General features: G+C 37.9%; 2 protein-coding genes across 2 annotated transcripts; both read left to right on the forward strand.

Moving 5' to 3' along the window:
- Positions 1-31,702: 31,702 nt before the first annotated feature.
- On the forward strand, positions 31,703-44,847 carry LOC149140644 (expansin-B16-like). Its single transcript, XM_089451029.1, has 7 exons — positions 31,703-31,825; positions 33,036-33,135; positions 43,530-43,703; positions 43,937-44,049; positions 44,124-44,320; positions 44,440-44,569; positions 44,653-44,847. Exons 1-7 carry the CDS (start codon positions 31,703-31,705, stop codon positions 44,845-44,847), a joined length of 1,032 nt encoding a protein of 343 aa, XP_089307155.1.
- A 19,905-nt stretch (positions 44,848-64,752) lies between these two features.
- On the forward strand, positions 64,753-66,075 carry LOC149140645 (expansin-B16-like). Its single transcript, XM_089451030.1, has 5 exons — positions 64,753-64,924; positions 65,158-65,270; positions 65,345-65,541; positions 65,661-65,790; positions 65,881-66,075. Exons 1-5 carry the CDS (start codon positions 64,753-64,755, stop codon positions 66,073-66,075), a joined length of 807 nt encoding a protein of 268 aa, XP_089307156.1.
- Positions 66,076-72,089: the final 6,014 nt, after the last annotated feature.

Below are 72,089 nucleotides of genomic sequence, written 5' to 3' on the forward strand. Positions count from 1 at the left end.
AGGAGGGCCTCAAAGAGTTGCAAGGTCAGGTGAGCCACATTCAAGTGAGCCGGTCTTAAGTGAGCAAGAAACCAATGACATCTGGTAGTGTGAAGTCGATACTCACTTTTGAGCTACATGTTGTACCCCTCCCTAATATATCCTTACACCTGAATGATGTCTTAGAATGGGAGAGTGCCCAACTACCTAAGAATGTGAGTATTAACCTTGTGGCGCTCCCCCTATACACATTGCATGAGCTACACTAGGGTTGGCAGATGAGCTTAAGGTGCAGGAGCAACGGGATCTCATGGTCACCAGTCAAAAGATGTGCAATAAACAACAAAAATCTCTCCAGGATTGCAATGAGGTAGCTGCGAGAGGGGCGTACGTTGAGCAAGCCATTTCCAGAGTATTCACTGAGTTTCTCGAGCTCCAAATTTAGTTTGAGGCTGCTTCTGAAGAAAAAGTACAACAACTAGTAGATGCATTTAGAGAATGAAAGGCACCTGTGGATAAAGTTCGCTTCAATATATAGATGCAAATTATTGAGCTTCAATTGAAGCGGCATCCCACAATACCATTAGAGATCTGAGAGCAGCATGAGGTACCATTAGAATAGATAGGGAAAAGATCGAAGCTGCAATCAAGGATTGTAGCCAGTTGTTCGAAGAGACTCTAGAATTGTGGCCTCGCTGCAAGAGAGCCCATAGGCGAAAAAGATTGAAGTTGCCATTCGGGATAACAAACTGCAGTATGACAAGATAAAGGCAACGATGCACACCTTAGCCCATGTGCAACAGTTCATCTAGTTTAAAGAGGGAAAATATCTGCAAGGAAAGATCAAGGATTTGTAGATGAAGATGTAGATTATCACTTCACAGATGCCACTATGGGAAGAAAAAGTAGGGCAACTCTCATAGACTATGGAAGGAATGCTCAAGCATATTTAGCAAACGCAATGAACCATCGGCCTAGAAGCAGAAGGACTGACTACAAAAAAATTGATCGACGAAGTTCGATAGGGAGAAGTACAATGCACGAAGGCACTTCACTTCATGAAGTCTTCGTTTACCAGCCTAAAAGCAAAGATCTAGAGTGTACAAACGGAGTGACTCGAGGACGAGTCACACATTTGTGTTGGGAGTTTGTTGGGATGGGGTCCCCTGAGTCAACTTCTGTTAAAATATTATAAGTCTCCACATTTTGAGGAGCAAGGCGCAAGTAGCGCAGGTCACTAGGAGTCAAGGGGCTTAGGAAGGTTAAAGCCCTTATTTTTTGTATTGTTTTGAGACCTTCCCAGGGTTTATGGACTATCGTATTATAATGGGAAAAAGTATAAGTGTATCTTAGAGAGTCTAAAAAAGGGAATGAATAGAATGGGATTTTGATATGTTCTGAGTCTATACGATCTTTTCGTATTTTAGCAAAGGGGAAGGCTACTACAACTGAATTCGCGGAGACCTTGGTAATTCCAGAGTTGAGTGCATGGGCCCCTACAGCTGTGTGCACAGGGTGTGAAAATTTTGTGAAAGGAAGATCTGAAGTAATAAAGAATAATTGAAGCAACTCTATGTTCCATCTTATACTTAAATGTTCTATGTATTTACGCACACTTCAATGATAATAATCTGTATTTTTGAATTTATTACTCCGTGAAAATTTGGATCTACTATTATATGTGATTTTATGCATCAAAATATGTTTACGTGAAGTAATAACTTTGCTTAACTGAAAATCACTATAAGTTTGAAGATTTCATGGATAAAGGTTCACGAAGGTAAGATCAGGCTTCAAACTAAATAAATGCCTTAACCCCACGTCACATAGCCTTCTGGATGTAGAAGCCTGGTTATAGCATCCCCCAATACTGCCTCAGGTGAGACTATAGCCTGCGCTATGGGGGTTGTTGCCAAAAGGTCCGGTAGTGTAGTCTTTTGTTGGTTAGTGCAACTAACTCTGAACCTATTTCCAAGCCCCCTCAAGCCAACACTAACTCGTAATCTCTCAGAAATCCATGTCTTGGGAAGGATGAATACCTGCAAATCTACTATGTTGATGTTTCTCGATCCTCAACTCATGCTGCTCCATTCAATCACCCAACATGATAAATTTGAAGAAGGTCGCCCTACTCTTCCCAATGTATAAAGGTGGGTTGGTAGTGTTGCAAGCCTTATCTATGTACTCCTATAGAGGTCTACTTTGGAACTCCCAATTGTACTCCTTTTGCAGCCTTATGAGGGACTTGAGTCATTCCTCAACATTACACAACTTGGTTGTTGATTCGGCACATACCCCTATGAGCTCCTCAATTTTTCTATTCTCCTATAAGACAATGTCTCAGACTGTCATGACTCTTCTTCAACATCATATGGTCTATCTTGAAATGCATGATCCTTTCCCAAAAGTCCTCTACTGGAAATTCTAGTGCCTTGTTGAATGTCTTTGTACCTGTCTACACCGAATGCCCCACGACCATAGCTTCAACGTGAAACTTTCACTGACCCTCCAGACATGGCTCATCCTGCATACTATATTTTTCATGTTCCCCACATTATTATGCTCATCATGTCAGATTATTACTATTGTCTCCTCATTTGATTCTCCTTGAATATATTCTTCCTGGCCTTCTCCACATGTGGGGATAAGTTGTCCATCCGCTCTGGTTGTCAAAAAAGAGTGTACTGATGGACTGTTATCTACACATGATTTCCCATACTCTTTATGGATGTTCTCCTTGATATCTATAGACTCAAATACCACATCATCAGGAAGAATTACCTCCTTCCTTTCCCCGTGTACTTTGTAAGCTGACTAATTATCATCAGCCTGTCCTGCAATTTTTTATAAAAAACATGTTGTTGTTGCTCACCATCTGTACTTGACTACTTGGATCCTTCATAGGTTCTCTTCTAAAAACTGGTGAACCCAACTATGGATGAATTACCATGATTTGAAGGAGTCTCTAATTATTCTGCCTTTGTTTCCTCCTTATCACCTGGACATAAATGGTTAAGGGCCCAAGGTCCCTTGTAGATAAATCATACTCCTCTCCTCCTTAGGTCATTCTTGTTGCAAATTTTGTTCTTTCTTCCTCCATAAATATTTCTCAACTCCTTCCTAGTCAGCACCCTTCTGAGAAATTTTATGTTTTGCTTGACCAACTTCTCGACTGGATCATAGGTAGCTGATGATACCTTAGTTCCTTCTTCCAAATGGTCAACAATTTGGATCTTATTATCTTACAGATGTCATCATCTCCTTCTAAGAATAGACACACCATCATTTACATGCTTATTTTGACACAATATGGATGAGCTGATGTAATGTTGGTGTAAATGTTTTGTAGCAACTGAAATATTAATTCGACACATAACAAATTCAGAATAGAGGTGCCAACATTGAACTCTTCCATGAGTTTTAAAATTTTGCATTGTTTCTAAAAGGTAGGAAGCTACTTTTTCTTCAACCCCTAAAGGTTTTTTAATATCATTTGCAATACCTATCTCATGATATCATTATTGTAAGGCAGTAGTGGTGATCTTAAAGCTATGATCTTTCTTAGACAGGATGCCATTGTGAGCCCAACCCCTTTACAAGGATGATCCCAGAGTTTTGGTTGTATCAATGCAAGCATGGATGGCTTGAGTTCCCAACTAAGTTTCTTCCATTATAGCTACCCCACCTTGGACAAACATGTGTCTAATTCAACTAACTTACGAAAGTCTATGATTGAATTTGTTCATTACAATTCAGATCCAATTGTCAAGAGCTTATTTCCTCTTCCTTGTCCATTCTCTATTTCTGATGCATTCTTTCATTGCAAAATGACATGGACCCTTTCTGAGAATGGTCTGTTGCTTTAACCATTACTTTTCTTTAAGGAGGTATTGTTGTGTAAAGGACTATATATTATCACTAGTTCATCGAGATTTGTTTGTGTGTTTTCCAAGGTCTCTTCAATATGACCCATATTCTCCCTTACAAAAGCAAGAAAAAAAATGTTGGAATACTAATTCTTCAAACATGCAAGAAAAAACGCTTATATCTCTATTTTTTTTTTAATTTATTAATTTATTTATTTGTCAAAACCATACAACAATCTATCACAATATAGTTCTTGTTAGATGGTGACAAACATAACCCAAAATTGACAATTGAAAATAATATCCTCACTAGAGGCTTTGAATGCTACACAAAATCTAGTCTACTCAAGATCCACGTATTTTCTACTGGTGTGTACTTTATTCATGCCTCATCCTTGAATCCTGCTCTGCTACAAGACCTACTACAGGACCCACATTTACTTTAGGGTCTTCGACCTATCTTTACCTTAGTCCACTCAATACACTTGAATAATGATTTTTGTTTTCTTCAAGGTCTCAGACCTGCTACAGAAATCCAAGATGTTAACTTAGGAGGTTAATTCATAATTCAAATTTGCTTAGGTCACCATCTGAACCTTTGTCACAGAACTTCTTCAGACTTTAGACTGCATACAGAGTGTTGTAAATTCACATACCCCTCCACTTCGCTCAATTAGACCATCAATTGGCCTAGGGTCACTCGTTTGCCTAAGAAATGATGTCTCCTTTTTGCCAGAAAAGCTCAGAGGTTCTCCATAACATCCCAAGATTATTCAAACAATATTGTGTTGCCAAAATGATCCCAACCACGAAGACTGTTGAACTTGTCTCAACCACGACAAATTCTATATGGTTTACATATTCGTGGAAATATTTTATGATAATTTCAAAGCGTATCAATCCCTTGTCTTGTTTGTTGTAATGTTCAGCCCAATCCCTACGTTAAAGAAACAACCTTACCCTTGGACTCCTATGCATGGATTCACATATCAATAACAATCTCGCCCTAGAATCTTATGTGCTTTGGATGCATGTCCTCTCGACCTTATGAATTTGATCTGCAACTAAATACGTCGTTGTCCTTGGATAAGTGACCTCGACTTGTTCAATAACGACGGATGGCTCCTCCCTGCAGCTTGTATTTCTTACTGTCTGTGCTCTTTCTCTCTGGAATATATGGGGGCGCTTCCCTTGCATTGTGGCCCTTTGTCCAACCCTCCCAATCTTGAAAATTCAAGGAATAAATCACTGAAGGTAGAGGAAAACACATGTGCAAACTCAACCCTACTAGGAATAAGAATTTGGGATCAATTGTGCTTTAGAGATCGAACATGTCCTTAGTCCAAATAGATAAGAATTATTCTTCAGCAAAAATTGTTCTAGAAGGATTTCCATAATGGCCTTTGGGATTATAAATTTCCTTAATACAATTTGGCCCAAATTAGGAGTTAATTTCAACCTCAAACTTGGATCCTTGTGAAGTAAAATCGATCTCCCCTTGGATGAATAAACAACTCTCTCTCCTAGTGTAATAATTCGACACTTGAATGGACTGATATTCTACTTTCAACAGTGATAACTTCCCTACAAGAAAAACTGAATTGGACCTCTGATGAGATTGAGGATATCTGAAGCAACTCAACCCCATTCAATAATGTAATTTGAGTAGAAATTATGTAAATACAATAAGCCTATGACGTTCTGAAGAATAACGATATGTGAAGTAGCTTGGCCTCCTAGAAGAAAGACTCCTGCGACTAAGAAAATAATTTCTCCAACACACTTGCAATAGATCTGACACATCTTCCAATCATGACTTGGTTCCCCATGAATTCTCACTCGGCCTCCGTATGGTAGACATTGAAAAATATTGACCCAAAAGAAATATATGAAACAATAGACCAAGTTCTGATCTGTAAAATTTGGCCTCTTCACAGTTCAAATTCTTGTGTTCTTGCTGCTATTCATTGATAGAGTTACAAACAAATGAAGATCAACACCCTTGATTCCCAGGGAATTAATCAACACATTTTTTTTTGCATAATATTCTCTTTTTTCTCATCCTTTGCCCCTGATTGATCTGTACACCATTGGCCTTATGAAAATCTTATCTTTGAAGAACACGCCCTTTCTCGGTCACTGCACCTTCATACGATCATCACAAACCCAACCTTAATTGGGGCTTGGTCTTTCTCAAGAACAAACTCTTGATTCACTGCCTATGGCTTCAACCAACGCGACAACAACTTGGCCTGAAGAATATGATATGGCTTTTCAATCCTCCTCAAAATATTATGATCATTCAACCTTTCAATTTAATGTGGTGGTTTTCAATCAAATCATTCTCGCAATTAAACCAAGAACCCTATGCCCCAATATAGATCTAAATCTAATTCTCGAATGAGTAGTAAGAAAACTTCAAAATTAATTAATTGAAAAGTAAGAGACCAACTAGGGTGATTCCAGATACTACTGAAGATGAAAACTACCAGCTAGGGTGAGAAGAAATTTCACCAATGTTACAAAAATCTTGCAAACAAAAATCCCTCAGGTTGGCAGGATGCACAACTCTAATACCACTGTAATATCGCAAAGCTTAAAAATTTTGACAGATCTAGCACACTTTAGTGTTCTAGTTAAAAATACTTGCAATCAAAACAATGAACACAATGACATATGGAAATGCATCCTTTATTTGTATTATTAACTAAATAAACAAGTACATACCCATACAAAACTTTCGGAGCACCTGCAATGGCATTCCTGACTGCTCATTAAAATAGAAAACAAGAGTTAAGCACAATCATGGACCCTGGATGGATCCACTAGGAAAATTGGACCCGTGGGGTTTTCATCCTGGTATCAGACTAAAACTGGCCTCAAGAAAACAAAATAAGATAGATAAACTAGGAATATCCAATGACAACCTCCTATCCCTTTTATAAGCTTGATGGATTCTCTAGTAATATTATTTTATTATTTTCCTCGAAAAAAATTTCATCCATTTTGACCATATCCAAAAGAAAAAAGGAATATTAGAGACTACCATTCTATCATGGAGCATTATGGAATTCAGAGAGTACATGGGAGATCACATTGACCATGCAAAAACTACCACGTCTGAAGACATAGAAACTCCTCACAGTGTCTATAAAATAGATGTTGAACATACTGCTTTAACGTTGTCGCAGATGCTAGAAACTGCTGCAAATCTTGCAGATGTGTCCGTGGTATTCATCACAATGGACCGTACTTATTCTCAACTTCTCCTTCAAACTACAATCCAAGTATAATAACAACGATTGAAAGAGCTCATATTCTCATCTTTTCATTCACCTCACCATCCTTTTTTTTATACAAGGTATTTTATTTTGCGGATAAACACAGAGGCACTTACAATGAATCCCTCTAGTTAGAATTTTTCTCATTCTATTGCTCATACTGGGGATATCATGTGAGTGCTCCCTCTATCTATTGACAATATATATGAAGTAATACAGAATAGTATGCTCTTCTTAACATTGTACTCTTTTTCTTGCAGGACAAATTACTGTGGGGAGTAGCATGGTTGCAAAAAGCCTCAGGGAGTGTATCATATCTCACCTACATTCAATAAAATGGATAGAATCTTGGCGCTGATGACAACATCAATTTATTTCACTCAGACGAAAAACATGCAGGAACCAGAGTTCTTTTGGCTAAGGTTAAATTATGCAACAACTTGATGTCATACTATTAATTATATTGGATTAAGAATACACATGTCTACCCTGTATAAGATCGTCATTATGTTTTCTAATCTTATTGTTCACCCCAATAGTTGCCTTTGGTGTGCAGGAAGTTCTGACAGAAAATTCCAAGTCCCTTGAGGAATACAAGGGCCATGCTAACAACTTCATTTTCTCTCTCTTGCCTAGAACACCATCATCTAAGGCGCAATACACACTATTTAATCTTCATGAGAACCAAATATACTCACTTAGAGTATCCACCATGAAAATTTTATAGTTTTATCTAAAGCCATGGCTGAGCATACTAGATTTTTTTGGTTTGGAAATTAATAGTCTAGGGTAACTTATTTGATTTGAGATTTTGCAGGGGGCTGCTCTTCGACATGAGTGATAGCAATTTGCAATATGTTACGTCCACAACTTTCCTGCTTTTTACTTATGCAAAATACTTGAGCATTTCCAACCAAGTGGTGAGATGTGGGAACATGATACGTACTCCAATCCAAATACGTACTCTCATGAAAAGACAACTACAATCTATAAGTACTGTTTTTTATGCCTTTGGGGCACTGACTGTGATTTAAGGCCTACTGGGGATCATTATCTTCTAAGTTATATTTCTTAATAGGTGGATTACATACTGGGAGATAACCCTTTGGGAATGTGTTGACGGTGCTGGACCCGCCAACATGTCAAGGGATCTCCCCGGTAAGAAGTCCCAATTAGACCTCAGACCGTTTGGTGTAGGAGTCCTAGCAGTGGGTCATAGGTAATGCCTTGACCATGATTTCGCATAGAGGCAAGTAAGATAACTCTGTTGGTAGTAAGGGTGTGATAGATGTAGTAAGACACGGAAGGTGCATAAATGGTTCTAACACAAGAAGAGTTGGGTCAGTGTGCCCCTTGGAAACCTGTGGTAGCACATGGCTTGGAAGGGAACAGAGCAAAGATGCATCAAAAAATTGAAATAAACTTAGCTAACAATCCAAATTTATGGTTAAACCAATCAACACATTTTAGTAATCTTCATACATACTTATACAAAATAGTCCATACATGCATGCGTAAGCAAACAAATACATATACCATTTAGAGTACACAAGTTAGCTTGAATACGATATGACATATGCATGAAACATGTTGGCTCTATTATATTAAGAAGTCTAAGTTCCAGTCATACAATGCATCCATGTCCAACCACTAGTTCTGACAGCAGAACATTATAGCCACAACCGCCTGCTCCTGCTAAGAGATGTACTAGCTTTGCACAATGGAGAAGCCAAGGCTCGTTACAATATTGTCCAAGCTATCTCTAATATAGTCTTATCGGAAGATGGGCTGACCAAAATCCATTACAATGAGTTATGAGGTGCTATTTATAGCAAAGGGTGGGGTGACCCTTGACATATGCCTTTGAGACTGTTCATCTACCCTCATGACTCTTCAACTACTCTATGACTGTTACATTCAACTATCAACACTTGAACTTCCACTTGACAAGACGCTACATTACAATGCACATGTGCCCATGTGAGACAAAATGGCTTGAGCAAGTCATGCAGGACATCACTGAAACTCGAACCGTTGTGGTGAGAACAACTCTCTGACATGTTTGTGATGGTCGAAGGTGATGAGCTAATGCCAAGCTTGGCTGTCTGTGATGATATCCGTGTGCTTAATGGTGACATCTTGCTAAAGTGAACTCTTGCCTTCATTGCATCCGGGTGCACTGATATGGCTCCTCTATCCAACTCGTCTGATAGCATGCGCATGGCAGTCCTGGTGTGACTGGACCGACAACATGTTAATGCATAGTGTCTATGCTACTTTCAAAGCATGTGTTGGTGGTCGTGCGCATCAACTTGTCGAGGTACATGTTCATCTCAGTCGAACTTGCTTCTGGTCTTCACCTTGATGAGTGTGCCAATTGGGTGGGATCACATGCATGCGCACAATGACATGCATGCTGCTACATTCCCTTGCATGCGATCAACAACACTGCTCACCTTTTTTGCTCTGTGCGAGCTGCTAGGATGGATCTATAACTTGTACGGGCATAGTTTCATCTGTGGGTGGATGTTGCGCCCCTTGTTGTACCTGTTCCTGCTGCAACTCATTTTCTCGTCTATGCAGCTCCTGTCCTTCCTTGAGTTGTTGCTTCAGCACATGCAACTCCTTCTTTGTTCTGTTCTCTACCTTCGTGTGATCTTCATGTCACTTCGTCACATCATACCCTGAGTCTCTAAAGTTTCTTTCATCACAAGTGGATATGCTTGAGCTTGCAACTTTGTTTTGCCTCTGTGTTGTCAATAATCTTCCTCTTACGTTCATTTCATTCGGTATGCTACCTTCAGCAGCTATTGATGTTGGTACTTGTTGTGATGTTGCTGCCATCATATCTTGATGTCCTTATCTATGAACAACTTGATGACTTCATGGGTAGGCAAGTTCATAGACACTGGATTGACTACATCCCAAAGTGTGCTATGAACGATGTCTTCTACTCTGCTCTCCTGGAAGCCATTGTGTATGTGCTTCTGAGAGACAAATGAACACATGTGATACCTGGAGACATGGAAAGAAATCTGTCAGTTGAAAACCAAAATGAACTTGAGAACAGACTTGCAACATACCTGCGTGACTGATCATGAAGGTTATGCAATTTCTGTCGGGAGGTTGGGAGACTAACTACTAAAACTATGCAAATCCCAGTCCGAGCTGTCAGGAGGCTGACTCACTGCTAGAACTGTGCAATGAATAGTCTAGCCTAGCCTGTTGAGGACTGAAACTGCACAATGCACAATTTTAGTGAGCAGTGACATGCAACTAGCAAATTGCATTACGTAGTTTCTGGGGCCAACAGGACACTGCCTGAATTGCACAATGCAAGCCTGTAGGTTAGTGCCTAGATAAATTTGTGCAATTTCTGGAGGGAAGGCAGAACCTTCGCTTTTAGAAATGTGCAGTGCTAGCTGCACAAGGCATTGTCCGGGTCAAGGTAGCCCAGCACAGTTGACGGGCAACTAAAAATATAAAAAGTGTTAATGCATGAGGAGATGACTGCAAAAAAGAGTGAAAGATCATTCATGCAAACGACAAGTGTAGGATTCAGGAAACGGGAAAGTATGTAAGTGTGTGAAGCGAGTCACCGCAATGATGACCGTCTGTGAAAAAATAGTTTGATTCATATGACAACAGTGAGATGCAAAAGAAAACTGAAACGGTGCTAGTACAAGTTAGTATGCATATAAATGACAACAAGCCCTCACTGAAAAGGAGCAGAAAACACTCACACAAAGAGAAACAAAAAAAGTGACAAAAACGTAGCACAAGTCCTGAACAACGAGCTTACCCCAAGACAACTGACTTGAATGTGCCAACGACTCCTAGATGCAATGTGGGATGACAGAGATGCAAGGTTGATGTGAGGAATGAGCTCTCTGGTGTCTAGTTGATGAGTTTTAATAATATCGAGGTTGTGACGCGCATGCCAGAAATCTAGGAAAAGTGACACTTGGTGGGAGTTTTTTGAGATGATCCTTGCATGTAACCTCCAACTGCTAAAAATAAATCTCTGAATCAAGGGATGCCTTTGCATATTGCCTTGGGAGGAGCAGCCCATGTATGCAAATCAGCTTTTCTCGGTCGCGGAGGGAACTGGTCAACTCAACTGCACATGCAAGAGCCTAGTCAACTATTGGGAGAAAATGCACTTTTCTGGGAGGGATCTGGGCTAGTTGCCCAAGAGATTTACACAATTTCTTGGCTAAGGAGCTGATTGCTACCCAAGATTGCATAATTCTTGGGCTGAGTAGCCCTGCTGGGAAGAATTGTGCAATTTTCTAGATGAAGCCTGATTGGCATAGTTACGTAATTCTAGGGCCCATCAGGCTGCCAAACTGAATTGCACAATTTCTGGAGGGAAGGCTGGTTGCCCTCTAGAATTATGCAATTTCGTGAGGGAGCTACTCAGCCTGTAGCTAGACCAAGTCCGAAGAAACAACATGTAAGGGGAATGCATCAAGCTTTGATAGACAGGCTTCCTTTCTGCAAGAAAATCACTGAAGCTTGTGTACTTGACGAAGCAAGAGATGGTGCTGTGAAAGGTTCATTGGGAGGCTCCAAGATGAAGCAAAGGAAAAATTTTGGAGGGTGGTTGTAGTTGTTACACACTTGGCGACTTACTGGTAGAACTCCAGCTCTCTGAATGGACCTTGTTCGTGAAAAACAAGTATAACACCTCTGAGAGTATTGTTCAATTCTTAGTTCTTCTTGGTTTTACACTAGCCCGATCATAAGATGTAGCATCTGCCACGTTGTTGGTCAATTGACACACATTCCAAGCCAAGGCAACACAATTGTTTTGATTGGGGTTGAGGGGTATATTGGTGCAAAACCAGTATAGTCGTTAGAGTCTTAGTTTCATCTTTGGTATTGCTTCGTTGCCAGCAAGCCCAGAAAATACCTCGATGGAATCACATAGCAAAAAAAGCATGGCTCTGCTACTAGCTAGCCTGGTCAGTACCCCGACAGAGTTACTTGCATCACCTCCCTGTGCAGGAAGCCTTTCTCTTCTTTCGCCTTATTCATTTTTCATTTTTTCATTTTTTCACTTCTCATTTTTTCATTTTTTTTCTTTATAACTGTGCATAACACTTATTCATTTCAGAGGCAGAAGAGGCATCCTAACTTATTGAGAGCAGAAGAGGTTGTTCCTATAAAGGAGTAGTTTATTATACCTCTGACGTGTCTATTAAGGTTTTCCCCCTCACCTTACTCTACTTGACTGAGCTGACAAGGGTTAACCCAAAAACAACTTACTAGAGTAGGTGACATTAGTTAGCACACAAGTGTTGTGTTTTCACCAAGGTTCATTTCAAATAGTACATATTTTCCATCAACATATCATGGACTAAAGGTAACAAGTTTTTCATACAGAGGTAGGATGATAGATAACCAAGTAGTGATAGTTGCATAAGGCTTCTTGTACTTTACCCAGCTTGTTTCAAGAGTCATACATGGTTTCATGCGAAACTAACCTACGAACAAAACAAGCAAACAAACAAAAAAGAAAAGAAGAAGTAGAAGCAAAAACGAAAGCAAAGCGAGTAAGAAAACAAGCAAGCAAATAAACAAACAAACAAAGCAAGTAAGCAAACAGGCATGCAAGAAAATAGACTGAAAGAAAACACTACTCCTACTCCTAAGCTAATGGTGCATGGGCCTGATCATGTGAAGTGATATTTCCAATGCAGCCACCGGCGCATTGGTTGACCCATGTTGGTGAAGGCTTGGTCCGCGAGCAACCCGGTTGTGCGAACTAGCAAACAAGAAATATATAACAATGAAGACAAACACACTTCATGTTTAAAAGTGCCCACAAGACATAAGTGAGTGCAAGTACATGACAAGCAGTCCGTGGACTTATCATGGTGTTGTGCGACACTACGTGTAGCTATGAAGCATATGCACATTCTTGACTGTGACATGCAAGCAAATGACAACAACAAAGACAACTTGTGTCATGCACGTATGCTTGCGATGTAAGATTCCTCCAATGCATGAACGATAGGATCATGTAATTCGAGTGGAGGAAGCATGATCTATGTATGAGATTGACCTTCAATGCAAATAGATGAGTGATGAGGAGCCTCAGGTGATTGAACAATTTCTTGATCAGAAGAGAAACCAGACTCTAGACAGCAAGGACCTAAGATAACAATTAGCTCAGGCTGAAGTGCCTGGACAGCCTGGGTTGCTTCAACTTCATCGTCAGATAGATCATCATAAACCGGTGGCTTCAAAAAATCAACTGCGATAGAATCGTGATCATGATCGAATATGGGAGTAAATGGATCACGACAACCATGATTAGAAAAATCGATGATTTCATCGACATCTTCATGATTTGATGAATCAAAGAGAGGGGTAGATGAGAAGCAGACAAATCCATCCTTTGTGTTTCCAGAAAAGGAAAATGAAAGATCAAGTGGATTTTCAATGAATAAATTATCCTCTCCGTTGTCAGATGATGGACTAACATCCGGTGTGTCCTGTGAGTGATCAACAATGGGTGCATCTGTGGATGAAGATACACATGTGAAATCATGGATGGCAGGTTCACCAAAGATGTCAGGAAAAAATGGAGGGGGTTTCGACGGAAGGGAGTCATCCTTCACTGAATGTTGATCGTCAATCTCCCAGTCATACTCTTCATGAATGATAGTGCTTGTTTGTTGTGCAACACCAACTCCGTTAGTGACTTGAACCCCATTCACAACAAGTGATGAGTCCGGAATGGGAGAACACGAGATAGTATCATCCTGAGGATTAGCCGAGTATGAAGATAGAGGTTGTGGTACAAAATTCATATGACAACTTGATGGACTCACAACCAAATCTATGTGAAAATTAAGCAAAGTGATGTTGGGAGGATGTGATAGCTGAACTGATGTGTGAGTATGATCTCCCACATCACTCAGCAGTGGTGGAGTTGTTTAATGAGGGGACGATGGACAATTAATTGTGACAGTGATCATCTCTATCTTAGATTTCGTAACTCCTCACTGAAGAATGCTGAGCAGGGCTTTACTTCAAAAATTTTCTTGGGACGAGCAGATTTCTTAAGACAATACTCGAATCAGTCCCAAAGATAGAAAAATTTCATCTAGCTCTTCGGAGCTTGAAACTGCAAATCACGGAAGCACTGCCAAAAATCCATAGGTGATTCATGCAGAGCTTTCCGTTGTTGTAGTAATTTTTTGTCAGGATGGTCTAAATCAAAATGATAGAAAGTGTATTCAATGAGATCACAAAAGTGCTCAAGTGAGTGCATGTTTTTAGCTAGTAGGTTGTACAACCATCGATGTGGTGATTTGCGAAGTGTATATGAAAGTAGTAAACTGGCCTATTCATCAAAACATCCATCTTCCTCATGAAGCATAGAAATAAAGTCATGTAAGAGCTCAGGCCAGGCCACTTCGCCTTCACCATCATATGTGTAAGTGGAAAAGCGATTAAAAAACTCCCTCGTGATGGTGACATCTTTGAGATTAAAAAAACATTGTGGAGGGAGAAGAGTGCAAGACTCCATGGTAGATATGAAAAGGTTAAACACAGGATGAGAGGACACAACTTGTCATTTGGCCGTCCTTCTAGCGAAAGAAATTTTGACAGTGTTGGACTTGCCAACATGTCAGGGGATCTCCCCGTTAATAAGTCCCAATTAGACCTCAGACCATTTGGTGTAACATTCCCAACAGTGGATCGTACGGCAATGCCTTGACCGCGATTTCACACAGAGGCAAGTAAGATAACTTTGTTCGTAGCAAGGGTGTGGCAGATGCAGTAAGACAAGGAAGGTTCATGAAATGTTCTAACACATGGAGATTTGGGTGAGTGTGCCCCTTGTAAACCTATGATAGCACGCGGCTTGGAAGGGAACAAACGAGCAAAGATGCATCACAAATTAGAAAGAAGCTTAGCTAACAATCCAAAGTGATGGTTAAACCAATCAACACATTTAAGTAAGCTTCATACATACTTATACAGAATAGTCCATACATGCATGCGTAAGCAAACAGATAAATATACCATTTAGAGTAAACAAGATAGATGGAATACAATAAGACATATGCATGAAACATGTTGGCTCTGTTATATTAAGAAGTGTAAGTTTTAGTCATACAATACATCCATGTCCAACCACTATTTCTGACAATGGAACATTACAGCCACAACCGCCTGCTCCTCCAAAGAGATGTACTATCTCTCCGCAGTGGAGAAGCCAAGGCTCATTACAATACTGTCCAAACTCTCTCTAAGATAGTCTTATCGGAAACTTGGCTAACCAAAAGCCCTTACAATGAGTTATGAGATGCTACTTATAGCAAAAGGTGGGGTGACCCTTGGCATTCTCCTTTGAGACCGTTCATCTACCCTCATGACTCTTCAACTACTCTATGACTGTTAAATTCAACTATCGACACTTGAACTTCCACATGTCAAGACATTACATTATAGTTCATATGTTTCGATGTGAGACAAAATGGCTTGAGCAAGCCATGCAAGACATCACTGATACTCAGACTATTGTGGTGAGACCCACTCTTTGGCATCTTTTTGATGGTCGAAGGTGACGAGATGATGCCAAGCTTGGTTGTTTGTGATGGTGTCTGTGCGCTCAATGGTGACATCTTGTTGAAGTGAGCTCTTGCCTTCGTTGTGTCCGGGTGCACTAATATGTCTCCTCTATCCAACTCGTCTGATAGCATGTGCATGGTTGTCCTAGTGTGACCAAACCAACAACATGTTTATGCATAGTGTCTACGCTGCTCTCCAAGTATGTGCTGGTGGTCATATGCATCAACTTATCGAGGTACATGTTCAGCTCCAGTTGGACTTTCTTCGGGTCTTTGCCTCGGTGAGTGTGCCGAATGGGTGGGATCACATGCATGCGCACAATGACATGCATGCTGTTGCAGTCTCTTGCATGTTATCAACAACACTGGTCACCTTTTCTTCTTCGTGCCAACTGCTGGGATGGATCTATAACTTGTACGCGCGCAGTTTCTTCTGTGAGTGCATGTTGCACCCCCTGTTGTACCTATTCCTGCTGCAACTCATTCTCTCATCTATGTAGCTCCTGTCCTTCCTTCAATTGCTGCTTCAGCACATGCCACTCCTTGTTTGTTCTATTCTCTACCTTCGTGTGATCTTCATGTCGCGTCGTCACATCATAGCCTGAGTCTCCAAAGTTTCTTTCATCACAAGTGGATCTGCTTGAGCTTGCAACTTTGTTTTGCCTTTGTGTTGTCAACAACCCTCCTCTTGTGTTCCTTGCATCTGCTATGCTGCCTTCAACTGACGTTGATGGTGCTTCTTGTTGTGATGTTGCTGCTACCATAACTTGATTTCCTTGTCTATGAACAACTTGATGTCTTCGTGAGTAGGCAAGTTCATAGACACTTGATCTACTGCATCAGCAAATGTGCTCTAAACAGTGTCTTCTGCTTTGCTCTCCTGGAAACCATTGTACCTATGTTGCTGAGAGACAAGTGAACACCTGCGATACCTGGAGACATGGTAACACTCATGGAAAGCAATCTGTCAGTCGAAAACCAAAACGAACTTGAGAACTGACTTGCGACATACCTATGTGACTGACCATGAAAGTTGCGCAATTTCTGCTGGGAGGTCGACAGACTGACTGCTAAAATTGTGCAAGGCATAGTCCAGGATATCAGGAGGCTGACTGACTACTGGAATTGCTCAATAAACAATCCAGCCTGGCCTATTGAGGACTCATACTACGCAATGCACAATTTTAATCAGCGGTGACATGAAACAAGCAAACTGCATTACGCAGTTTCTCGAGCCAACTAGACTCTGCCTCCAAGAATTGCGCAATGAAATCCAAGAGGTCAGTGTTCGGCTAGATTTGCGCAATTTCTAGAGGGAAGGCATAGCCTTCGCTTTCACAAATGTGCAATGCTAGCTGGGCAAGGCACGGTCCGAGCCAAGGCAACCTAGCCCGACCGACGGGCGACTGAAAATATGAGAAGTGTGAATGCATGAGGAGATGAGTGAAAACAAGAGTGCATGATCATTCATGCAAACAACAAGTGTAGGATTCAGGAAACAAGAAAGCATGCAATTGTGTGAAGCGAATCGCCGCAATGGTGACCGTCCGTGCAAAAACAGTTCTTTGCATGCAACACCAATGAGATGCAAATGAAAACTGAAACAGTGCTACTACAAGCTAGTATGCATGCAAATGACAACAAGCGCTTACTAAAATTAAGCAGACAATACTCACACAAAGCGTAACACAAAAAGCGACAAAAACGCAGTGCAAGTCATCAACAACGAGCTTACCCCATGACAACTGAGCTAAATGTGCCAATGACTCCTAGATGCAATGTGGGATGCCAGAGGTGCAAGGTTGATGTGGGGAATGAGCTCTCCAGCCTCAAGTTGATGAGTTTTGATAAAACTGAGGTTGTGACACGCATGGCACAAATCTAGGAAAAACGACACTTGGCGGGAGGTTTCTGAGATAATCTTCGCATATAACCTCTAGCTGCTAAAAATAGATCCCTGAATCAAGGGATGCCTTTGCATGTTGCTTTGGGAGAAATAGCCCATTCATGCAAATTAGTTTTGCTTGGTCCTGGAGGGAACCGGTTAACTCAACTGTAGATACAAGAGCCTGCTCAACTCCTCGGAGAAAATGCGCATTTCTGGGAGGGAGTTGGGCTGGTTTCCCAGAAGATTTGCACAATTTCTGGGTAGAGAAGCTGACTACTGCCCAAGATTGCGCAATTCCTGAGTTGAGCAGCCCTGTTGGGAAGAATTGCACAAATTTTCTGGGTGAAACGTGACTGGCAGAATCGCGCAATTCTGGGGCTTCGCAGGCTGAATTGCACAATTTCTAGAGGGATGGTTGGTTTTCCTCGAGAATTGTGCAATTTCTTGAGGGCGCTGCTCAGCATGCAACTAGACCAAGTTCGGAGAAACAACATGTAAGGGGAATGCATCAAGCTTTGATAGATAGGCTGCCTTTCTCCAAAAAAATGATTGAAGCTTGTGTACTTAACAAAGGATGACATAATGCTGTGAAAGGTTCGTTGGAAGGCTCCAAAATGAAGCTAAGGCAAAATTTTGGAGGGTGGTTGTAGCCGATACAACAGAATGTCATACATCGAAGCCTACGGTGCCAAATTTCCACAGCACATATATCACAAGGGTTCGTCGTTGCCTTCCATATACAACCATCCCCAAAGGATTACCTGCAACGATGGCTGGCTTCCAGTGGTTGTATTGCAACGGTTCCAACCCAAACATTCTGGTCGGTGCTGTAGTTGGAGGACCCGACAACAATGACCAGTTTTCCGACGAGCGCAATGACTATGCGCACTCTGAACCCACCACATAAATCAATGCTCCATTCTATGGTTGCCTCGCCTATTGGGCACAGTTCGGATCTTAGTTTTAGTAGCTGCAGAATTATATACTCCCATCATATTGCAATAGTATTCCACTGATTAGTAACAATATCCTATAAGGTCGTAATTTCTCTATATGCTTCTGTACATATAAAAATTTCCCCCTTTGCATCTGTTTTTTCTTTGCTTTGTTCTGGCGAGATGAAGGTGATCTCCATCTTTATCTTCGCCTATTAGTTGTAGTAAAAAATGGCTTGACCTACAAACCGGTGGATCCAATTTACAGTCTGTCAGTTACAGAATCTCACACTTATATCTGCAGTCATATTTGCAAATTTTCTATGAACTTACGTATAATTATATCCACATTGTGGAGATCTCTGTATTTCTTTCAATTCCTTTGCGATGTAGATTTCAAAACAGGACTCGCGTAATTACAGCAACTTCGAATTGATAAAGCGTTGCTGAATATACATACATGATCATTTCGATAAAAAATTGCCTTCCTATGATTAATCATCAATGCCATTCCACTCATCCGAAAGCCATTGGATATAAAAGAGTGAAAATTTGATAAAATCAAGTTGACCTTCTTGCAATGTTATTTCACGTTCTCTTCGCCCTTAGGTGGAAAGATTTGTAAATCCTTGGATATAATAGAGTAAAACTATGATAAAATCAAGTTGACCTTCTTGCAATGTTATTTCACCGTCTCTTTTCTTCCTCCTACGTGGAAAGATTTGTAAATCCTAAAAGAAGTTTCAATTAGTATCCTATTTATGGGGTTAAATGCAATTTTTTTTTTGTCATAATTCATAATAAAATAAAATTTGCAACTAACTTAACTTAAATTTAGAATAAAGGTTAAAAAATTATATATATATATATATATATATATATATATATTTCATAGTTTTTAAAATAATTATTTATATTTTTTAATTTTAGATATGAAAAGTATATTTTTTTAAATAATATAATTGGAAATCGAAAACATATCATTCCATAAGATGAAAATGGAGTGAAAAGAAAATAATAAATAAAACATATTAGATATAATAATATAATAGATTTTACTCATTCTTTCTTTCTAATCTCATTAATTATATATAATAATGATTTTTATAATTTTTTATTTTATATATTTTTATTAATTTTATATAATAAAATTATAATATTTAAAAAAAATAAACAATATTATCAGTATAATGAATATGTATTTATGTTTACAATATTTCGGATAGACAATGATCAAATATGTCATAAGATATTTTTAGATATTAAGTTAGTAATTCAGTTCCATATTTTATTTAAAATTATTTTTAACATAAATATATGCTATATTTTATTATGGTCATAATGTCATTTTACCAATATCAAATTTAAAAAAAAAAACATATATTTATATTTATTTTTACTTTTACATTAACAAATTCATAAAATCCCTTAAGTAGTTGACGCTCGTAATATTTTTCATGTGAATTGTCTTTCTGAGTGACAGGAAGATTGCATTCTAATATTTCTAAAAATCAATGTTTCAAAATGTTATCAATTTCATTCCAAATGTTCAAAAGTACAGATTTGTAATTTAATCTAAATTTCAAATATTGTACATTTTAAAATGTAGCGTCATCTTATTATTCAGTTAAATAAAGATATTTTATTTACGCCATTTATTATTTAGTTAAAAGATGATCATTTGGTTACATAGTTAAACGATGATAATTTGTATAGGTCTTAAAGGTATGATACATAATATGAATGCTTCGTTAACACATTTTCTTTTTAGTATTAACTTGTCTCTTAATATAGTTAAAATAGTAATATTCATCGTATTAGATATTTAAAAATTTTAAGTTTTATATTTTTTTACATACAAATTTTGATTTTAAGTATCTTATACATTGCTGAAAATCTTTCAAAAGAAATTCGTTGCAGTTATATAAATTTGTGTAATTCTAAATGCTATATAAAAAATATTAAAATATTATTTTTTTAATATTACTTTTTGCAATATTAAAATTATTAATTATTGATTAAATATTTTTTCTAATTTATATATAAATAGAAAAAAAGAGTTAACCCTTTCTATTAGCAAAAGATAATTATAGTTCTCTTGTTTCTACTAATTTATTATTGGGGAACTTCACATTCGGAAGTGTAGGTCTTTTGTCCAATATATTCATAAATAGAATGAAATTTCAAAATGACTACAATAGAACCAAAGCATATTAGCTTTAAAGTTTACATTAAACAATTATTATAAGCTAAAATCTAGGCACTAAAGCTAGCAACTAAAACCATAGAAATGACTATCATAAACGAAGTCCCACTAAGAAACCAAATACAAAAGGTAGTCCCTATAATTCAAAGTTTTAAGAGGAGGTGGAGACTTTAAGAGGAACATGATACATGTGACTATCAGGTGGAACTAACCCCTTTCCACGTAGTATGATTATCTTTATACCCACTTGTATATTTCTCAAAATTGAAGTTGGAACTCATCTATAATTAGCAAAATATCACCTTTTGCATCATTATTCTCTAGGAAGACTTTACTTAGGAGCAATTTAAGTTGCGATAGAGACTAATCGTGTGAAGGTATTAATCATATTGACCTCTCGTATGTCTATTTTCTAGAGCCTAGTCCACAATAGGGGTAATTACCTGAGAATCTCCATAGTAATCATGATCCATGATGATCTCCTCTTTTTATTTTCTAATCTCTTGATAAGTTTATGGTGGTTTTTGCATGTGGTAAAGCTAAGTGGATGATTGGGATCTAACACTTTCTCTTCCCCCCATGTTAGGTCTTGTCACCTGCACGTATACAACTTTTGGCATGTTTCCTTGGCATCATGTCATATATTAAAATTACCTGTAACCGAGATTGTAGCTGGTGCCGCCCACTAAAGAAACAATGTACTTGGAATATATATATATTCAAAATAGTTGAAGGTAAAGATTACCCACTCAGATATATATGATTCAACTAATTTTGGTAAAAAATATAATGATCTTGTGCCAATACAAAGCCTTTAGGCAACCAAAACAAAGTGAAAATCTCTAAAAAATCTAAACAGTTTAGGACAAGGGTTTGAAGACCATAGATGAGACGTACAGTGGGTGTGAGGGGATACACCAGGAGACCATAGCCCTTCTGTGAGAAAAATAACTAAGAAAACATTGGACACTTCAAACTACCATTTGAAAACCAAAGAAGTAAGCTTCCCAAAATACGTCAAAAAATAAAGGGAGGATTAAATATATTGCTATAGAAGAGAACATGATAACAAAAATAGAGCACACTATACTAGAATCCATGATTATCTAGTGTGGATGGATATCAAGAGTCTTTCCAAATTAGAAAACCAATCCTTGATACCCCTCGGTGCATCCAAGAGAGGATATCCTTGAATGATTGTGCATTACTATATTCCCAGCAAATTGCACCTGATGAGGGAGGGTGGTATTCATGTTTCCCTTAATTAATACTTTAGGTGAAAGAGGTGGTGCCAAAATCACCTCCTTGTTCATCGCTTCTCACTCGAAGGTAAATAAGAATAATAATAATAATAATAATGTATTTCCATTAGTAATAATGATATATTAATTCTATATTTGTTTTTTGTTATCTCTATTTTTCAAAAGAAAGACCTTACAGAGGCCTGATATATAGAATGACACGAGCCTTAAGTGAATGGCATTGATCACAAGATGTATATTCATTCCTAATGAATATAAATTAATCTATTTTCTTTTGAAGAAAATGATATATTGATATTAATAATGTGGAAATGTCAATCTTTATTATTGTATTAATTACTAGAACTAAATTAAGATTTCAAAATAATGTTAAAACCAAATTTCTTATTACAACAATCTCATATTAATTCAATGTGGCAATCTAACCCAAATCGAGTAGTTGGTGAAGGAGAACTAAAAAGCACAAGAAAATTCCCTTGAAGGTGTAATAATAATTGCATCGAAATTGGTGTTTTCCTATTCAGGAAGAACCCATCGAAATGTAGAATAATGTGAAGCCTCAACTTGGATGGAATTACCAATTTGTTTTAGCACAAGACATGAAAACTATGGTAGTAATTCATATGATATTTGAACATGGTTACATTTTATTAAATTGTAAAACATTGATACTTATGTATTATTAGTGCCTAATCCATTTTAAGTGGAATTTGAGCATGACCACCACTTTGTTTAGATGGAACTGGAACAAATGTAGAATTATTTACATCCCATGGAGCATCAATGTAATCTCCTATTATAACAACCATAAATTTTGGAATATGAGAAGGTGTATGGTATTCCTGGTATAATATGGTAGTAATTCAACTTATTGGTCCAATGACAATTTCTGTTTCAACCAATAAGTTAGATGTTAACATCACTTTTAGGTTGTGGTATACTAAGACTCATGGATTTAGATATTCATCTTCAAATGTATGGGAAAACGGTTGTTACATCATTGAGGATTTGATAATACTATTAGAATGGTTATGAAATTGAATATTTTTTAACTATGTTAGAATGCAACATGTCACATGGAGAAGATATTTTATGTGATGTGGTTGCATGGGAAGGTTTTTTCCATGTTGTTATGTATCATGTGGAAAACAACATATTAATGTTAATCTGGATTTTACAATTAAAGAGTGACTCTAGAGGCATGACTAAGTTAATACTGTAACAAAGAAATCTTCCTTTGTGTAATGTCCCTAATTCTTGAGCTCTATTGACAAATTATTTGTAATTAACTATGTTAGTGATCCCTACTTAGGCATCTAAATACAAATGTGACAAAGTCCAAAAATAATTGTAATTATAATATAATAGCAACTAATGAAGATGTCAAGCCTTGATACAGACCATGAGAGGCCATGAGGAGAAGGAAATCCAGCTATAGGGTTTGGAGAATTACTATTTGCCAATGAATTACTATTTGTCCCAAATGTTGATGAGATATAAGTTTGCTAAAATTCCCTCGAAGAAAATAATTGGTGGGGAGGTGCAATAATAACTTCTAGTAGTTATCAAAGAATTGGGGTAATAGTACCATAACTACTCATAAGTATGTGTATCATACCATTATAATACTTGTTGGGGGTTAAATCGAAGCTCTTGATCAATATTGATGGATATATCTAGCAGAAATCTATCAAAGTTGACATATGAAATATAAGACAAGAAAGATAAGAATTCAATCAAAGAGAAGGAAAACCCATGGAAATAAATGTGTAGAGAAATTAGAATCACTCATGCACAAGAAGGAGAATGACGCCTTGAAGGAAGAAGTAGTAAGCGTGCCTATAACAGAGAGTAATTGAGAATAAAGGTGTAAAGGAAAGATATCATCACTCATGGGGTTGGGAGACCAGTGTCAAGAGAAAATAGATCATAGGAAGTAGGGATGATGAGTTTTAGTAAATAACTTTCATAAATTCACCCTATATTGCTAAGAAAGTTCTTCCCTCATGGCTTCTTAGTCTAGCTTGGAGATGTCCAACTACAAGAAAGATTAAAGTGTACTTAAGCATATGGTGGGATGCAAAAGGTATGCCATTAAAAGGTAAAAAAGTTGAGATATATTATTTATAAATTTTGTTGGCTAAAATAATATCATTGTGGTCATAATAACACATACATATCATGTTTCCTTAAACTTTCAATGACTATGACAGATCAAACTGCACCAAATATTTTCTTATAGTGGCATATCATATTTCGTAAAGCTTTCAATTTATGTGATACACCATATCACACCAATGTATTTATTCTTGTGAAATATCATATGTCCTCAAATTTGTTATCTTTGTCACACAATGCACTAGACAAAAGTTTTATTTTCATGCGACATATTGCACCATTGTAAACTATCCTTTGTTGGAACATAGAATATTGTTTATAACATCGATCAAAAATTTCCATTAGCATGGCATATCACAGGGGATAAATTTTTCTTTCTTGGCCATATATTGCATGGAGTTTTTCTTCATGTGGCACATCACATATTCTCAAAATTTCAGGTTGTTGACATGTCACACCACACCAAAGTTTAATTTTGTGTGACACATGACTTCAAAGTTTACTTTTGTGAGAGACATCACACCAAACATTCTTGCTAAAGGAGATATAGTTTTCAAAATGGAAACAATGAAAACCAATTGTTGAAAGTTTATAGTATATAAATTTATATATTATGTAATAAAAATAAAAATAAATAAATTTGAAATGAGAATCAAAATACAAGTTTTCAAATTAACACTACAGGGAAAAACTTCCATCTCCAAACTATCTCAAGAAATAGAGAGATAAGAGTTTCTAGTATGTGGAAATGAGAGAGAGTATTGATGATGTATTCATGATAAATGGGGACCTTTATGGCTTTATAATTATTATGAGTATATTTGGTGCCATGCCAATTATTTGTCATCTCTTAGGATAGGCTAAGAAAGTTCCTCTATAGTCATGCCTCACTCAGAAGAAATTTGGGAATTAATCCTCCCTTCGTTTCAGGCTACTGAGAAATTCAAGGATGGAATTTCCTCTTTGTTTCGATATTTCCTAATAAAAATCGGGGATTAAGCCTTCAACTACAATCCTTAGTCATATCAAAAATAAGAGGGCTATGACTAATGGATTAACTAGAAGTGGGATTTTCTTGAGAGGGTGGATACCATAGCACTAGATTATGAAGTATTGGGTGTCAAAAGTATATCCACTATTATTATTGCCAAGCTCTTCATATTTATAGTAGTTGAAATCCCATTCATTCATAGGGATAGAGGGTTGATGACATCAAGTGATAGGATCATGGAATCGAGAGATTAGAGTTCAAATTTCAAGTGATCGTAATGTGCATGATGTCATCTGGCCTCGACACTAATGAAACCCATAATGTCAATAGATGGGAAGTAGGCCGTGAAGATTGAAAAGTGATTAGATATAGGATATCTAACCATAGGGGCATTGGGTATTGGGTTGTTAGGAGATTTGGACCCTCATATTATTACTTTCTTCATGTTACTACCAACCCTAATAGGGGCTCAGACATGTTTCTTATGTGAGATTGATGTGGATTAATACATCCTACTAAAACAAAGATACATGGAAAGTTCACGTGGCAAATAACATGTGAGGGTGATGTGGTAAAGAGAGTGTCTCTTGATGAGATTACAATTAAATGAACATAATAATTACAAGAAATATGCACAATCAGGACCTCTATAAAGAGAACCTTGATATGTACAAGAAATATAAAACATGAAATATGGATAATTCTTCATGGAAAATGAACACCCAACACATATCCCTATGAAGACGTATTTCTAGTTCTCTAAAGAAGGACACTTCACACTCGCTCATGCCAATAAGTAGTGAACTTGATAAGCCAAGTATGGATAGCAATTTCCATCAGGGTATGGTCTTTAAATGTTTATCATAAGAATCTAAGTAACCCTTGGTCATAATGTTGCTTAATTGTAATGAAAGGCTAGCTTCAACTGTCTCATGCACAAAATATGTACATGTCATTGATTTCTAGATTTTGCAAATAAGAATATTCAAAGTTATGTAAATAGATGTTCAAATAGGTATGCAAATATTTTTTTAGTATATAACCATAAGAAAGCTCCAAAACAATATCTATTATTTTTTATTTTTATAATATTTTCTCATATGCTAATAAAATGATCAACATCTTCATCAAAAGTCCCCTGCAAATATTATCATTTTTATAGCTACCTTTGTGTCTAGGTCCATGTGGAAAATGGTACCTAAGCCTCTTTTCTCCACTGTTTATTATAGAAAACCTCCTCTTAGCCTAAAAAACTATCATCTCTTTCCTGCTCATTTAACCTTTTTAACTTTAATATCCATAAGTGTGAGACTTGTGACAAATCTATGCAATATGCCAACCTACCCATTATGATGAGAATTGTATGGCCCATGGCACACAAACTACCCAAAACATTCAACTAAGCAATTAGGCTACTTTAACACATGCAATGAGCTCTAATGATCAACTTCTACGTGTCTTTAACATTACAAAATAGCAAGAATTCTTTAAGTTAACATATAATGCCAATCTAGCAATAGGCTTCCCAATCTTCAATCAAGATTCGCCTATCAATGCACAAATAATAAAATTTGTTATTTACCAATGCAACAACATAAAGCTATCATCAAAGTGAATGGTGAGGGTGGAAGGCATACCTTGTTAAATATTTTCAAAAGAGTGTCATCAGTTCCTACAACACCATTGCCATCAACTACACTAACCACATTCAAAGAAGAATGTGAAGCATTCAAAGCATCCATATTGCATGCTAATTAACAAATAATCTCTACCAACAAGAGAGACAAGCCATTTCATTTCAACGTCCTCATATTACATTGTCAATGGGCTATCCAGACCAAACAACAATGCAACTCCATGTAAGATGTCAAGAAAATCATATATATACACATAGATGTGTGGTTCAATATCAACGACAAATGTATTGAAGCATGTTTAGGTCTGAGTGTGGAAGTGGTTAAGCAATGAAAACTTTATTCGACATAACGAAATTGATGCTTCATATATTATTCACATACAAACATATATTTAAAATATGGATCCCAACATTTTGAAAACTCACACTTATTCACAATTATTACCATAAGCTACTCTTATAAATATTTTATTAGAGTATTCCATAAGTTTATTCCAAATGCTTCAATGATTAGAACACTTTTAAATATCTAGGCAAAACCATTATATTGCCACATGCAACTTGGCAGATGCTCAAGAAATGTTTCGAATTTGAATGTTAACAGTTACTAGAATTGAAACATATGTACCCTATTTTTTTATATGATTTCATACGGCCAATAAATTAAATGCAAACAATTATTAAATGGACATCCCAAAGTAACCCAACCCACAACTTCATAAATATATCACATAGTCTTAAGGTGCATCATCAAAGTCTCTTACAATAAAATTTATGTTAGAATTCTAAAAAAAACACTTTTAGCCCAAAGCTTTATTCCCCAAGTAGCCTTGCAAACACTTCTACATGGTATGCATTGAAAATAAGTCCATTTTTAGTTACTCAATGAAAACTTGATCTTCCAAGTAATCTTCCAATCTTTCCTTGGTGCCTTAAAAATTATAGTCAATAGAAGTCGAAGGTTTCCATCTTGTTGAATCCGTCATTTCAAACATATATATAGCAATCAAGAACAAAATAACTACAATACAAAATTTCACAAATTCATGTTTGTTTAGAGTCTAGAATTTAGAATTTAAGTTTGGTAGACAAATAGGTGGTATAGTTCCCACAAAAAAGATACAAAAACAACAAGTCTTGATAATCTCTTTCTTTCAAAATTGTCGTCATGAATTGTTGCATACCAACTTCTCTAGAACCTTCCAAGGAGGTGCCACTACCAAGAGCTTGGCCTCTCCTTAATCTAGTGGGATAAATTTGTGATTCAACCTACAAAAAAATAAGAGGAAGGTAAAAATCTAAATTTCCACTACTCAAATGAAAATCTAAGTGCAAAAATAGACACATAAGAATCAAGGCTCAAATGTAACACTTATAATCTAGATACCACCTTAATATATTTAAACTTTGTGCACAATTAACAAGAATCTCATTCCTACATATTATAACAAGTCCTATCTTCATACATCGATATTTATGACTTTGAAAAGTTGTTTCACTCCATGTCACTATAAATCGAATTATCTATCAATATGATGGAATAAAGAGAATAGTCAAATATGTCACATCCCCAAAAACTCAAATAATACATCAATATGATCAAATAGAGGGATTTGTTCACTATTGATTTATGTAGACATTTTGGAACTATTTATAGTTCAATGCACAAACAACTGCATTAGAAGATAATGCATCTAGTGCATATGATAATGATCCAGTTCCATATAACTTCAGGGTAATAATCCTTCTAGACTAGGGAGTATTAATAAGCTCAGGAACAAAGAGCATACCTCATTTTTAAGAGGTGTTTCTTTCTTGGACCATATTAACTCAATATAGCATGATGATGACATGTAAGCTACAAAAGTTCAAAACAAATCAAAGAAAACCACTACTTTAGAATTGCAATCCAAAATGACATATTATATTAGGGGCAAACATCTAAGGATTAAATAAGAAACAATTTACAAAACAATGAACATTGCACCCTAATTCAAATGGACTAGCGAAGAAACTATAGCAGTAGTTATGTGCATAAAAAAGCGCATGGAATTGAGAACATAGGAGGATATTTTGACCATACGATTGATTCTTCCATGGGCATGATAAGTTCGCCTCTGATTTTTTTAGCCTTGTTTACTTGTTATAAAAATAGAGAGAGATCAGAGAGAATGATTAAACACACACTGTATTTATTGATCACATAAAGCAATTACATATATAAGAATTAGATCACTGACTTTTAGATGATAAGATATGACGAAGATAGATCTATGACACATACACAACTCACACACATAGGGAAATAACTATTTATAGAATCACACCTATAGACTCACAATGACAACTCATGACAACTTGGAATTCATAGAAGCATTACTCCAATACCGTCGATTAATGCTTACATGACAAAACTAGAAAGTAGACATTACAACAATGAATAAATTTCTGTCAAATTTGTTTGGTATGGTCATCACTAACACTCATATCTATTCTGAAATCTCATGGCTTCCGCTCTTTTCTCCACCACACTTTCGAGCTTCCTAGTTGATCCATTTAAGACATAACTGCATCAGATCGTCGTTGATGTGCTTCGCAGAATTAACACTTCTCAACCTTGTGGAGCGCAACGAGCCAGTCTTGATACTGAACCATCATATGGAATTCCCAACCATGACCTTCCACAACTTTCATCAGTTATCTAGGATAGCATTCTAGGTACATAATGTCTTTAGCACACAATTCTACAACTTGACCTTGTATAAAATAACATGCACAGATGCTCTATAAACAAGATGGGTCACATTAGTCTACCTATTCTTTGTGATTGTGCATCATTTCATTTTTCCCAACAACTCCTTTTCACCCATAATTTTTTTTTTTTTATTCATACAACAAAATAATTTTACAAACCAACCATATAAACACGATAATACCACAAAATTTATTGCATAAATTTGAAAACTAATAAAAGATAGCATAAAAGAAAATTAATAATAACAATGTTCTTGATGGCCTCCATTGGCTGTGCACCAATACTTCAGCAAAAATATTTCACGGCTCCACATGTAGAACAGTCATTTTTCCTTTCTCCTCCAAGACCAGTCATTTTCTGAAATACGCAAAAGACGAGGGATAATTTTCACTGAACTTCAACCATATTGGCGGTATTCCAATGCGAAGTCCGACAAGGATTCCGAACAGAATCAGAACCGATTCCACGAGGGACACCCAGTAGAAAATATTGAGAGCCTGAATTCGATTCGGGCCTTGGTCGTTGGGGCCGTAGTCTGTCGTTATTAGACAATTTTGAGATAAGCAGAAGCATATCATAGCCGAATAATCTTGTATGGAACTTGAAAAAGCTTTAATTATCTAAAAGCTTCCATTGAAATAAGCAGACATTGTGTCTAGCTTGCTCCTTTGACTGAAGATCCGAAGACCTTTTGCGTCCAATATTGTGCTCACATACCAGAACTGTATACATGCTAAAGATTATATGAAGCCTCCAAGGAGAACGATGGTGGCTCAAATGAATTTCAAAGTTTCAAGCTAACTGGTGGAGGAGGTGTCGATATGCGTCTTTTCTGACCGAATCAATCCTAATTAATGGATATGGGCCTCGCTCACGCTAAGGTGGCTGTGCTAGAAGATTTTCGTCAGGCAGCTGGATTTGGCTGTGGAAGTAGTCACAATGAAGGAGACTTCGGAGGAACTGTCAGAGAATTTGATGCAGTAAGATGGAAGGATATCACGACGTTGAAGGGTTGTAAACACCGAGCAAATCTACACACAGGCATGTAAAAAAAAATCATCTATGTACAGTGAGATAAAATTCAAAACTCTTTTATCTTCCTGGCTTTTCCCGCAAAGGAATTAAGACAGAACATGTTCCGATACCATGTTAGAAAAATAGAGAGAGAACCATTAAACGCATAACACCAAAAATGGGCTGTATTTATTGATCACATAAATTAGTTTTATATATATAAGAATTAGATCATATATATATATATATGAATTAGATCATATATAAGAATTAGATTATCCACTTCTACCTGATAAGATCCGAAAAAAGTGAATCTATGCTATGATTCCTGTAAAGGAATTAAGACAGAATATGTTCGGATACCAAGTTAGAAAAATAGAGAGAGAGCCAAACACATAACACCAAAGACAGGTTGTATTTATTGATCACATAAATTAGTTATATATATAAGAATTAAATCATATATAAAAATTAGTTTATCCACTTCTACCTGATAAGATCCGAAAAAAGTGAATCTATCATTCATAAGAAACCCCACACATAAAAAAAATAACTATTTCTAAAATCACGACTCACACTACAACTTGGAAGTTATGAAGCGTTACTTCCAATATTACTTGGATGTATGAAATATATAGTGCATCCACACCAAGTCCCTCCACCTATCAAATGATCAAATGAATACATATTATAATGGTTAGCAGCTTAAACATACAAAGTTAGCTATGGCCCTATAATCAAAAAGGAAATTGTTTGGAATATGTTGTAGGATTAAAACCTCAGCATTGCGTTTTGCATTCTTCAGTAGTTATAACAAATATAGGCCAACAGCCCTAGCCATTTGAATGTCGAGGTTGTGAGTAGGCCGTACGTTCTACCCCTCCCCCTGTCTTTGCCTCCAACAAAAGCCACAGAAAGGTATTGCTTGCTTGTGAGCAAGAACATCCTCAAGAGAGACTTTAGCCTTAACCAAAGATAACTTCTGCATAGCTTGAGCTGTTTCCCTTGTATTATGTCAATTAAACATAATGAAAGGTATTAATCCATTGCATCAATTTTAGCCATAATAGTTGATTGAAAAGGTTAAGCCCCCCAAATTCCCCTTACCACGAACATGATTGACCACATTCTATTCTCAACCCTTTATGTTAGGTCCTCGGGTGCTAATTGAGGCACGGGCATGGTTGGGCGCACAAATGCGATGGGCGCACGATGGGCGTGCGGTGGGCTAAGGCATGATGGGCGCATGATGGGCGAAGGCGGGCGCGTGGTGAACGACGGGCGCGCAGGTGCACGAGCTCGGGTGAGAGGCGACGAAGTGCGAAAATGACTAAGGAAATATGCGATGGTGAAACTTATACCCAAACGAGCGTGGAGAAAGTAGGGGCGCAGGCCGACATGTAAACATGGGCAGGCCGACCATACTTGGGTGCTGAAAGGGTGCGATAGACTTGTTTTGGGGGTCGGCTCGAGTGCCACCACCCACAATGGGACCATGTTAAGAAGCATATATATTATATGTGTTCAAACCTCATTTGCAACGAAGAGGAGAGCAAGACAACTCGCACTAAGCTCAGGGGTAAAGTAGTGCGCAGATTTGGAGAGAGGTGCGCATACCTCATGCGCATATTTCAAAGGCGCAGTTCTATTGTTACTTGGAGCCGGTTAAGAGTTGGGCAAGGTATGCCTGGGGCTGTCTTCTATGCAGATTTGTGTTGGACTTGACAAGGATGTCTTGGTGACCCGGGTGGGCACTCATCCTTTGTGCGAGATGTGCACATGTTATTGTAAAAGGCTGATTTGCCTATGTAGTAAAATATTCTAAGTATTGGCTTGGAGCTTGCCAAGCATTACTTGTACGATTGTATTATGAAGAAAGATTGATTATAATATATATTGTCGGGCAGACTTGTTCGGGAGCTGCCCCTCCCCTTTATACTGTGCAATTCTATTGTCTTTTATAATTGTTGTGGATAATGAATGAGTATGGGTGTTCATTGGTATAAAGGTTAAATGCAAGTTTACTTGGTTGCGAAACACAAACTAAGTAAGGACAAGTGAATTAGGCGTAGTCCATGAATGTTAGTATTGGTGAAAAGAAAGCGTTCGGTGGTGCCGCACCTTGCTATAAGCGGTTGGAAGACTATCGCAGGTGGAGGGGCGTGATAGGTGGTATCAGAGCAGCTGATTTAGGGTATTTAAGGTGTAAGCTGCTACACAGCTTCACCGAAGTGAAGGTGGTATCAGAGCTAGTCTGAAGACTTGGAGGAGTCTTGCAGGAAGCTGGGTGAAGCAGGTGTACATACACTTGACAGTTGATATTTGAGCAAGGTTGCTTGTGACAGTGGAAGCAGGTACTTGCAGGTGAAGGAAGCTAGTTTTACATACAAGTGGAACAAGGGCCAGTTCATGGTTGCAGGGAACTTGGTGAAGCTGGTAAAGGTTGGAACCGGGTGTCGTAGAGTTGGGCAGGCGGTACTACGTGCTGGTCATACGATTTGGGCACTTGTCAGGTGGGCAAGTGGGACTGCGTGTGGGCAGGTATACACGGTTTGGGCGTCTGTGGACCGAACGAAGTACGAACCGGGGAAGATGAAGTACAAGGCATGGCAGGTTTGGAGGAATGCGAAGGGAAGCTCTTGCTTACCTTATACAGGTTGAAGAGGTTGAAAGAAGAGAATCCCCGGATTCGAGAGAAGCTTGAAGTCTTGGAAAAGAATGTTGAAGACGAACTTCTTCAACGTGGTTGGACAATGGGGCAAGGTGAAGTTGCAGATTGTGCTATCAAGGAAGAGGAAGTGATGATAGTTGAAGATGTTGCAGACATGATCATGATGGAGGATGAGCTTGAGATTGATCAAGTTGGACCAGGATCGTGCAGTCTGCAAACATGGATGGATGAGGATACTCTCATGGAGCTCATGATGACATGAGATTGTTGTGACTTTTGGGGACTTCATATATGGTGGACTTGGAGGATCTGATGCATTGAGGAGTTGATGTCAGAGACTTTGATGCAGGATGGGGTGCATACTTTCAAGTACATGTATGGGAATGGCTTGGAAGAGTGACTTGATGTGGAGGATCGATATGAGACACTTTGGAGTGATGGAGTTACAACAATGATGATGCCTTGGTGGCAACACTTGGGCATGGGTTGAGCCGAGACTCAACCATCTGTTGACATTGGAGCTGATTGATCTATGATCATGGGCGGCACATGGATAGATGAGACAAGTGTATACTTGTTTCTATGGCAGACTTGAGGGATGGCACATTGCAGATATGATGGAGGTAGCTTCATGGACTTGGATGTGGCATACCGAGAGTTGGAGTTTGATGAGATGGTCTCTTCATATGGAGGAGGCACACATATGGATGATGTTGGGATAGATGTGGCTGATTTCATGTAGCACATTGACACCAAACATCATGGACTGCATGTTGCAAATGAGATGAAGACTACTTCATGGACCTGAGCATGGTTTACACTTATATAGAGATGGATTCTTGATCGAGTTGAGGATGTGGCAGGATGTTTTGAGAAACAACTGATGGTGGCATGAGGATGTTCACTCTCATGGTTTGAGCGTGACGGTTGGATTAGCTACCCAACTAGTTCAAACATGGGGACATGTAGTGTACAGAGATGTGTTAGCATTGTGTTGGAGTATCATGGCAGCAGTTCACATGAGGACGACACATGATGAGGTCGACACAATATGTTGCAGTGGGCATGTAGCTTGAGATGGAGGGACCAACCTTCCACGATGGAGCAGCATGTGGAGATTGTGACATGGTGGTTGATGATCATGGATTGAGATGACTTCCGATATATGACATATTGTTGAGATGAGATGTTGGCACATGGTTGAGGTGTGTTAGCATTTGTTGACATATCATGGGCAGTTTTGCACATGGTGGTGATGACATGATGGAGTTTGACACATTGTTACGATGGACATGTAGCTTGAGTTGGAGGGGTCGACCTTCCATGGTCGAGAGCAGCATGGGAAGATTGTGACAGGGTGGTCGATGATCATGGACATCTGATATATGACATACATTGGTATGGAGTATCTTGGTGACAGTTGGTTGCTAAGATGAGACATGGTGGAGATGGAGTCCTACATATGTTGTAGGGATGTTTTCCATATGCGAGGGGAGTTCACATCATGGATATTGATGCTTGGAGGATGGTATGTTGTCGAGGACGACAACGACTTCAGGTGGAGGAGGATGTGAGGTCCTCGAGTGATAACTGAGGTGCGGGCACGGTTGGGCGCACAAATGCGACGGGCGCACGATGGGCGCGCGGTGGGCTAAGGCACGACGGGCGCACAATGGGCGAAGGTGGGCGCGCGGTGAACGACGGGCGCGCAGGTGCATGAGCTCGGGCAAGAGGCGACGAAGTGCGAAAATGACTATGGAAATATGCGATGGTGAAACTTGTACCCAAACGAGCGTGGAGAAAGTAGGGGCGCAGGCTGACATGTAAACATGGGCAGGCCGACCATACTTGGGCGATGCAAGGGTGCGATAGACTTGTTTTGGGGGTTGGCTCGAGTGCCACCACCCACGATGGGACCATGTTAAGAAGCATATATATTGTATGTGTTCAAACCTCATTTGCAACGAAGAGGAGCGCAAGACAACTCGCACTAAGCTCAGGGGTAAAGTAGTGCACAGAGTTGGAGAGAGGTGCACATACATCATGCGCATATTTCAAAGGCGCAGTTCTATTGTTACTTGGAGCCGGTTAAGAGTTGGGCAAGGTATGCCTGGGGTTGTCTTCTACGCAGATTTGTGTTGGAGTTGACAAGGATGTCTTGGTGACCCGAGTGGGCACTCATCCTTTGTGCGAGGTGTGCACATGTTATTGTAAAAGGCTGATTTGCCTATGTAGTAAAATATTCTAAGTATTGGCTTGGAGCTTGCCAAGCATTACTTGTATGATTGTATTATGAAGAAAGATTGATTATAATATATATTGTCGGGCAGACTTGTTCGGGAGTTGCCCCTCCCCTTTATACTATGCAATTGTTATTGTCTTTTATAATTGTTGTGGATAATGAGTGAGTGTGGGTGTTCATTGATATAAAGGTTAAATGCAAGTTTACTTGGTTGCGAAACACAAACTAAGTAAGGACAAGTGAATTAGGCGTAGTCCATGAATGTTAATATTGGTGAAAAGAAAGCGTTCGGTGGTGCCGCACCTCACTATAAGCGGTTGGAAGACTACCGCAAGTGTAGGGGCATGAAACTTTACCTTCCACCTTCCACATTGATGTAGACATTGAAGAACTTGGAGGCAAGGGTAAACAACAAAGCATCCCCGTACCACATTGGAAGACCTACAACCACTGAAAATAACAGTGACTTAACTCTGATAAAACCACTGCTAACTAGAAAATTTCAAAGCTACTGTAAAAACTCAGAAATTGATGATTCAGCCAAGAACTAGATGCTCAACCCTCAGTGAGAGCATAAGTTTACAGATCAAAGCCATGTGAGAAATTGTTGTAGTGAGGGTCAAAAGCCCACTGCTAACTAGAAAATTTCAAAGCTACTGTAAAAACTCAGAAATTGATGATTCAACCAAGAACTAGATGCTCAACCCTGAGTAAGAGCATAAGTTTACAGATCAAAGCCATGTGAGAAATTGTTGTAGTGAGGGTCAAAAGCCTGTCTGTCAAGCCGAATAGATAATCATTCAATCGAATTGGTATTCTAGGCAGAGACAACATGGTCACTCACTCCAAAACGGTATCAATTCGAAACCTTGAGTGTTGAAATCTCTTTGCTTATTGTTGACCAACATCCTCACTGACCTCGCATGCAACACTACATCGTTGCAAAGGCAAAACAAAAAGTGTCATGCAAGTCGCAACCGCCATGTGTCGCTGCAATATGAACCTAATACAATAGTCTAACAAAGGATCGAAAGGTGCAGAGTGATGATGAGCAATATTAAATCTCATCCTGGCTTTCGATATCAGAGAAAGAATATTCCCTGATTATGAAATCTTAACAATCCACCCAAACAAAATATAAATTCAGCTAACCGCGTCATTATTATTGATAACATTTTACGGAAAAATTATTAAGTTTTGTGATAGTGCGGTGAACTTGTCAAGCCTTTGAAGTAAATATTAGTGACTTTTAAGTAAATATTAGTGGATGGTGCCATCTTTGGAAAATCTCGATAAGCTATTTTCAACCCAACCCAAGATGGTGCCTTCATTGGAAAATCTCTATGAGCTATATGTTAAAATAATAATTTCCACTGCAAGTTTATTTGCGATGCGATCCATCGCAGATCGCAGATCGCAAATTCAAATTTCTGTGCGTTAAGTCCTCCGGAATGATGCGATGCGATCCGATCACATATCGCAGATCGCACCATATGTGTGTGGTCCAAATTTTGTGTTCCGACTAAATGGGATTTTGCGATGCGATCTAATTAAAGTCAATGGGTGAAGTATGGGCCAGCATTAAATAAATTTGACGTGAAGTAAAAGTTACATTTATTGACCGCCAGTAAATGTCAATAAAGCAGTAAATGGAATTTACTGTGGGTTGGTAAGTTTTGGTGAAGTTTTTAATTTCATTTCAGCGGGAGTATGGGCTCAAGTAATAGTGGGTAAAAGCATTTAATTTCCATTATTTTCTTTTACGGAGCATGGTAAGTGAAAATGTGAAGTAAGTTTCTTTTGTAGTTATATATATATATATTTGTAATGTTTTTTTTGTGTGTTAGCGTGAAAAGAGGGAAGAACGCAGTAGTGCGTATGAAACATACACAACAGTGTAAATGAATTGTAATGCACAGTAGTGCGATGTTAATGTAATATGCAGCAACGTAGCATAGCAATGTGAGAGGAATGCACAGAAGTGCAGAAATGTTTATGTTTGTTCTGTAACAGTTTGAATGTTTTGTTAAGCAGTCTCTTGGTGAATCCCTCTGTGAGAGAGGAAGAAATTTGTAACAGCAGTTACTTTTATTAATGAATAGAAATTTTTGGTGTGTGTGAAAACTTTGTCTGCTGCAAATAATTTTTTTTTTGTTTCCGCTGTGTTAAAGATCCTGGAGAAAACAGACAATTGTCTCTGTGTCCAGTTTATATTGTTTTTGGGATTTTGACAGAAAAATCCCCAACAGTGGTATCAGAGCTAGTCCAGGCTCTTTGAAGGTGACAAAGAAGCTGAAGGGAGGAGCTTGTTGCAGCAGTAGATCTTCTCCAGCAGAGTGAAGGCTCAGTCAAGAAAATACTCAGGTATTTCACAAAGTTTTTTTTGTGTTGCTGAAGAAGCAGTCAGTTGTTTTAAACACACAGTCAAGGAATGGCTAGCACAAGCACTGGTATGGGTATGTTCAACACCCAGCTCCCACAGTTTAATGGGAAGAACTATGACTACTGGTCAATAACTATGACAACCCTGTTTGCCTCTCAAGATTTATGGGAAATAGTCGAAGATGGTTTTGAAGAACCAGCAGATGAAACTGAGTTTAATAGATTAACTCCAGCAGAGAGAGATCTGCTGAAGAGCAATAGGAAGAAAGATTCAAAAGCCCGTGTGTTGTTGTATCTAGCAGTAGACCAGAGTGTGTTTCCAAGGTTAGCAGCAGCTAAGACATCCAATGAAGCATGGCAAACCCTCAAGACAGCCTATCAAGGCATGGAGAGAGTGAAGACAGCAAAACTACAATTGCTGAGGAAGGATTTTGAGAACCTGTGCATGAAGGAGTCAGACAATATTGACTCATTCTTCACTCAAGTAATTGGCCTGGTCACACAAATAAGATCTCATGGAGAGATACTTGAAGATAGGAGGATTGTAGAGAAAATATTGAGGGTCTTACCCTCAAAGTTTGATGCGATTTTTACCACCATTGAAGAGACAAAGGATCTCTCAAACTTTTCAGTTGATGAGCTTCATGCATCACTGATCACACATGAGCAGAGGTTGAGTAGAAATGAAAACTCATCTCTAGAGCAAGCCTTCAAGACCCAGATGTCCTGTGGAAGAGGAAGAGGTCAAGGCAGAGGAAACAAGAGGGGAAGAGGTAGAAGCCAGAACAGAGGTGGAAGGAACAGTCCAGCGAATGCTCAAGGAAGAGGCAGCAATCCAAATCAGAACCAAGGTCAAGGCAGCAGCCAACAAGGAGGACAACATCATGCTCAAGGACAAAGGTATGAAAAATCCAATGTCCAATGTTATTATTGTAAAAAATATGGACATTATGCCAGTGAATGTAGAAAGAAGCAGCATGATGTGAATAATAGCTCTAGTGCAAATATTACTAGAGAAAATGTCAGCCAAGATAATGTATTGTTAGCTTGTAACATGGCTGAAACAAATAGTGAAGATATATGGTTTCTAGACTCCGATTGCAGTAACCATATGACAGGAAACATAGCTTTGTTTTCTGCTTTAGATCAAAGTGTGAAGTCACAAGTCACACTTGGGACTGATAGCAAAATTTCTGTTATGGGTAAAGGAGAAGTTAAAATATTTACAAAGCAAGGTGAAAGGAAAACCATAGCAGATGTCTACTATGTCCCTGGAATGAGATGTAACCTCTTGAGTATTGGACAGCTTGTCCAAAAAGGTTACAATGTTTTCTTTGAGAATGATGTATGCACCATCATGGATATTCCACCCAGCAAGCGATGCATTGATGAAGTGAAGATGACAAGGAATAGAATGTTCCCTCTCAGAATAAAAGCAGAATTGAAAAACAAAGATGCAATGGCAGCAGTTACCCAAGAGGCTCTCCAAAGTGTGCCAAAGGATGAAAATTGGTTGTGGCATTTGAGATTTGGACATCTCAACTTTGGAGGTCTTAACTTGTTGAGCAGAAAAGGAATGGTAAGAGGATTACCATTGATAGAGAAACCGGACAGCCTTTGTGAAGGCTGCATATTGGGAAAACAACACAGAGAAAGTTTTCCAAGTGGGAAAAGCATGAGGGCAAAAGCACCCTTAGAAATTGTCCACTCAGACTTATGTGGACCGATGCAAAATCAATCTTTAGCAGGCAACCAATATTTTCTAACATTCATAGATGATTTTACAAGAAAGACTTGGGTTTATTTCTTGAAGAACAAATCGGAAGTGTTTGAAAAATTCCGAAATTTCAAAGCACTCGTGGAAAATCAAAGTGGGCTGCGTATCAAAGTTTTGAGAACAGACAGAGGAGGTGAGTATATCTCCAAAGAATTTTTATGTTTTTGCAGAGAAAATGGAATCAATAAGCAATTTACAGCTAGGTACACTCCACAGCAAAATGGAGTTGCTGAAAGGAAGAACAGGACCATTATGGATATGGCGAGGAGCATGTTGAAGGCAAAGCATTTGCCAAATGATTATTGGGCTGAAGCCGTAAACTGTGCAGTATATATCTTGAATAGGTGTCCTACAAAAGCTGTGATGAACAAAGTGCCGGAAGAAGCATGGAGTGGGAGAAAGCAAGGAGTCACCCACATGAAATTTTTTGGATGTGTGGCCTATGCACACATTCCTGATCAGCTAAGGAGGAAGTTGGACAGCAAAGGGGAGAAATGTATCTTCATCGGATACAGTGAGGAATCCAAGGCTTACAGGTTGTATATCCCATCCACCAAGAAGTTTTTTGTGAGCAGAGATGTTCAGTTCATTGAGGAGGAAGCTTGGGATGGAAGCATAGAGAAAACAGTTAATGTTAAAAACTGTTTGTCTCATGATGAAGATGATGAAGAGGTGGCTGAAATGCATCCCCAAACAGCAGCGCCAACACAAGGACAGCAAGGAACACCTTTGAGAAGAAATGAGAGTGCTTCTCCAAGCACACCACAAGGAGGAAATTCAAGTGCATCTTCAAGCACTTGCACACCAAGTGAACGAGGTAAGAAGTTCAGAAACTTGAGTGACATTTATAATGAAGGAATGAATTCCTTATTTGCCTTGTATTGCCATGTTGATGATCCTATTCATTTCGAAGATGCTATTAAAGATAAGAAATGGATAGAAGCTATGGATGAGGAGATTAATGCCATAGAAAGAAACAAGACATGTGATTTGGTTGAGCTACCAAAAGGTAAAGAAGTCATTGGAGTCAAATGGGTCTATAAGACCAAGAGCAATGCTGAAGGCAAGATAGAAAGGCACAAGGCAAGACTTGTTGTCAAAGGATACAAGCAGCAATATGGGAGAGATTATGAGGAAACTTTCGCACCGGTTGCAAGAATGGAAACCGTGAGAGAAGTGTTGTCCATAGCAGCACAAAACAAATAGAAAGTTTACCAAATGGATGTGAAGTCGGCATTCCTAAATGGAATGTTAAAGGAGGAGGTTTATATTGAGCAACCTCTAGGCTATGAAAAGAAAGGCCAAGAGCACAAAGTGTGCAGATTGAAGAAAGCTCTTTATGGGCTGAAGCAAGCGCCAAGAGCGTGGTACAGTAGAATAGATTCCTATCTACTGGAAAATGAATTTGACAAATGTGAGGGAGAACCCACAGTCTACATCAAAGAAAATGATGGCAAGATTCTAATTGTTGTCTTGTATGTTGATGATGTGATTTTTACAGGTAATGATGACTACCTCATTGAAAACTTCAAATCAGTCATGAAAGAGGAATTTGAGATGACTGACATGGGTTTGCTGAGATACTTCTTAGGCATAGAAGTAGATCAAAATGAAAATGGAATTTTTATCTCTCAAGCAAGATATGTAAATGAAGTGTTGAGCAGGTTTAATATGCAAGAGTGCAAGGCAGCAATCACTCCCACAGTAATGGGATTAAAACTCAGCAAAGAGGACAGCAGCAAGGATTTTGATCCTAGCTTGTATAAGAGCATAGTTGGCAGCCTTATGTATTTAACTGCAACTAGGCCTGACATAATGTTTGCTGTTAGTTTGATTTCCAGATTCATGGAGAGGCCAAAAGAGGCACATTGGCAAGCAGCAAAAAGAATTCTGAGGTATGTCAAAGGTACAAAAAGATTTGGCATTTTCTATACTTTTTCAAAAAGTTCAGATTTAGTTGGCTACACCGATAGCGATTGGGCTGGAAGTGTGGATGATCGGAAAAGCACTTCCGGTTATGTTTTTCATATGGGTTCAGGAGCCATTTCATGGGCTTCCAAGAAGCAGCCAATTGTACCATTGTCTACAGCAGAAGCAGAGTACGTGGCAGCTACAGCAGCAGCATGTCAAGCAGTTTGGATGAGAAGAATGTTGAGGAGCTTAGGCCAAGAGCAGGCAAAAGCAACAGTTATTTTCTGCGACAATAGCTCAGCTATTGCGTTGTCCAAGAATTCTGTGTTTCACAAACGAACGAAACACATTGATACAAGGTTCCATTACATCAGAGAATTGGTGAACAATGGAGAAATTGTTTTACAACATTGCAGCACTCAGGAACAGGTTGCGGATATTCTGACCAAGCCACTGGATCAGAAGAGCTTTGAATTTTTAAGGAAGCGTCTGGGTATGATTGATAACCCAGCAGTTGAAATTAAAGGGGAGTGTTAAAATAATAATTTCCACTGCAAGTTTATTTGCGATGCGATCCATCGCAGATCGCAGATCGCAAATTCAAATTTATGTACGTTAAGTCCTCCGGAATGATGCGATGCGATCCGATCGCATATCGCAGATCGCACCATATGTGTGTGGTCCAAATTTTGTGTTCCGACTAAATGGGATTTTGCGATGCGATCTAATTAAAGTCAATGGGTGAAGTATGGGCCAGCATTAAATAAATTTGACGTGAAGTAAAAGTTACATTTATTGATCACCAGTAAATGTCAGTAAAGTAAATGGAATTTACTGTGGGTTGGTAAGTTTTGGTGAAGTTTTTAATTCCATTTCAGCGGGAGTATGGGCTCAAGTAATAGTCGGTAAAAGCATTTAATTTCCATTATTTTCTTTTACGGAGCATGGTAAGTGAAAATGTGAAGTAAGTTTCTTTTGTAGTTATATATATATATATATATTTGTAATGTTTTTTTTGTGTGTTAGCGTGAAAAGAGGGAAGAACGCAGTAGTGCGTAGGAAACATACACAGCAGTGTAAATGAATTGTAATGCACAGCAGTGCGATGTTAATGTAATATGCAGCAGCGTAGCATAGCAATGTGAGAGGAATGCACAGAAGTGCAGAAATGTTTATGTTTGTTCTGTAACAGTTTGAATGTTTTGTTAAGCAGTCTCTTGGTGAATCCCTATGTGAGAGAGGAAGAAATTTGTAACACCAGTTACTTTTATTAATGAATAGAAATTTTTGGTGTGTGTGAAAACTCTGTCTGCTGCAAATAATTTTTTTTTTGGTTTCCACTGTGTTAAAGATCCTGGAGAAAACAGACAATTGTCTCTGTGTCCAGTTTATATTGTTTTTGGGATTTTGACAGAAAAATCTCCAACACTATATTTTCAATACAAGACAAACAAGATGCCATCTAAATCTACCAAATTCTTCTAATTTCTAACACTCCTGTACTGGGCCAAGATAAAGAAGCCGACACTGGAACAACGTACCATGTGCCTTGTACCATAAAAATTACGAACATTTGTTCATTTTTTCCCTCTCAGTTCCTTTCTCGTAGCCTCGATTTCAACGGGGGCATCCCTTATCATCGCCTCCTCTCACGCTTTAAGTTCATCAATTACAATTGCTGCTCAAATCTCCCTAATCTATGCTGAGCTTTTGACTTCCCAGCACTCAGGATTATTACTACACACGGTTCATATGACAACACCCAACGAATAAAACGATCTATTCTTTTAAGATTTTAATTTTAGTCATCGTCGCATCCGTATTCACATGGTGTTCCCTAAATATAAAAGGACGGGTGGGCCTTCTGCAGGACGGAAATTGAAAACCTTGCACCGACCAACTCACTACAGTTCTAAAGGTCTTATAAATATGCCCTATTTTTCCATTTTCTTAACGGGCATTGCATTGCAGAGGCTTTGAGCCCAGCGTAGTATAAGCTTTTATGCTTTCTACCTTCGGTTCAGAAATGAGGAAGATGACGCTCTGTTTCGCTTATGAGGTAGCTTGCCTAATGTTTATATGCTCTGTAATCGCTCTTGGTGTCAATCTCAATCAATATAAGTTAATAGAAGAAGAAGGTGATTGGCAGCCAGCCACCGCTACATGGTATGGCAGTCCAAACGGAGACGGAAGCGAGGGTAAGGGCAATGTTAAGTTCTTTATTTAGGCCGATAGTTGTTTATTATATTATTTCTAAATTAATTTTTAAATATTGAAGTTTCTAGTATTCAATCTACCAAACCGCACCAGAATATTCAAACACGTGAAGCTTGTTTGTGCTATTTTTTATATTATTTATCTCCTGAGCTTTCAGAGCCATTCAAGGATATGAACGTGCGAGTGAAAAAATAAAATTAACCCATTGTAACAGGTGGGGCATGTGGATATGGTAGCCTGGTCAAACAGATACCTTTCCAATCAAAAATAGCTGCTGGAAGTCCTGCCCTATTCAAAGACGGGAAAGGATGCGGAGCATGCTATCAGGTCTGTTTCGGTATTTATAAAGTTTCATGACTTCTTGATGAAAAGTTAGCTTATTGTATGTTTCATGTAAGCAGGTAAAGTGCACGGGGAATGGATTGTGCTCTCAAAGCGCGGTGACGGTGGTTATTACAGATGAATGTCCTGGTGGAATCTGCTCAGGCTCTGGCAAAATACACTTTGATCTCAGTGGTACTGCGTTCAGCGACATGGCATCTCCTGGTAAATCTTCGGATCTGCTTAACGCTGGAGTCATCTCTATTTTGTTCCAACGGTACTCATCTACCCGTACTCGGTCGTAGATTACAGGACTTGCAGAGTTAAACTCCTTTACGATGTTTGTATCATTTTTATTTGATTACTGCACCATTCCCTTCTGATGTTATTGTATAGTGTGCCTTGCGAGTATCCGGGGAAGAATATTGCATTCCACGTCAACGAAGGTGCCACTACTTACTGGTTCGCTGTACTTATCGAATACGAAGATGGGGATGGCGATCTTGGAGCAGTCGATCTAAAGCAGGTTTGTTATTATAAATATTACTTCGATTGTTATTATAAATATTACTTCGATTGTCATTAATGTTTATATGCTCATGTATGCAGGCAAACTCTGATACATGGCAAGGAATGCAACAGACGTGGGGTGCAAATTGGTGTTTGAATAGCGGTCCTTTACAAGCTCCATTCTCTATTCGTTTGCAATCTCTTTCAACTGGAAAAACGCTTACTGCAAACAACGTTATTCCACAAAATTGGCAACCCAGTGCTACGTACAGGTCATTTGTCAACTATAACTAATAGTTTCATTGTACGGAGCTTATACTCTGAATAACTTATGAAAATTTGTGCCGTGGTGAACATAGCTAGAAGTGCAAAAAAAGGTGTACTCCGCGTTCGCTTCTATAAGGTTAAGTAATATCTAAATATTACCCAAAAATTGAGTGGAGACAGACTCAAAAATCTTCAGGGAAGTCAGTTTTGCGGTTGTATTAGGGAGATGCATTTCAATTTCAACTATATATTTCGGTGTCGTCCACGCTCATATTTCTTAGTTCTGTTAATTTTAACTACTAAAGAAAATTCATGCTCGAATTATATTGTCTTTTTTCATTCGTATATACAAACGTTTAGACTTTGAATCCTGAGAATAGATTGACATTTTCTTTGCTTCTCACTTGAAGATATCTGCTCTAACTTTACCACTGCTCAGTGACAGATCCCTTTCCATTTTACATTCTTACAAATATGTAAATAAATTCTCCAATTCTGTTGCATTGACCTCCGTGACTGCTACACCTTGACTGGCCAGTCATATGGACAAGAATCTTGGTATGGACATGGTGATGCTGCATATTCGCTGACGCTATGATACTATTTACACACTTATATATATGGGGTCTGCACAAAAGTTTGAGGGTAGTTTCAGGAGTCGAAGTTTCCTAATTTTAGTATAATTTTGATAAAATTTTGATGGGAAATTTTGGAAATTAAAATTTAGGTTAGAGTTGTTAAGTTTCACAATTTTGAAGCGTTTTAGAAACTTTTTCTAGAATTTTTTGATAACACTAAATCTATTTCCACAAAAACAATTAAAACACTCCCATAATAAAATTTCGTAAAAAATCTGTCACAAGAAATTTGCGTTCTGGCCCAAGTTGACTCCTGGTTAAACGAAGGCGCATAAGTTTGTTCTTTCATTTTTTGTTTGATCGATGACAATTTGGTCCACAAGTGCTTCTCATTATTCTCATTATTGATAAAAATTACGATGATAAATAATGATGATCTTTTTTTCAATGATCGTCCTGTAATGCTTCTTTTAGTAGCTTTCTACCCTAGAAATAAATGCGGAAAATTTTTAAATAATTTCTTAACATCAAGTAATTTCCTAACATCCGATAAACCATATTCGTTTCACTACACACAACGACCATCCTTTTTCTATTATATAGATAAAAATTTTAAAAAATTGAAATCTGGAATTCCTGACATTTGATAAACCATGTTCATTTTAGTTCACGTAACCATCATCGTCATAATTTTCAGAGGACTACATGATCAAAGAAACTCTATGGCGTATTGCCTGCGTTTGACTTATTAGATTTAGTTATGACCGACAGATAATAATATACGATCTTTGGTATACATTATATAATTATATGAGTCATAACTAGGTTTTATAATATTAGGATTCATAATTTTAGTTTCAAAATATTAAATTTTAAAATTGGGTTTTAAATATTATAAATTATAATATGATATTTGTTATACGTTATATAATTATACAAGTCATAATTAGGTTTTATATTAGGATTTATAATTTTAGTTGCAAAATATTAAATTTTATAATATTTAAAATTAGGTTTTAAATATTATTAATATAATTTATATTAATGTTAAATGTAATATTAATATTAAAATTATATTCTAAAACTAATATTTGAATTTTATTATTTTAAACTTATATTAAAATTTAATATTATAAACTCTAAAATTACAATTTAATATTATTATTATCTTATTTTAAGGTCATAGTTAAGGTTTATATATTTCACCTCACTTTCGTTTTGAACCTGAGACCTTTTAGATGGAAACACAAGCTTTTAACAATTAGACCCACTCAAGTCATACTCAACTTAAAAAATAAATATTATTAATATTATTTATTAATATTAATTTTAATAAATCTAATATTATAAACACTAATATCATAAACCCTAATATTAAATCTCAATATTGTAAAACCTAATATTAAACCATAGTATTATAAATCCTAATATTAAATTTAATATTTTAACCATCTACTAAAACTTGATATTTTAACCCTATACTAAAACCCAAATATTTAAACACTACTATTGTTAGTATTATAATAACAAATTATAATAATATGCTAATATTGTTCTTATTATAAATAGTAGGATAAACACAAGGTATTATCGATATTAGAAATCAAAGGAATTAATAAAGAAAAGGATAATTAGTATTCTAAATCTAAAAGATTAATATTATAAGCCAAAATGATTAATAAACCAAAGCAATTAATATTAAAAACCCAATGGAGTAATATTATAAACCCAAGGGATTAATAAACCTAAAGAATTAATACTATAAACTCAAGATATTAATACTACAAACTTATGATATTAATATTAAAAACCCTATAAACCCATGGGATTAATAATATAAACCCAAGGAATTTATATTAAAAACAAAAAGGATTAATATTATAAACCCAAGGGATATCGTTCGAGTAAAAACGTTGAGATGTCTACAAAAGCTAGGGTTTTAACCTACAAAATTTGAATCATTCACACAAGCGTCTCTTTGCAAACCCTGTGACGTCATCCTCTTCTACATCTCTGACAGGGGCATGAGCGCATAAGGCGGGAGGGGAGAGATCATGTCAGGGCCTCGAGTTGACGAGTGACCACATTCGGTTAAAGGCAACTCGGAGGTGGACTTTCATATGTGCGATGGGAGCGTGTGATGGGCAGGTGCATTGAGTGACCTTAGTTGAGCGTTCAGGAAGGCGCACGCCCGGGCGAGCCGCCTGTGGGTGAGCGATGGAGTGTGCGTAACCGAAGTATGGAGATCAAGCAAGTGGGTGGCTAGGCTAACCCGAGTGACAATGATACACATGCGATAAGGCAACAATAGATAATTATATAAGTTGGGCCGACATACATATATGGGCAGGGCGACGTGTACATGGAGGATGGGTCGACCATGAAAGGTCGTGACACTTAGTATTTCCACATGATAGCATGCATATATATTAGAGGAGAATAATGATCATTCATTCATCATCGACCTCAACTGAAAACAAGCAAGAGTAATCAAAGAAATCACAGAGCGAGAAGGGCCGAAGCTACAGGCGGAGTCTATGTGCAAGACCGAATTCGGCAAGGTGGGAGTTGGGGTTTCTGGCGAACCAAATAGTAGTGCGGAACTGTTATACAAAGGTGGGGTTGAGTTAAACAGTTCGACTGCATGGTGAACAGGCATAACTGGTCAAGAGTTGGGCGCCAAACAGTTGGGTGACTCGAGCCACTACAACGAGCTGCGGGTAGAGTGACACGACGCTGCACGTCGAAAGGCAAGTGACGGTAGTGACCTGGGTTGCGACAGTGCCGAGTGAATGGTGGCTCAGGCAGAGTTACGAGAGAGCGAATAGGGATGTTCAAGGCTACACAATGTGGTATACTAGTGTGCCAAAGTGTTTGGTGGTGCAGACAGACTGTGACAAGGAGTGTCGAGGGCACGGGTGAACTGAAACGACGAATGATACACATGGTAGTGGCATAGGCAATTCAACAGTTCAGCTGAGCGTGCATGTGGGACGACTTCAGCATTGTGCAGGCACAAATTTGTAAAATAAAGGTTTTTAGGGTTGTTAGAAACACTGACTTGTATAATTTTATGTATAATTGAATTACAGAATTTATATATATATTGGTATCAAGTAGACGCTAACTTCTAGGAGTTTCCCCTTCCACTTATGATGACATGTTGATGATTTCTGTTGTGCATTTATATTGATGAATGGTTAATTGAAGAGTTTATTTCCACTGTGATAATAACACTTGAAGTAGATAATTGGTTAAGCGTTTGGTTAGGCATAGCTCGTACACTTAAGTATTAGTGAAAAGAAAAGGTGTGGCAGTGCCGCAACGGCATATGTCTGGTTAAAGGACTACAACCTGGATATGGGTGTGACATCTGGTATCAGAGCTTGATTCAGGGTGAGTTTAGCTTGATTGAAGATTTGAAGTAGAGATACATCTACCACTTTGTGATAGTTGGTATCGGAGCCCCACTTTTCGTAGGGATTTGATTGAAGTTGAAGAAGCTTGATAGGGACAAGTTGCAGGGTTGAAGTTGAATGGATTAGTGTATGGTCTTGACAAGATCACAAGAAAAACTAATGGCAGACAATGTAGACGAATCTCAGGTAACAAGTGAATCTAGCAAGGATGCCAGAACAATTTTTATGGACATGTTATTGGATTGAATGGAGGAATTTTCTTCGGATATGACTTCGTTGGAAGCTGAGAATGATGAACTTCGAGATAAGTTCATGACATTGGAAGAGACATATGATAACCTCAACAACCGATACAATTATAGTGAATGGATGTTTATACAAATATAGAAGGAAGTCAAGGACATTAGGGCTGCATGAGATCAAGGTTTGGGTGAAATCTTGAAGTTGCAGAAAGCTCTTGACAATGCCTAGAATGAAATATGTTTTGAAGAAAGCAATTGGGCAGGGACCGATTAGAGGGACTTCTCATGTGAATGTTAAGGAACCTAATTCTTATGATGGGATGAGGATTGCCAAAGTAGTTAGCAATTTATTATGGGATATGGAGCAATACATGGAGTGCTTGGGGATTCCTAATCATGAAGTCAAATTCAAAGTAGCTGCTCAATTCTTTAGTAAGGATGCTAAGATGTGGTGGAGACGGAAGTTGGATCAGATTGACAGTGGTGATGTTGATGACATTTCTACTTGGGATGATATGAAGGCTTTGCAGACTCATTTTAGCCCACAAAATGAGACTTGGGATGCAAGGACGAATATTAAATACATTATGAAAACAGGGATTCTACATGCATATCAACGATAATTCTCCAGTGTGATCTGGGAACTACCTGATATGGCGGAGAAAGACAAGGTATTCAACTTCATTATAGGATTGAAACCTTGGGCATGCAATGAGTTGAAGAGGCAAAATATCAAAACTCCAGAAGAAGCATTTGCTGCAATTGATTGACTGGTATAACATTATGATGAAGGGGCCAAAGAGAGAAAGATGAAGTTTGATAAACCGAAGGAGAAAACTACAAAGGAGGAGCATTCAATATCGAATGACAAGTCGAAGATGAAGAAGCCTTTGAAATGTCGGTCGTGGGTAGAGAACCACACAATGAACAATTTTCCTTCTAGACTAATGGTGGTTGCAGTAGCAAAAGCTAATGGAAGGAAGAAGAAAGAGGAACCAATAGTTGGGGTGATGCAAATTTTAGGATCTGCATTGGCCATGGAGGTTGTCCCAAGGCGGGATCTTAAGAGGAACAAATTGGAGTATGTTAGAATGAAGGTTGGGCAAGGAACGTTACACTATGGTGGAGAGTGGTGTGACCTATAACTCCATCAAGGAGGAAGTTGCGAGAAAAGTTAGATTGAATTTCTCACCAATCCAAGCTCATCTTAAAACACTGAACTCTCCACTAGATAAAGTCATTGGTATCGTAGAAAACGTGGATGTGAAAATTTGTGAGTATTCTGGAAAGATCGACTTCACAATTGTGCAGATGGATGACTATGAGGCAGTATTGGGTATGGAATTTTTGAAACAACATGAGGCTATGATTGTTCCACTTATGAAGAAGTTGTACATTTATGGCAGATGAGATGATGAACCTTTAGGGGTACCAACCATGGCAATTATGATAGCTAGATGTAAATTAACAATGATGAATGTGGAGGACATAAAGCGAGATGAAGAGCTCGATGGGAGGTTGCCTACTGTAGAGGCAAAACTCATAGAGAAGTCACAGGTTATTAGATCATTGTCTGATAGTATCCTATATTTGACAGGTATGTTAGAGGCAGTGGAAGGAAATGGGGATGCTAGACAAAAGACTCAGGAGGAGAGTTGGGAAGCATACATGAAGATATTAGAGGAGGAAGATCTGAATAGATGGATTGAGCTGCTAGAGAAGGAGGATGGAGAGCCATCAACTTTCCCATCCCCTACCTCTTCTTAGACTGACATGAGGATGAGGCTCATTGTCTTTTGCTCATGGCAGTGAGTCCTTTATATTTTATGATAAGGCACGGGGTGAGATGCACACGATTGACAGCAGGATGTGAAGATAGTCATGATGATGTGAGGAGCATGTGTTCTTGTGGAGGCGATTTTATGGTTGGATTAGCTTCCCAACTACTCACCATCACATGATTTTCTTGTAGAGTTTAATAGGATTGGAATATGAAGTAGGTAATGGTTGGAGCTATTTGGGTGCCCACATATACGGATATGTCTTAGCGATGGAGGTTGCTAATATGGCGTTGTCTAGTATGAAAAAATTTTCGGAGTGGTGGAGGATGCCAGTGCCTCGAGTTGACAAGCACCCGCATTCGGTTAAAGACAACCCGGAGGTGGACTTTCAACTGTGCGATGGAAGCGTGCAATAGGCGAGCACGTTGGGCGACTTGAGTTGGGCATTCGAGTAGGTGCATGACCTGGAAAGGTGCCCATGGGAAAGCGATAGAGTGTGTGGAACCGAAGTATGGAGATTGGGTGAGCAGGTGACTAGGCCGACCCAAGTGGCAGTGATAAACATGTGATGGGTTAGCGATATATAATTATACAAGTTGGGATGACATAAATATATGGGTAGGCTGATGTGTACATGGGGGATGCGCCGACCATGAAAGGTCGCGACCCTTGGTGTTGCCACATGGAAGCATGCATATATATTAGAGGAGAATGGTTGTCATTCATCCATCATTGAACTCAACTGAAAACAAGTAAATGAAAATAAAAAAATTGCAGAGAAAGAAGGGTTGAAGCCACACGCAAAGTACAGGTGTAAGAACAGAGTCAGCAAGGTGGGAGTTAGAGTTTTCAGTGAATAGAACAACAGTGTGAAATTGTTATACAACGGCAGTGTGGATTTAAATAGTTTGACTGCGTGTTGAATAGGTAGAACTGGCCAAGGGTTGGGCACCGAATAGTCAAGTGACTCGAGACGCTACGACGCACTGTAGGTAGAGAGACACGAAGCTGCATGCCGAAAGGTAGGTGCGGGTAGTGACCCTGGTTGTGAAAACTCCAAGTGAGCAGTGTTTCGAGAAGAGTTGCGATAGAGTGAATGGGGATGTTCAGGGCTACACGAGGAGGCACATTAGTGTGTCGAAGTTTTGGGTACTGCGGGCAGACTGCGGATCAGATTGTTGAGGGCATGGGTGAACCAGAACGATGAAAGATAGGCACAATGGTTTTGTAGGTAGTTCCATAGTTCGGGTGACTATGCACGAGGCATGACTTCAGAATTTTGCAGGAATGATTTTGTAAAATAAAGGTGTGCATGTCAAGGGTTGTTGGCAGCATCGAATTGTATAATTTTATCTACAATTGAATTACTATATATATATATATATATATATATATATATATATATATATATATATATATATATATATATATAGTAATTCAATTGTAGATAAAATTATACAATTCGATGCTGCCAACAACCCTTGACATGCACACCTTTATTTTACAAAATCATGCCTACAAAATTTTGAAGTCGTGCCTCCCTAACTTCTAGGAGTTTCCCCTCCCACTTATGATGATGTGTTAATTATTTCCATTTTGCATTTATATTTATGAATGGTTAATGGAAGAGTTTATTTCCACTATGATAATAACACTTGAAGTAAATAATTGGTTAATTGTTTCATTAGGCATAGCCCATACACTTAAGTATTGGTGAAAATAAAAAGTGTGGTGGTGCCACACCCACCTATGTGTGGTTAAAATACTACCATCGGGATAGGGCGTGACAAATCCCCTCCTATCAAAGCATATCAGTCAAAGAAATGAGCAGTCAAAAAGAGGCCGGAGCCGCAAACAAAGCTGAAGGAAGAGGAAAAGGTAGCCCGGTATTGGGAGCCCAATGGTAAGCAATAATTTGGGGACAATGTTTTCCAAGGGGAATGAAGAAAAATCGATTTGTGCTTCCCATTAATAAATTGGAGAATTACCAAAAATTTATGAAAGATCATCCACTGATATGAAATTTTATAGGAATTTAACCCTTTTAAAGAGATCTCGTTAAATGGATCTAACTGAAATGGAAACCAAAAGGGAATATAGATCTAAATTTGGGGGCTCAAAGTTTCTTTATAGTTATTTTTAGGAACCTTGAAGATAAGGAGAGGGTTTTTGAAAACAAACCCTACTTCTACTACAATGGTAGTCTCTTCATGCGAAATTAGGAGGAATGCTATAACCTAGATCAGGTGAAATTTATGGAAGCCCCAGTATAGGATAGATTATTTACCCTCCTTGTGGATCTTTGGGATCCAGAAATATTGGAAGGAACTGGAAACTTCATTAGAAGTTTTGTTAAGGTTGCAGATTCAACAAGATGAGGAAGGTATACCTCATACACCCAGATCTGTGTGTACATGAATATAACCGAGCCCCTCACAAAATTTATCGAGCAGGAGTACCATGATGAGGTATGGAAACAACCATTGGACTATGAGCACATTCAATTTCACTTCAGAAGATGTCATGAATATGACCACTTGGACAAAGAATTCCCCCATAATCAATATGAACCTATGGATTCTTAGAAGGATAAAGTTGTAGCAAAACCTCAGGAAGATTCAGATGGATTTTGGGAAGTCCAAAAAAAGAAGCGCAATACACAAAATACGTCGGGTGTAGGCCAACAATATCCTCGCCAGGCTCCTAAAAACCATAATTTCTGTGATACCTTAATGTAGGAAGACAAAAATCCTAGTGATGTGCGAGATCTAGCTAGTAAAGAAAACCCTAGCACTCCTTCAAAGGTTGGCCAGAAAACTAAGAGCAAAGTTGAGGAGGAACCATGGGAAAAGGAATGACATGGGAAAAATAAATATCAAGTCAATATGGAAATAGTTGGAATGAAGGAGGATGTCAGTGAAGAAGAACATATCATGAAACATCTATTGAACGAATGGAGGAATCTGGATGAAAGGTTCATTCCTAAAGACAAAAAATTTTTACACAATGAAAAATCTCAATAATATCAAGCTAAGAAAGGCTCGGTCTCTTTGGACCAACTAGATCAGTTGGTTTCTCAACCAGGCCAAGGCGCAAAATCCAATGTATCTGGAAAAGGAGGTAAGAAAAAGGGCCAAAATAATTTACAAGAATCCATACAGATGATGGGCGATTTGTTGGTGAACTTGAGTAGAGTGGTGCTGCTATCCACGTTCTTCCACCAAATTAATAAGCCTTCCCAATGAGTATTACATCCTGGAATGTGCGAGGCCTCAACAGTAGAGAGAAGCAACGATACTTGAAAGGCTGACTTAAAAGAGACAAACTGAGTGTCATGATTCTCCAAGAAACTAAAATATCAGAGACTAGAAAAAACGAAATGGTTAGGAATTTCAAACCCTAGTATGAGGTGGTAGCCCAAGATTCAAAAGGGAGTGCAGGAGGCCTCTCTATCTTATGGAATCCTACCAAAGTTACATTTGAATACTGGGTTAGTATGCCTCAGTCTCCCTCAAGAAAATTTTAACACATTGGTACTCATGATTGGGCTCTATTGTCAGGGGTATATGGGCCTCACATTCGAGGAGAAAAAGGGGTTTTCCTTCAAGATATCAGAAAACCCAGAAGACTATTCCCAGAGGAGATTTGGATTTTAAGAGGTTACTTTAAGTTCATCACGTCTTTGGAAGAAAATAAGGGTATCCTGTGCCATATAGATGCCGAAACAGAAGCATTCTAGGAAAAAATTGAGGAGACACGTTTAGTGGATCTACCAACAAATAAGGGGGTGTATACCTAGAACAATCAATGTAGAGGCACACATCAAGTAGATTCACGACTTGATAGATTTCTAGTGACAGAGCAGGTTATTAGTAGGGATATTTTTCTTGAAACCTCCATTCTCCCATCCATGGGTTTAGACCAATGGCTGATTAGGTTGGAGATTGACCTAAAAGCAACCCCTAAAAACCGTCCTTTTAGATTTGAATATTTCTAGCTGAGGGACCCCTTGTTTATGAAAAAACTGGAAAACAGGTGGAAAGGAGTTCAGCCCAAGGGAGGAATCACATGCACACTTTTCAGCTAAAATTAAAAGACCTGAACAACCAGATCAAGCGGTGGAATCAAGAAGAGTTTAGTAATATTATGAAAGATAAACATCAACTTCATAATCAAATGAAATAATAACAAAAAATCATTAGCGAAGGAAGACCTGGGAGCCCCTCAGTGGAGGAAGGATGACTATTAAACCAAATGGAGGAAAGAAGCAAACAAGAAGAAATTATGCAAAAAGAGTCCAGGGATCTCTATCTGAATGATTCATGAGGCACAATACTTGTTAAGGTTTTGCAAATGGGGTAGCTAGCTAAGTGGGCTTGATTGTGGAGAAAACTCCACAGTTAAGCGTGCTTGAGCCAGAGGCAATCTGGGATGGGTGACCTTCCAGGAAATCTTGGTTATTGCATGCAAGCCCCGGAAATGATGATTGATGCTATGTCATTCATTTCACTAGTTTCAATCCCACTTCTTCACCCTTGTGAGCATCACCCGATGCAATGAGTGCTAAGTGAACTATTCAAAAATCATGAGAAATTAGTTAGTTATGACTACCTCTCACGGAAATGGTCATACGTGAATGACTTACTTAACGCAGTTGAATCCCAAAAATGATATCTAATATAATGCACTGGGTAAACCCCCTAATACTTAAATTCAAAAAGAGTGAAGGGATCTCTACCTGAATGGTTCATGAGGAACAATACTTGCTAAGGTTTTGCAAATGGGGTAGCAAGCTAAGTGGGCTTGATTGTCGGGAAAACTCCATAGTTAAGTGCGCTTGAGCTAGAGGCAATTTGGGATGGTTGACCTCCTAGGAAGTCCTGGTTAACCCTGCAAGTGATGATTGACACTATGTGATTCATTTCACTAGTTTCAATCCCACTTCTTCACCCTTGTGAGCATCACCCGATGTAATGAGTGCTAAGTGAACTGTTCAAAAATCATGAGAAATTAGCTAGTTATGACTACCTCTCATGGAAATGGTCAGATGTGTATGACTTACTTAACACAGTTGAATCCCAAAAATGATATCTAATATAATGCACTGTGTAAAGCCCCTAATACTTCAATTCAAAAAGAGTGAAGGGATCTACTTGAATGGTTCATGAGGCACAATACTTGCTAAGGTTTTACAAATGGGGTGGCAAGCTAAGTGGGCTTGATTGTGGGGAAAACTCCACAATTAAGTGCGCTTGAGCTAGAGGCGATCTAGGATGGTGACCTCTCGGGAAGTCCTAGTTACCAGGTGCAAGCACCGGAAGTGATGATTGATGTTATGTGATTCATTTCACTAGTTTTAATCGCACTTCTTCACCCCTGTGAGCATCACCTGATGCAATGAGTGCTAAGTGAACTATTCAAAAATCATGAAAAATTTGTCAGTTATGTCTACCTCTCATGGAAATGGTCATACGTGAATGACTTACTTAATGCAGTTGAATCCCAAAAGTGATATCTAATATAATGCACTGTGTAAACCCCCTAATACTTAAATTCAAAAAGAGTGAAGGGATCTCTACTTGAATGGTTCATGAGGCACAATACCTGCTAAGGTTTTGCAAATGGGGTAGCAAGCTAAGTGGGCTTGATTGCAGGGAAAACTCCACAGTTAAGCGCGCTTGAGATAGAGGCGATCTGGGATGGGTGACCTCCCGGGAAGTCCTGGTTACCAGGTGCAAGCCCTGGAAGTGATGATTGACACTATCTAATTCATTTCACTAGTTTCAATCCCACTTCTTCACCCCTATGAGCATCATCCGATGCAATGAGTGCTAAATGAACTATTCAAAAATCATGAGAAAATAGTCAGTTACAACTACCTCTCGTGGAAATGGTCATACGTGAATGACTTACTTAACGCAATTGAATCCTGGAAATGATATCTAATAAGAAAAAATTATGTTGAAGCATAAATCTAAAATACAATGACTTTGTGAAGGGGAGAAGAATACTCGGTTTTTCCACAAAGCTATGATCCAACAATGGAAACATTTCCAGTCTAGGGAAAATTTTAAGAACCCTACCTAAATTTACATGTATAATAAATGGGTTAATCTCCATGGTATATAGTAAAAATGGAAGGCGATTTTATCAATAATATGATATGTATATATAATTTTTTGGCGAATCTCTCATCAGGCATGGCGAATATTTTACTCAATTATAAAATCTTATCTTTATTGAATACACAAATGAAATCATTGCATTTATTTAAAATATCTTTTGAAATCAAAACTACCGAAATTACATATCGATAACCTAGTGGGTGTAGGATAAAATTCACCTGTGCCATTCACAGAAAGCATGAGAAAAAACCTAATACTATATATAAAGCCAAGAAAAATTCAAATTCATCACTTCTAGGGACCTCATAACCACCCTGCCAATACACAAGTATGTTCCTATTTGCAATTAGAAAAATTACCCAAATTACAATCCGTTTACTCCAGCATATGTTGGAAAGTTATAAAAGGATGACTAGTGCAATCAATCCATTCCTTTTAGCCCTGGATTTGTTTGAGTTTAAAACAGAAATATACAAATATACTTGTTCAATGTCTATGCTTTAACCATTCACCTTAAGATGTTTTTACAATATAATTTCCTAAGTCTATTTAATATCTTCATTATCATAAAAACCAACCTATATCCATCTTAACTCCACATCTACCACTCTTAGGGGGATGAAATCTATTTATCCTTGTGAACACTTGGTAGACCCAGAATTAAGATGGATCTAAGATGATAGAATTTCCCCTTTAAATAGTCTATGCTCACATGAATACCATGGTATTACCATGGGTCAATACCATGGGTTATCATAAACTTGGAGCTTAAAAATTACTATTAGTAATTTATAAAAATTAATAAAATTAATAGTTGATTTTTATTTTATTTTTTATTTTAACCAAGCTAAAATGTTTAACATACATTAAATTACAACATCCATTTTTGCTCTTGATTGGATCAAATATTTTTTCACTCTATGCTAGTTTTCATATCATGATATTTGATACCTCTGGGGGGTTAGTAGATCCAGAGTAAAGATGGATCTATGATGGTTTAATTCCCCCATTTAAATAGGCTACATTCCAGGTGAATACCATGGGTCAATACCATGTGCCATTTTGGTGAATACCATGTGCCATTTTTATTTTTATTAATACTAATATTAGGGTTAATAATGTTTCTTTTCATGGTATTAATAACAATCGAGTCCATGGTATTTGTCTCGTAGTATTTTGCCCATAGGTTTCACCTAAATATAACGTATTTTTTGAGTGTTCGTAAATATAAGGTGACTTATGGAGTAAATATAAAAAAAAATTTTATTTGTTTACCATACCTCTCGTTTATTTATATTACCACTTTTACAAATATGGTATTTGGCCCATAGGATTCACTTAAATAAAACCTCTTTCTTGAGCCTTCATAAATAGAACGAGGGTTATGGACTAAATATAAAAAGAGGTTTTATTTATTTACCATGCGTCTAGTTTATTTATATTTTTATTTATTTACCATACCTTTTGAGTAAGTATAAAAAGATGTTTTATTTATTTACCATACCTCCACTTTACTTATATTTTTATTTGTTTACACCCTTGCATAAGGTGACTTATGGAGTAAATATAAAAATGTTTTATTTATTTACCATACCTCTCATTTATTTATATTTTTATTAATTTACCATACCTCTTTTATAAATATGGTATTTGGGCCTTTGGCCCATAGGATTCACTTAAATAAAACCTATTATTGAAAATGGGTGAATGGATTCACTTAAATAAAACCTATTCTTGAAAATGGGCGAATGGAAGGTTGTAACTCCTAATTTCAAGGGCTACATTTACCTTTTTCACCCTCTCCCTTAAAATAAGGTGGGCTATTTGAGGTGATTTGTAAAAATGTACTATGATACAAAATATTCGCCCACTAAAAATTTAAAACCCCTTAATTTTGCCAAAGGGCGAACATTCGCCCCTAAAATTTTCTATGTTCCAGTTTCTTCTATCGGAACCTCCTGAGGATAGATCGAAATTTTTTCAAACAATAACTTGACGCATTCCACAACTCATCTCTCGTGCAAGTGTTTACCCTGGAGGAGATAAATGATGTTGTTAAAGGGATGGCTAAAAAGAAAGCACTAGTGCCAGATGGGTTTAGTGTAGAATTCTATTAGGTTGCTTGGAGATTCACCGATAAAGATATTATGGAGGTGGTGGAGGAATATCATCACAATCAGAACGTATGTTTGGGATCCAATTCCATGTTTATTGCTTTAATTCCTAAAACAACTAAATATGAAGACCCTAAGGGCTTTAGACCAATCTCCTTGTGTAATGTCATTTACAAGATCATTTTCATGGTTATTGTTAAGCACCTCAAGCCCTTCCTACCTGGTCTTATCTCTCATGAACAAACTGGTTTTATGGAAGGCCGCCAAATCCTAGATAGTATTATTACTTCCCAAGAACATGTCCATTCCTTGAAGCAGCAAAAAACTTCTAGCATGATGATCAAGTTGGACCTATCTAAAAGCCTATGATTACCGAAGTTGGACATAACTTATCAATATTCTTAAGTCTTTTGGCTTTGAGTAGCATTGGTTGAATTGGATCCTATCTCTTATCTTGTCTCCTTTTTTTTCAATCCTCCTAAAATGTTCTCCCTCCTAAACCTTCAAACCTTCCCTCAGCCTGAGACAAGATGACCTGATCTCCTCTTTTCTCTTTATTCTAGCAGCCGAGGGTCTTCGTATATATCTAATAGCAGCAGCTCAATCATCCCCAATCAAGGGTATACATCCTTGGGGTAACGATCTTCCCATTACCCACCAACAATTTATGGATGACATTATGTTATTCTGTCAAGAAGCCCACATAGAGGTGGAAGAAGTAGCCATTCAAGCTCAAATGGAAGAGGCAACAATCAAAATCCAAGTCAAGGCCCAAGAAAAAATCAAGCACAAGGTCATAGGTATGATAAATCTCAAGTTCAATGTCATTACTGTAAGAAGTATGGTCATTATGCAAATGAATGTAGAAAGAAGCAATATGACATTAGTAACAAACCAAGTGTAAATTTCACAAAAGAAGGTCAGAACCATGATAACATGTTTTTAGCTTGTAATGTAGCACAAGAAAAACAAAGTGATATATGGTATCTAGATTCAGGGTGTAGCAATCATATGTCAGGAAACATAGAAATGTTTTGCAATCTAGATGAAAGTGTGAAATCTGAAGTGACATTAGGGGCTAATAGCAAAGTCTCTGTCATGGGCAAAGGAAGAATTAATATCCTAACAAAGAAGGGGGAGAAGAAGTACATCTCAGATGTTTACTTTGTCCCTGGTCTAAAGCATAACGTCATGAGCATTGGACAACTTATACAAAAGGGCTACAATGTCTTTTTCAAAAATGATGTGTGCACAATTTTGGATAGACCTCTAAGCAGACAGTTGATTGGAAAGGTTCAGATGACAAACAATATAATGTTTCCCCCAAAAATATGATAAGATTTGCAAAGAGAAGGTGCACAAGCAAGACTCTCAATGATCTCACAAGAGGATGCAAGAAAAGATGCAGCTGTCATACAAGTAAACTTTCAAGCAGATGTCAAAGATGAAAATTGGTTATGGCATTTGAGATTTGGACATCTCAACTTTGTAGGTTTGAATTTGCTGCATAGGAAAGGCATGGTGAAGGGACTACCACTCATAGAAAAACCGGACAACCTATGTGAAGGATGTATCTTGGGCAAGCAACATAGAGAGACATTTCCAACAGGAAAGTTAGTAAGGGAAAAGGCACCTTTGGAGGTTGTCCACTCAGATTTATGTGGACCAATGCAGACAACATCAATTGGTGGCAGCCACTATTTATTGACTTTCATAGATGACTACACAAGGAAGACATGGATCTATTTCTTAAAACAGAAAAGTGAAGTGTTTGAGTGCTTTCGCCAATAAAAAGCTCTTTTTGAGAAGAAAAGTGGACACTACATCAAAGTCCTTGGGACTGACAGAGGTGGAGAATACATCTCAAACGACTTCCTTCGATTTTGCAGGGAGTATGGAATTCAGAAGCAATTTTCAACAAGGTATACACCTCAGCAAAATGGTGTGGCAGAAAGGAAGAATAGGACCATTATGGAAATGGTAAGGAGTATGACAAAAGCAAAGCATTTGCCAAATGATTATTGGGTTGAAGTTGTCGCTTATCCAACATATATCTTGAATAGGTGTCCAACCAAAAGCATCCAGAACATAGTTCTTGAAGAGGCATGGAGTGGAAGAAAGCATAGTGTCACTCACACGAGAGTTTTTGGATGTGTGGCATATGCACATGTCCCAGATGAGTTGAGGAAGAAATTGGACAACAAGGGGGAGAAATTAATATTTGTTGGATACAGTGATGAATCCAAGGCATAGAAACTCTACAATCCATTAACCAAGGTCATAATCAATAGAGATGTGCATTTTATAGAAGAGGAAGCATGGGATGGAAGTTTAGAAAAGGCAGTCAATGTCAAAGCATGTATACCACATAAGGACAAAGAAGAATTAACAGCAGCAAGTAATTCCTCAACAGTGACTCCCTCTAATCCTACTCAAGCGCAACAAAGCAGGCAACAAGCAACACCAACAACAAATAATAGGATAGTTTCGCACAGCCAAGACAATGCTTCTCCAAGCAAGCCGCAAAGCGCAACACCAAGTGACATGTCAAGCCCATCTTCAGCAAGCATAAGAAGACCAAAATTCAGAAATTTAAATGAAATTTATGAGCAAGAAGAAGTTGATAGCAATGCTGGTCTGAATTCCTTATTTTCATTATTTTGTCATGTAGATAACCCAATCCATTTTCAAGATGTAGTCAAAGAAGAAAAATGGCTTGTGGCAATGGAGGAAGAAAGAGAAGAAATAGAAATGAATGATACATGGGAGTTAGTGAACCTTCTAAAAGGAAAGCATGTCAGTGGAGTGAAGTGGGTCTATAAGACCAAAAGCAACATTAAGGGAAAGATTGAAAGCCATAAAGCAAGGCTAATTGTCAAAGGATACAAGCAGCAGCATGGAAGAGATTACGCGAAGATGTTCGTGCCAGTCGCGAGGATGGAGACAGTGCATAGTTGTGGCGATTGTCGTGCAACATAAATGGAAAGTGTATCAAATGGACGTAAAATCAGCGTTCTTGAATGGAGTGTTGAAAGAGGAAGTGTAGGTTGCGCAACCGCTTGGTTATGAGGTAGAAGGCCAAGAAGACAAAGTGTATCGGTTGAGGAAAGCTCTTTATGGGCTTAAGCAAGCAGCGCGCACATGGTATAGCAGGATAGATGCCTACTTGTTGGACAATGGTTTCAACAAATGTGATGGTGAGCCTACTCTCTACATCAAAGAGAGCGATGGCAAGATTCTTATTGTTGTCTTATATGTAGATGATTTGATTTTTACAGGAATTGATGATTTCCTCATCGCTGATTTCAAACAAGTCATGAAGAATGAAATTGAAATGACTGACTTGGGAATGTTAAGATATTTTTTGGGCATAGAAGTGAAGCAAACAGAAAATGACATTTTTATCTCTCAAGCGAAGTATGTGGTAGACATTTTAGAGAGGTTTAAAATGATGAACAACAAGCTCGCACCAACTCCAACTGTTATGGGGTTGAAGTTGGGCAAAGAAGATTGCAGCATCAATGTCAATCCGACATTATACAAAAGCATGATAGGCAGCTTGATGTATTTGACCGCCACTAGGCTAGACATAATGTATGCAATAAGTTTGGTGTCGAGGTTCATGGAGACACCTAAGGAAACACATTGGCAAGTAGCGAAAAGGATTCTAAGGTATGTCAATGGGACAAAACAGTATGGTGTTTTTAAGACAACAACAAGTGGTTTCAGACTGATTGGTTACATAGATAGTGATTGGGCAGGAAGTGTCGATGACAGAAAGAGCACATAAGGATATGTTTTCCGTTTGGGTTCTGGAGCCATTTCATGGGCCTCCAAGAAGTAGCCAATAGTGTCACTACCAACAACAAAAGTTGAATATGTCGCAGCAATAGCAGCAACGTGTCAGGGAGTTTGGATGAGAAGAATGTTGAGGGATCTTCGACCAAGAGGGAATGACAACTATTTTCTGTGACAACACCTCAGCAATTGCATTGTCAAAGAATTTTGTCATTCACAAAAGGACCAAGCATATTGATGCTAAATATCATTTTATTAGATAGTTGATTAACAATGATGAAATTGTGTTGTAGCACTGTAGGTCACAGGAACAATTTGCTGATATCTTCACAAAGCCATTGGCACGTAAAAGTTTTGTTTATCTCAGAAACTGTTTGGGAATTGTCAATGGCGGCAATTGTGACTAAGGGGGAGTGTTGGAAATATTAATCCCAACCACCACGTTAAACACCCTGACAACAACCATACTTGTCAAAAGTATTTTTTCAGGTTACGTCATTTGAAGATGGAATTCCGCAGCACATCACAAAAGCTAAGGAATTTAATGAATTTTTGTAAATACGGGCAGCACATCACAAAAGCTAAGGAATTTAATGAATTTTAGTAAATACGGGCAAGCATCCACAGACACCTGCGCGATTAGTGTCCACACTCAACAACAACAACCTATTAATTATTTTTCTCTATCATGCATTAATGTCAAATTGTATGTTGAGATAAATATCAATGTAAAAGTCATTTTTGTATTAGAGAGATTCTGTGACTTAGGAAGGAGAAAATCGTGGGGCAAATTTTGGGGGGCACGTGAAAACAACAGTTACTATTTAACTGTGTTTTACTCCGCAACCCCTCGTGAATAGTGAAGTGTAAATCATTGTAAACCTTTGTCTTTTTACTTGGTGAATGAGCATCAATCTCATATAAATATATTTTCATGAATTAGAATTTAGTCCTAAATTTTATTTTGTTGCTCCACACTTTTACTTAATATTTTTTTTTGACGTAAATGAATTCTGGTTTTTTAAACCTCTATATAGCTGGGCCAAATCAACATGGCGACACCTCTACCCTCTGCGTCTAACTCTCCGCGTAAATTCTATTTTTTTCTAACAAAATTATTATGTTTTGTGATAGTGCGTTGAACTCGTCACGCCTTTTCAAGTAAATATCAGTGACTTTTAAATAAATATTAGTGGATGGTGCCAATCTTTGGAAAATCTCGATAAGCTATTTTCAACCCAACCCAAGATGGTGCCTTCATTGGAAAATCTCTATGAGCTATATTTTCAATACAAGACAAACAAGATGCCATCTAAATCTACCAAATTCTTCTAATTTCTAACACTCCCGTACTGGGCCAAGATAAAGAAGCCGACACTGGAACAACGTACCATGTGCCTTGTACCATAAAAATTACGAACATTTGTTCATTTTTCCCTCTCAGTTCCTTTCTCGTAGCCTCGATTTGAACGGGGGCATCCCTTATCATCGCCTCCTCTCACGCTTTAAGTTCATCAATTACAATTGCTGCTCAACTCTCCCTAATCTATGCTGAGCTTTTGACTTCCCAGCACTCAGGATTATTACTACACACGGTTCATTTGACAACATCCAACGAATAAAACGGTCTATTCTTTTAGGATTTTAATTTTAGTCATCGTCGCATCCGTATTCACATGGTGTTCCCTAAATATGAAAGGACGGGTGGGCCTTCTGCAGGACGGAAATTGAAAACCTTGCACCGACCAACCCACTACAGTTCTAAAGGTCTTATAAATATGCCCTATTTTTCCATTTTCTTAACGGGCATTGCATTGCACAGGCTGTGAGCCCAGCGTAGTATAAGCTTTTATGCTTTCTACCTTCGGTTCAGAAATGAGGAAGATGACGCTCTGTTTCGCTTATGAGGTAGCTTGCCTAATGTTTATATGCTCTGTAATCGCTCTTGGTTTCAATCTCAATCAATATAAGTTAGTAGAAGAAGAAGGTGATTGGCAGCCAGCCACCGCTACATGGTATGGCAGTCCAAACGGAGACGGAAGCGAGGGTAAGGGCAATGTTAAGTTCTTTATTTAGGCCGATCGTTGTTTATTATATTATTTCTAAATTAATTTTTAAATATTGAAGTTTCTAGTATTCAATCTACTAAACCGCACCAGAATATTCAAACACGTGAAAGTTGTTTGTGCTATTTTTTATATTATTTATCTCCTGAGCTTTCAGAGCCCTTCAAGGATATGAACGTGCGAGTGAAAAAATAAAATTAACCCATTGTAACAGGTGGGGCATGTGGATATGGTAGCCTGGTCAAACAGATACCTTTCCAATCAAAAATAGCTGCCGGAAGTCCTGCCCTATTCAAAGACGGGAAAGGATGCGGAGCATGCTATCAGGTCTGTTTCGGTATTTCTAAAGTTTCATGACTTCTTGATGAAAAGTTAGCTTATTGTATGTTTCATGTAAGCAGGTAAAGTGCACAGGGAATGGATTGTGCTCTCAAAGCGCGGTGACGGTGGTTATTACAGATGAATGTCCTGGTGGAATCTGCTCGGGTTCGGGCAAAATACACTTTGATCTCAGTGGTACTGCGTTCAGCGACATGGCATCTCCTGGTACATCTTCGGATCTGCTTAACGCTGGAGTCGTCTCTATTTTGTTCCAACGGTGCTCATCTACCCGTACTCGGTCGTAGATTACAGGACTTGCAGAGTTGAACTCCTTTACGATGTTTGTATCATTTTTATTTGATTACTGCACCTTTCCTTTCTGATGTTATTGTATAGTGTGCCTTGCGAGTATCCGGGGAAGAATATTGCATTCCACGTCAACGAAGGTGCCACTACTTACTGGTTCGCTGTACTTATCGAATACGAAGATGGAGATGGAGATCTTGGAGCAGTCGATCTAAAGCAGGTTTGTTATTATAAATATTGCTTCGATTGTACTCCTGTGTAGCAATATATCGTTGCAAATAAATTAATGTTTATATGCTCATGTATGCAGGCAAACTCTGATACATGGCAAGGAATGCAACAGACGTGGGGTGCAAATTGGTGTTTGAATAGCGGCCCTTTACAAGCTCCATTCTCTATTCGCTTGCAATCTCTTTCAACTGGGAAAACGCTTACTGCAAATAACGTTATTCCACAAAATTGGCAACCCAGTGCTACGTACAGGTCATTTGTCAACTATGACTAATAGTCTCATTGTACGGAGCTTATACTCTGAATAACTTATGAAAATTTGTGCCGTGGTGAAGATAGCTAGAAGTGGAAAAAAAAGTGTACTACGCGTTCACTTTTATAAGGTTAAGTAATATCTACTTGTGGAGACAGACTCGAAAATCTTTAGGGAAGTCAGTTTTAGGGTTGTATTAGGGAGATGCAATTCAATTTCAACTATATGTTTCCGTGTCGTCGAAGCTCATATTTCTTAGTTATGCTCGAATTATATTGTCTTTTGTCATTCATATGTACAGACGTTTAGACTTTGAATCATGAGAATAGATTGACATTTTCTTTGCTTCTGACTTGAAGATATCTGCGCTAACTTTACCACTGCTTAGTAATAGATCCCATTCCATTTTACATTCTTACAAATATGTAATTAAGTTCTCCAATTCTGTGCCATTGACCTCCATGACTGTTACACCTTGACTGGCCAGTCATATGGAAAAACGCTTAGTGCAAACAATGTTATTCCACAAAATTGGCAACCCAGTGATACGTACAGGTCATTTGTCAACTATGACTAATAGTCTCATTGTACGGAGCTTATACTCTCAATAACTTATGAAAATTTTTGCTACGGTGAACATAGCTAGAAGTGGAAAAAAAGTGTACTACGCGTTCACTTTTGTAAGGTTAAGTAATATCTAAATATTACCCAAAAATTGAGTTGAGACAGACTCAAAAATCTTCGGAGAAGTCAGTTTTAGGGTTGTATTAGGGAGATGCATTTCAATTTCAACTATATATTTCGGTGTCGTCCAAGCTCATATTTCTTAGTTCTGTTAATTTTAACAACTAAAGAAAATTCATGCTCGAATTATATTGTCTTTTTTCATTCGTATGTACAGACGTTTAGACTTTGAATCGTGAGAATAGATTCACATTTTCTTTGCTTCTCACTAGAAGGTATCTGCTCTAACTTTACCACTTCTCAGTGACAGATCCCTTTCCATTTTACATTCTCACAAATATGTAAATAAATTCTCCAATTCTGTGCCATTGACCTCCGTGACTGATACACCTTGACTGGCCAGTCATATGGACAAGAAATTTGGTATGGACATGGTGATGCTGCATATTCCCTGACGCTATGATACTATTTACACACTTATATATGGGTTCTGCACAAAAGTTTGAGAGTAGTTTCAGGAGTCGAAGTTTCCTAATTTCAGTATAATTTTGATAAAATTTGATGGGAAATTTTGGAAATTAAAAAATTAGGTTACAGTTGTTAAGTTTCAAGAATAATTTTCTGGTAAATTTTTTACTAAATCTATTTCCACAAAAACAATTAAAACACTCCTATAATAAAATTTCTTAAAAAAATTGTCACAAGATATTGGCGTTCTGGCCCAAGTTGACTCCTCGTTAAACGAAGGCCCATAAGTTTGTTCTTTCATTTTCTGTTTGATCGATGCCAATTTGGTCCACAAGTGCTTCTTCTAAGGATGTTTGAGTGGCCCTCGATTGTAATGTCACGACATGACTATTCTCATTATTGATAAAAATTACGATGATCATTTTTTCAATGATCGTCGTGTAATGCTTCTTTTAAGAGCTTTTCTACCCTAGAAATAAATGCCGAAATGTTTTAAATAATTTCTTAACATCAAATAATTTCTTAACATCCGATAAACCATATTCGTTCCACTACACATAACGACCATCCTTTTTCTATTACATAGATAAAAAATTTAAAAAATTGAAATCTGGAATTCCTGACATTTGATAAACCATGTTCATTTTAGTTCACGTAACCATCATCGTCATAATTTTCGGAGGACTACATGATGAAAGAAACTCTATGGCGTATTGCCTGCGTTTGACTTATTAGATTTAGTTATTATGACCGACAGATCACATTGAACTAAATAAATGATAATAATATACGATCTTTGTTATACATTATATAAGTCATAACTAGGTTAAGTCATAACTAGGTTTTGGTTTTATAATATTAGGATTTATAATTTTAGTTTCAACCTATTAAATTTTAAAATTAAGTTTTACATATTATTAATATAATTTATATTAATGCTAAATATAATATTAATATTAAAATCGCCCAAAGGGCTTTGGATTGACGGTGAATGGGTGCGCTGTTAAGACACTCATTGCGATAGGTCACCGGTTCAAATCCCCTGTGGGTACTTAGGTTAGTCTAATAGATAAAAAAAAAAATATTAATATTAAAATCATATTCTAAAATCAATATTTGAATCTTATTATTTTAAACTTATATAAAATTTATATTAAACTTTAATATTATAAACTCTAAAATTATAATTTAATATTATTATTATTCTATTTTAAGGTCATCAGTTAAGGCATATATACTCCATCTTTGGTTTTGACCCTGTGACCTCTTCGAAAGAAACACATGCTTTTAACCATTACACTCACTTAACTCATACTCAACTTACAAAATAAATATTATTAATGTTATTTATTAACATTAATTTTAATAAATCTAATATTATAAACACTAATATCATAAACCCTAGTATTAAATCTCAATATTATAAAACCTAATCTTAAACCTTAATATTAGAAACCCTAATATTAAATTTAATATTTTAAGCATCTACTAAAACTTAATATTTTAACCCTATACTAAAACCCAAATATTAAAACACTACTATTGTTAGTATTATAATAATAATTTATAATAATATGCTAATACTATTCCTATTATCAGTAGTAGGATAAACACAAGGGATTATTGATATTAGAAATCAAAGTAAAGGGATAATTATTATTCTAAATCCAAAAGATTAATATTATAAGCCAAAATGATTAATAAACCAAAGCAGTTAATATTAAAGACCCAATGGAGTAATATTATAAACCCAAGGGATTAATAAATCTAAAGAATTAATACTATAAACTCAAGATATTAATACTACAAACCTATGATATTAATATTAAAACCCTATAAACCCAAGGGATTAATAATATAAACCCAAGGAATTTATATTAAAAACACAAGGGATTAATATTATAAACCCAAGGATATGGTTCAAGTAAAAACATTGTGATGTCTACAAAAGCTAGGGTTTTAACCTACAAAATATGAATAATTCGCACAAGTGTCTCTTTGCAAACCCAGTGACGTTGTCCTCTTCTGCATCTCTGACAGGGGCATGAGCACGTAAGGTGGGAGGGGATAGATCATGTCAGGGCCTCGAGTTGATGAGCGACCGCATTCGGTTAAAGGAAACTCGAAGGTGGACTTTCAAATGTGCGATGGGAGTGTGCGATGGGCAGGCACGTCGGGTGACCTTAGTTGGGCATTTAGGCAGGTGCACGCCCAGGCAAACCGCATGTGGCCGAGTGATGGAATGTGCGGAACCGAAGTATGGAGATCGAGCAAGCAGGTGGCTAGGCTGACCCGAGTGACAATGATACACATGCGACAAGGAAACAATATACAATTATATAAGCTGGGCCGACATACATATATGGGTAGGTTGACGTGTACATGGAGGATGGGCTGACCATGAAAGGTCACGACCCTTGGTGTTGCCACATGGTAGCATGCATATATATTAGAGGAGAATAATGGTCATTCATTCATCATTGAACTCGACCGAAAACAAGCAAGAGTAAACAAAGAAATCATAGAGCGAGAAGGGCCGAAGCTACAAGTGGAGTGCATGTGCAAGACCGAATTCAGCAAGGCGGGAGTTGGGGTTTCTGGCGAACCAAACAGTAGTGCATAACTATTATATAGGGGTGGGGTTGAGTTAAACAGTTCAACTGCACAGTGAATGGGCATAACTCGCTAAGAGTTGGGCACCAAACAGTTGGGAGACCTCAGCGACTACAATGAGCAGCAGGTAGAGTGACACGATGTTGTATACCGAAAGGCAGGTGCTAGTAGTGACCCAGGTTGTGACAACGCCGAGTGAATGGTGGTTCAGGCAAAGTTGCGGGATAGTGAACAGGGATGTTTAGGGTTGCACGACGAGGCATAGTAGTGTGCCAAGGTGCTGGGTAGTGCGGGCAGACTGCGACAAGGAGTGTCGAGGGCATAGGTGAACTGAAATGATGAACGGTATGCATGGTAATGGAGTAGGCAGTTCAATAGTTTGGCTGAGTGCACATGGGGGATGACTTCAACATTTTACATGCACGATTTTGTAAAATAAAGATGTGTAGGCCAATGGTTGTTGGCAACACTGAATTGTATAATTTTATGTACCATTCAATTACAGAATTTATATATATATATATATATCTATATATATCTATCTATCTATATATATATATATATATATATATATATATATATATATATATATATATATATATATATATATATATATATATAAAGCAGTCTCTGGCTTCTGGGAGTTACCCCTCCCACTTATGATGATGTGTTGATGATTTCCGTTGTGCATTTATATTAATGAATGGTTAATTGAAGAGTTTATTTCCACTGTGATAATAACACTTGAAGTAGATAATTAGTTAAGCTTTTGGTTATGTGTAGCTCGTACACTTAAGTATTGGTGAAAAGAAAAAGTGTGGTGGTGCCGCAACCGCCTATATGTGGTTAAAAGACTACAATTGGGATACGGGCATGACATTTGGTATCAAAGCTTGATTCAGGGTGAGTTTAGCTTGATTAAAGATTTGAAGTAGAGATACATCGGCCACTTCATGACAATTGGTATCGGAGCCCCACTTTTCGTAGGGCTTTGATTGAAGTTGAAGAAGCTCGATAGGGATAAGTTGTAGGGTTGAAGTTGAATAGATTAGTATATGGTCTTAACAAGATCATAAGAAAAACTCATGGCAGACAATGTAGACGAATCTTAGGTAACAGGTGAATCTAGCACGGGTTCTAGAACAATTTTTATGGACATGTTATTAGACCGATGGAGGAATTTTCTTCAAATATGACTTCGTTGGAAGCTGAGAATGCCGAGCTTCGAGATATGTTCATGAGATTGGAAGAGGCATATGATAACCTCAACACCCAATACGATTATACTGAATGGAAATTTATACGAATAGAGAAGGATGTCAAGGACATTGAAGCTACATGAGATCAAGGATTTGGTGAAATCTTGAAGTTGCAAAAAACTCTTGACAATGCCTAGAATGAAATAATTGTTTTGAAGAAAGTAGTTGGGCAAGGACCGATTAGAGGGACTGCTCATGTGAAAGTCAAGGAACCTGATTCTTATGATTGGATGAGGATTTCCAAAGCAGTTGGAAATTTCTTATGGGATATGGAGCAATAGTTGGAGTGCTTGGGGATTCCTAATCATGAAGTCAAAGTCAAAGTAGCTGCTCAATTCATTAGTAAGGATGCTAAGATGTGCTGGAGACAGAGTTTGGATCAAATTGACAGTGGTGATGTTGATGACATTTCTACTTTGGATGATATGAAGTATTTACAGACTCATTTTAGCCCAAAAGATGAGACTTGGGATGCAAAGATGAATATTAAATACATTATGAAAACAGGGATTTTACATGCATATCAATAATAATTCTCTAGTGCAATCTGGGAATTACCTGATATGGCGGAGAAAGACAAGGCATTCAACTTCATTATAGGATTGAAACCTTGGGCATGCAATGAGGTGAAGAGGCAAAATATCAAAACTCTAGAAGAAGCATTTGTTACAGTTGATCAATTGGTATAACATTATGATGAAGGGACCAAAGAAAGAAAGACAAAGTTTGATAAACCAAAGGAGAAAACTACAAAGGAGGATCATTCAATATCATATGACAAGCCGAAGACGAAAAAGCCTTCAAAATGCTGGTTGTGGGGAGAGAACCACACAACGAACAATTTTCCCTCTAGACTGATGGTGGTTGCAGCAACAAAAACCGATGGAGGGAAGAAGAAAGAGGAACCAATAGTTGGGGTAATGCAAATTTTAGGATCTGCACTGGCCATGGAGGTTGTCCCAAGGTGGGATTCTGAGAGAAAAAAATTGGATTATGTTAGAATGAAGCTTG

This window comes from Pinus tabuliformis, chromosome X, assembly GCF_031772625.1.
Source record: "Pinus tabuliformis cultivar Carrire ecotype Pingquan chromosome X, CPIR1, whole genome shotgun sequence".
NCBI lineage: Eukaryota > Viridiplantae > Streptophyta > Pinopsida > Pinales > Pinaceae > Pinus > Pinus tabuliformis.

Coding starts and splice junctions, on each gene's coding strand:
- LOC149140645 (XM_089451030.1), top strand. CDS start 64,753: ATGAGGAAGATGACGCTCTGTTTCGCTTATGAGGTAGCTTGCCTAATG. Junction 65,271..65,344: donor GATGCGGAGCATGCTATCAG/GTCTGTTTCGGT, acceptor TCATGTAAGCAG/GTAAAGTGCACAGGGAATGG. Junction 65,791..65,880: donor GAGCAGTCGATCTAAAGCAG/GTTTGTTATTAT, acceptor TCATGTATGCAG/GCAAACTCTGATACATGGCA.
- LOC149140644 (XM_089451029.1), top strand. CDS start 31,703: ATGGTTGGGCGCACAAATGCGATGGGCGCACGATGGGCGTGCGGTGGG. Junction 44,050..44,123: donor GATGCGGAGCATGCTATCAG/GTCTGTTTCGGT, acceptor TCATGTAAGCAG/GTAAAGTGCACGGGGAATGG. Junction 44,570..44,652: donor GAGCAGTCGATCTAAAGCAG/GTTTGTTATTAT, acceptor TCATGTATGCAG/GCAAACTCTGATACATGGCA.